A 72,089-nucleotide genomic window follows, 5' to 3' on the forward strand; every position below is an offset into this window, starting at 1 on the left:
TCCAAGTTGGGGTGATGAGTGACTGGGGAGGGGGGAACCCAGGTATTTGCTGCTCTTGCTCTTCTACGTATTAGTGGCTGTTGCCTAAAGAACCGTGGCAAGTTACTGTTATGCATCTTGCATAGCAGACACGGTTGCCACTGTTAGTGGTGGACGGTTTGAATGCTTGCAGAAGAGGTAGCAAGCAAGCGGGCCTTTTTGCCCTGGATGGTGTCAAGCTTCTAGTGTTATTGAAGCTGCACTCATCTGGGCAAGTGCAGTTATTTCATTACACTCCTAACTTGTGCCTGCTTTGTAGATGGGACAAGCTTTGGGAGTCAGGTGGTGAGTTACTTACCAAAGTATTCTTAGCCTTTGACCTGCTCTGACAGCCACAGTATTAATAGGACTAGTTCAGTTCAATGGTTACCCCCCCAGGATGTTGATTGCGGGGAATTCAATAATGGTAAGACCATTGATGTCAAGGGACAATGGTTAGATCCTCTCTTGTCGAAGATTGTCATTGCCTGGCAATTGTGTGGCATGAAATGTAATTTGCCACTTGTCGGCCCAAGCCTGGATAGGGTTGAGGTCTTGCTGCATATGACTGCTTCACTATGAGTCACAAATGGGGCTGAACACAATCTGTGAACATCCCCACTTCTGACCTTATGATGAGGGAGGTAATTGATGAAGCAGCTGAAGATGGTTGGGCCTCAGAAAGGATACTGAGGAACTCCTGCAGTTATGACCTCCAACCACCACAACCATCTTCCTTTGGAGACAAACCAGCATATACTTTGAATGATGGATTTAAATTGCCCATTAGAAAACACCAACAGAATGCAGATTTTCTTTGGTCCAACAAAAGCTATACCTACCTTCATTTCTTTAGATTTCATGTATTTTCACCAATAGGAAGCTGGGGAAAGGAGCACGGTGGTGGCTGGCTGCCACAGTGGTCTGCACATGGATGTGCCAGAAGTGCACAAACTAGGTGGGATGGTTCAGTCAGCATGTCAAGAGCCAGTGGAAGAAAAACAATCTACCCATGTCAGAGAAGTCCGGTTCAAATAATACCCAGTCCCGTCTAAATAATACCTAGGCAATCATTAACTCAGGTATTGGTTAGTTAAAATATAATGAAACTGGTGAATTTTTCATGTATTGAAAAAGGGCTGTGGAGGTTATTGATTAAATTGTTAGATAGAAAAACGATGAAATGGACAACACTGCAGCTCATGATATTCTGTTAAATGGTGCTGTAGAAAAGTCTACTTTTTTGGATCTTGTGTCTTTAAAGGATGTAACCACAACTGAAGAAAGTGCAGTACCTTGTATTCCCTTATTTGCAGCTTTAGTTAGATGGGATTAGTTAGATGGGAGTTATTTCGCAAAACAGGACACCACACTATGTACTTTTGATGCTCCAAGCGACTTTGAACAGTCCATGGAGGCAAGCTCATGAAATTCCTCTAGGATAAGTGTTAACTTTAGTGTATTCATATAACATTCAATTCAAACAAAAAGACCCTGAACAAAGAGGACAGCACTTACAAAAAAAAAGGCAACATTTGCTTCCAGTGCCAATTTGAAATAAATAATTACTTCAGATGCTGTTACGGTCAACCATTCAACACGGCGAAAAATAGGATGGAGGGGAGCACAAAGACAATACAAAGACAATCTGGAAACTCTTATTTCTGTTCTTCATACTATTCCAGATATTTAATTTTGTTTTTGGTACATTTATTCTTTACCCCAAATGACAAGACAGTACAGATTTTGCTGTCAAAATCAAACAACTGTTGGTTCATATCACAGCTGTTAACAGTTACACTTTTTTCTGTAGCTGGTTCCTTCTTCACTGCCTCTCAACTTTGTATTGTGTTCTCATTTTTGGTCTTTTGATCCCTTATGGTCCATACATTTATTCTGCCAGACATTTCTGCATGGGTTGTATTAACTTTGATAATCAATGAAGGTTAAACAAAAATTTAATATGCTAACATTTTCAAAGGATAATTGATGTATCATAACATAGTACATTGGAGTTGTCATTGTAAAATAGGTATTGTTTAACCAGGGAACTAGGAAAAAATACCACTATAAAAGCTACTGGTAAGATGCCAACCAAATGCCAAGCTTGTATCACTTTAAATTCTGAAGTATTTGCAGATGATGCATAATCTTTCGTTTTACTTTTGTGCACAGCAAAATGATTTTTCAGCAAATACTGAAACACTGCCAATGTACTATTTACAGTTAAAATGGAAGTATATCCTCCATTCATTCAATTAGGTTAACAGTTTCAGGAATAAGACATGTTTTCTGACAATCTAGATTGAAATTATGCTGAACAATTATTCTTTCATTTATGAGGCAGCAGTTTTGAGCATTCTTCTAAAGCTTTCAACCTCATACATCCAGACTACATGTGAATTCCATTCCACTTGAGACACAAGTATCAGCATATAATTTAGTAAATCAAATTGAAGTTTTAAAAAATCCATTCATAAAACATTTTATTCCACTTACATCAACTTTACACATTTTCTTGATAACAATTATGCTTGTGTTCTTATGAAAAGTCCAGAAGACATGAATGCAGCTAGCCATACAGCAATATATCTCATTACTTCCCTGTTAACTATTTCACAGCCACATGCGTGTTAGGCAATCAAGACCACAAAGCAAAAAACTAAAAACAAAAAAGGTAGTTACCAGATAAACACATGGGAAGGTTTTTAACCTCTTAAACATACATTATCAAAGTTAAGCATTTATTTTACTGCATGTTTGCTTGTACATTTGTTCTTACGTTGACAATAATTTCTTTTAAATACAAATAAAATGTTCAGATGTCATTTGTGTAGCAAAATGAAGACATGAGCAATGGTGAATCTTGCAACTCATGGAATGTTAACCCTCCTCTGCCCTATCCCAAAAATCCTGAGACATGTAATAGATGGTGCAGGTTTGATCTACAGATTAGTAACGCTCTAGAAATTGCACGATTCACACTGAATCTGTGCCATTTCCCATTACATACGCTAAATTATGGGCATCCTTCTTTGCTAGTACAGGAAACATTTGACATTAGCTTTGTGGTAAACCACAGCTACAAAGGGTACTAACCAAACATTTAAAACTTGTATAAAAATTCCACACCCTGAATTTACATTGGCCACCTGGAACATACAGTACAAACAAGAGTTCCCAATATGAATTGGCTCTTCTCCCCTATCAAACACAAACCACATGGGAAACACAGAGACCCAACAGAAGTGACAGAAGCTCTCCAAAGACCTAAAATAGAAACTAGTGGGACAGCAGAGATTACAAATAGTCTTGATGGTGAAGATTCAGGAATGAGGCAGACAGAACTAGAAGGCGGAAGTTTAGTTCTCTCCTCCCTCACCAGGATCAGCCTCTTCCCCTTGGTTGTCTGAAGTCCACAACTAGAAGTAAATTAAATCTCAATTATTACAATGGTTATCTAAATCCAACATCACTACAGATAACTATTGAGATACAAGATAAATCACAGCCCAGGTTTTTTGGGTTTAATTTCTGGGATGCATATCCTCCATAATGCAATTTTGAAAATCAATTTATTCCAAAGTGCCCACAGTACCATTGTTAGATTGCAATAAAAACAGAGAGCATAGGGACTACTCAGCTAGTCTGGCAAGATCAATGGAGAGAGAAATGTAACATGGAGTTGAAGCTGACTTTCAGAAGAGTCCATATTCTACTCAAGGCATTAACTTATAATTTCTCCCGCTATTAATGCTGCAAGACCCCATTTCCCTTTGCTGTTATTTCAAATTTCCACCATTTTGCTTTTATTTAGATTGCCATTTCTTCGTCGATAAAATAAGAAAAAGCTAGTTATGGTTACCTTAACCTAAGCACCATAAACCATTCTTTTGCAACAAGGCATGAAGACCAAATCCTAGACTTCTGCAAATTCTATTTCTCAGCTGGGTATTAAGTGTACGGACTTTCCTGTAATTGAGGTTCAAGGACTCTTCCTATGGGGAGCAGAGTTCTATCCCACAGTGCAGTTTGCCATGTATTGTTTGCATTGGCAAGCCACAAAACAGCATTTATTCCTACTGAAGTATTGATAGAGCCGAGAACCATCTAACCATAACGAGTTCAGATAAACCACAGCAACAAAATTTACAGTACTGATATCCGCTTTTCTATGAAATAATGTTTTCTCTAAGATAGTACTTACTGTCAAGTTATCTCTCAATAACTGCATTATTAATGTGCTGTCTTTGTAGGAATCTTCATTCAGTGTATCAAGCTCTGCAATTGCTTCGTCAAATGCCTTTTAGAACACAAAAATACAGTTAGATGCAAATTTTCTGGTAACAAATCTTTTGCCTAAATGAATGTTGTTCGTACTCACAGTCTTTGCTAGAGTGCAAGCTTGTTCTGGAGAGTTAAGAATTTCATAATAAAACACTGAGAAGTTAAGGGCCAGTCCCAGGCGGATAGGGTGTGTTGGTTGCATCTCTTTTTTACTGATGTCAAATGCTTCTTGGTAAGCTTGTTGCGAATGCTCCACAGTGGCTAAAAAAAGATTGACAACGACAACTGTAGCTCAGTTCAAGACATGCATAAAAGGCAGACATTAATAGAGCAACTGAACTGAACATTTTAAGCAATGTCAATGTTTATTCTGATTTACCTTTCGAATCGTAATATTTAACAAGATGCTGATTTAAATAAACCTATTTGATTTGAACAGTGTTTAAAATTTCAAAGTTATATTCTGCACCAATGCTTCACAAAATAGATACTGCGTACAACATGCTCAGCATGACAGAACAATTAAACAGCAGGTTCCAAGTTATAATGGCCCCACTGCTGCATCTTTTAAAGAAACACTTCATTGAGCTCTATTACAGAAATTATAGAGTCCTGAAGTAGAAAATGGAATGCTGCCCATTTCAGGAATGCACAGTTCCAGGTTACAGTTACTCTGCCCCAACTTCAACACCATTTCCCACACCAGCCAGCCTATGCCTCAACTGAAATAGCCTGCTATTCTCAAGTTAGAACAAGGGGTTTATACCCATGCCCACTAGGAACTTCCATGAAGACTGTTCAAACTCTGGTCAAAGCATGCCAGAGGGAAATTTCATCCAACCAAACTAGCCCGGATATGAAACCAGAGGTGAAAGGCCAGCAAAACTCACCACTTATTCACTTTAATTAATTGAATTTAAACTTGCATAAACAATTAAAAAAAAAAAACACTAGCTTCTCTTCAGGATCTGGGCCTAGTTCTTGGACAGGAAGAACATAAGACACCATTAAACCTATGAATAATTCTCAGAGGAGACTAAATGAATCAAATATCTCAGTATTGGGATGCTTCAATGGAAGACCACACCAGAACTACTTACTGGACTGAAGAGCCAAATTTGAATCACTTACTATTTTGGTGGTTGGCAATCAGGGTGCAACAGAATTGTACAAAAACTTACTGCAGCATCATACACTTTGATGGGAGAACGCATGTCAGGGAGCCTCCCCATATCACCATTGACCCATTCCAAATTCATGTGCTTCATGTCCCAAAAGGTCTATCAACACTAACTGTAAAGCTCACAAGTGACACAAAGGTCACTTGTATTCCACAGATGCCTGTTGAAATGTAGTAAAAGAAAACACTGGATTAAGCATGGTCTTCCCCTGAAGCTATCAATACAATAAATGGATCTAGCAATGACCATGATTAGACCAGTTTTGCCCAGCACATTAGGAATCTCGAGCAGCACATAGAGAGAGTGTAATTTTCCCAACAAAAGTTTTTCTACCCAACTTGCTAACTGGTTTCACTCATCACAACCAATGTACCCGCTGTACAGTTTATGAACCAAGACGTCCCCTATGGCACAGCACCTTCTCAGACAACTATGCCATGGTCAAACATACTAGGACTGCCCAGTTCTCAAAACACCCAAAAATTAAATGCTCACAGTTAACACTTTATACACTATACTTCCCAATTGAGTGAAATGTACAAATACTATTTAGTATTGACTGGTAAATCACATGGAGACAGGTGGGAAGGGGAAAGAGAGAATGAGCAGAGATCATCGTGCAGATCCAAGGGGATTTGTTCACAGGCCCACTTGGGATCCAGAAACCCTAGCTGAAAGACTGCATCATCAATACAAGGTTGCTGAAGACAGAAGGCTTCACTTGTTTAAAATGAGGGCCAAGCTATGAAGTCACAACCGACATCCACAATCAATCACAGGACCAGATTTAGCAGATCACTTCATCTATAGTCAAGCAAGTTGTCAGTTTCCTCTGCCGGTGACCCCTGGGAAGGAGAAGGGAAAGGCAATGAAAATACACTTTGATCCAACAATCCATCAAAACCTGAGATCTTGGTTAGTAAAGGTGGAAACAAGTGCCCATTTTTCAAAGCTCACAATCACAGTCTTCTGTGCATAATCAGCCTAAGATTTTGAAGAGTAGTCCCAACCACACTGCATCAAGCACAAGTTTATGATTGGTCCACAACCCTTTGGAGCATATAATACTCTAAAAAGGAGCACATGTTTATTTATGTACAGCTGCCAATCACCAACAGCGTACCCTCATGAGAAAGAAAAACAACCAGGCAAAAATTAAATGCCCAGTAAAAGACAGATTTGTGCGTGGCCTCCTGTGTGGGGGCTTTTGGGGTGCTGCACAATGTAGAGGAAGCATGGTGTCATCAGACCAGCACCAAGAGGTGGCAACCATCTGCAGATGTAACAATACATCATTTTTAAAAATGAAGCTTTAATGGATTAGTTGAATTAGTTGAAGTTATCATTCAAGATGCAGCACTCCAGTGAAGTTTTGGTTAGTCCCTGAAATTCAAATGTCTGCTCCTCAGATAAGGACAACAGGTTCAAATTGAAGGAACCCTGCACCACAGAAACTCAGGCCTAGCAAGTCAAGCACATCATCGAGAGATTAGACCCTGTATTGATTAAAGCTGCTTTTGATATACTACTTACTCAATATCTATTCAACCCCAAATTGAACATTCCTCCAGTCTCAGTACCATCATCATAAAGGCCACCATACTCCACCTCAGCCTAACTGGACTGAAACCCTAATATGCAGCTCTGACATCCCCATACTGATTATTCCTATGCTTGCCTGGCCTGCCTCCTGATTTCCATTGTGTAATCAAAACTCTGCCACTCGAAGGTGGTCCATCATCCCGATTCTCACTGACCTAGTTCCAGGTTCTAACAAGGACTCATGGAAAAAACAAACAAACATTCAAACCGTTTAACTTTGCCCTTCAGCATTAGTAACTTCCTCCAACCGTGGCCCCACCCAGGGAACTGTGCCCTGGTTAAGATCTCTTCTGCATGCCCCACCCTTCGCCACACCACTGATTTCCATGCTCAGGTCATACACACCCTGAATTTTTCTGCTTTCCTTCACTCTTCCAAGATTAGTCTCTGAAATTCCGTACCAGCCGCCCCGAACAGGCGCCAGAATGTGCCAACTAGGGGCTTTGCGACATAAGTGATTATTATTATGTTTTAAAAATACCTCAGATTAAGTACTTGGTTGTTTTGTTGGTTTAATGCCCTTTCTTACTTGTATCTGCAAAATGTTGAGATATATTTTTCCATGTTAAAGCTATATAAACATATTAATAGCTATTACGGTTTCCTCAGGAACAGCAGTTCAAAAAAATCCAGATTAGAACCCAAAGGGGTCTCAAATTCTAGCCTATGTACATGTACTCAAAGGATTGCTTTGAAATGCTGACTGACCCTTTACATCAAGAACATTAACATTTACAAGTGAAGTGCTGCAATATTAGACACTTGAATCTGGCTTGCAGCTGCATGATTTGTCAGCTACCAAATAAGCCTAATACGACACTGGTGCCTAGAGAAGTCAAGTCTAAATTGTGAGATTTCCTATTCATGGGCAAACCACTGCAGTACTTTGCCAAGCATAATCATGGGCCAATCCAATGGAAGTCCATAGTCTATAGTAATCTTTTGGGGCATAATACCTGAAGGAACAGTCTGTTCATGAAAGACCAGTGGCAAATTTCACCAAACAAGAAAATAAACCAGTCTCCCAAAGTTTCCATGTGAAATGGCAGACCATCTGGAAAAGAACATCCTGAGAATATTTCTAAATAGTCTAAAAACAGAGTTCACAGAGTTTTCCAGTATTTTGCTACACCACTATACTGGTATCGAGATAAATCTGAACAAGTGGATAAATTGTTAATGAATGAGACCATACAACTTCTGAAGTCACACACCATTTTGACAGTGACATTGAACTTGGTGAATGTAGCAGTGTGCTACATAACAGGGGTTGGAATCCTCCCCCATTCCTCCAAACAAGCAGCAATAATTTTCAATTAACTTTTTTTTTTATAAATTTGGAGTACCCAATTATTTTTTTCCAATTTAAGGGGCAATTTAGTGTGGCCAATCCACCTATTCTGCACATTTTTGGGTTGTGGGGGCGAAACCCACGCAGACACGGGGAGAATGTGCAAACTCCACACGGACAGTGACCCAGAGCCGGGATCGAACCTGGGACCTCAGCGCCGTGAGGCGGCTGTGCTATCCACTAGGCCACCGTGCTGCCCCATTTTCAATTAACTTTATCCCCTCCCCCCGGACATGGACATTGCTGGCTAGGCCAACATTTTCCTTCGCCTATTCCAAATTGCCCTCGACAAGGTAGTGGTGAACCACTTTCTTGAACCATTGGCAGCCCATATGGTGTAGGTAAACGCAATGGTGTTAGGGAGTTCCAAGATTTTGACCCAGTACAGTGAAGGAACAGCAATACAGTTCCCAACTCAGGATGGCGAGTGATTTTAAGGTGAATTTGTAGGTGATGGCGTTCCCATGTGTCTGCTGTCTTTGTCCTTCTAGGTAGTAGAGGTTGTGGGTTGGGAAGGTGCTGTTGGAGGAGCACTGATGGGTGCTGCAGTGCCTCTTGTAGAGATGGTACACACTATGTCATTGAAATTGGTGACTGAAGGTGTGAATGAAGGTGGTGACATGGGTGCCAATCAAGTGGGCTGCTATGTTTTGCATGTTGAGTTTCTGGTGTTATTGGGTCAGCACTCATCCACACAAGTGGATCACACTTTTTTTTTTAAAATATAAAAGTATTTTTATTGGATAGATTTTCAGCATTTTCACAATACTATACAAAAAAAAAAAAAAAAACCTCCAGCATGTCCCCCCGCCAAGCCGAGGCACAGGTTGGCGAAGTGGACCTCTACCCCAACAAGACCTGGGGAATTATGAGATTACAGGAGGAATTTGGCCAGTTCTCAGGTTACAAACGGAATATGGGCAAGAGTGAGGTTTTTGCGATCCAGGCAAGGGGGCAGGAGACTGAGGCAGTTGTTCTTCAAAGTGGTGGGAAGCAGTTTTAGGTACCTGCGGATTCAAGTGGCAAGGGACTGGGATCAGCTTCATAAACTAAATACGGGCAGGGTGATTGAGCAAATGAAAGTGGACTTCCGTAGGTGAACGTGCTCCCGCTTTCATTGACGGGGAGGGTACAAACTGAAGATGACATTCCTCCAGAGATTGCTGTTTGTGTTTCAAGGTCTCCCAATCTTCATCCCCAAGGCATTTTTTTTTTTTAAAAAGGAAGATGAACATGGCAATCTCTGGTTTTATATGGCTGGGAAAGCCCGGAGGGTGAAGGTCCTTTTGAGCTGGGGTGCGGTGAAGGGGGCTTGGCCCTTCCGAACTTTATTAACTATTACTGGGCGGCCAATAATTTGATGAGTGGGAAATGGGTAGTAGGGGAGGGATCTGTGTGGCAACGAGTGGAGGTGGCATCTTGCCACTGCACAAGTCTGAATGCTCTGTTAACAGCACCTCTGCCGTTCTCACCGGCTTGTTACTCCACAAGTCCAGTGGTGCTGGCAGTCCTGAGAGTGTGGGGGCAATGGAGACAACACACGAGACTGGAGGGGGCGTCGGTATGGTCACCGATCTGTGATAATCACAGTTTTCTCCGGGGGAGCTGGACGGGGCAACGGGCAGCGATTGAGAGATTTGGGGATCTCTTCATCGAGGAGTGTTTCCCAAGCTTGGAGGAGGAGCTTGAGTTGCCAGGTGGGAATGGATTCCAGTACCTACAGGTACGGGATTTTGTCCGGAGGCAAGTTCCAAGCTTCCCTCGCCTCCTTCTAAAGGGGACTACAGGATGTGATGTCTAAAACGGGTTGGGGAAAGGAGGGCCTCTGAAATATATAAGGAACTGATGGAGTGGGAAGGGGTCCCAATCAGGGAGGTGAAGAAGTGGGAGGAAGAGTTGGAAGTCAGGCTATGGAAGAAGGCCTCGAGGAGAGTCAATGCACCCTTCTCGTGTGCCAGGCTCAGCTTGATCCAGTTCAAGGTGGCCCACAGGGCTCATATGACTGTGGCCCGGATGAGTAGGTTTTTTGAGGAGGTGGAGGACAGATGTGGGCGGTGCAGAGGGAAGTCCAGCAAATCATGTACATATGTTTTGGGCTTGTCTGAATGACAGGGATTTTCAGAAGTTATGTCTGAGGTCCTGAAAGGGAGGGTGACTCAGTCCAGAGGTGTCAATATTTGGAGTATCGGAAGATCCAGGAGCCGGGGGGGGGCCTTTGCCCCCCTGGTGGTCCGGATACAGATTTTACTGGGATGGAGGAACTCGGAGCCTACAAAGTCGGGGGTGTGGGTCAGTGACATGGCAGGGTTTCTTAGGCAAGAGCAGATTAAGTTCGCCTTAAGGGGTTCACTCGGAGATGGCAGCCGTTCATCGACTACGTTAAGGAAAACTGACTGTCAGCAGGAAGGGGTGGGGGGAATGGAAGTGAAGAATAATGGCAGGGAATCTAATATATGGGGAGCTAGGAGTTAGGGGGGGTGTGAAGTTGGGTATGTTATTGTGGGTTTTTTGCGCGTGCTGGACCGCTCTGTTGTTTAGAATGTTATAAAATTATAAATGCCTCAATAATATATTTTCTTAAAAAAAAAATTACACTCTGCAGAATTCCCAGTCTCTGACCTGCTCTTGCAGCCAAAGTAAATATATGGCTGGTCCAATTAAGTTTCTGGTTAATGCTCACTTCCAGAAGGTTGACTGGCAGTAATGTCATGGATTCTGTATTTTTGGGGAATGGCCATTGCTTGGCACTTGTGCCACAAATGTTACTTGTCACATTAGCCCAAGCCTGTATGTTGCCTAGCGCTTGCTGCATATGGACACTGCCTGCTTCGGAGTTGTCACGAATGGAGTTGAACATCTGTAAATATTCCCACTTCTGACTTTATGATGGGAGGATCATTGATAAAATAGCTGAAATGTTTCGGGTACTACCTACTCTGGAGGAACCCTTGCATCAATGTCTCAAGAGAGATGATTGACCTTCAACAACCACAGCATTCTTCCTTTATGTTCCAATCAGTCTTATCCAAATTAGTTCAAACTTTCCCCTTAGCAAAAGCTTTAAATGCCAAGAAAATTGAAACTCATTGTCCCCAAAGGACGAGGTTTCAAGTGGCAGCATGATGAGTCTTCAACAAGAGATTCACATAAATTACTGTGACCAAGCAGCACTGTACTGTAAATATACTAAAACATTGAAGCATTAAGTTAAAACACCTGAGCATTCTTCCTAAAGTCATCAATACAACTACCGGTGCAGACTCGTTGGGCCGAATGGCCTCCTTCTGCACTGTAAATTCTACGATAATCTATGATTAATCAAGGACAAAGGTTCGGCAAACATTGTGGGCCGAAGGGCCTGTTCTGTGCTGTATTTTTCTATGTTCTAACACTGTTAACAAATACAATCTCACCCAACTGTCCATGAGCTTGGGCCTCTGCCACAACACTTATCCTTAAGTGAAAGAGTAAATGCCCCTCCTCTCTAAAGAAAATGGGCCCTGGCAGAGGGCCATTCATTCCTTCTAACAAGGTTCACTTTTTCAGTGATCAATATACACCCAGAGTTCTAATCGGAGTTTACTGATCTTAATCTTAAATTTGGCACAAAATGTTGGATCCAGTAGCCTGGATCTGAGAAGAGTGCAGAAAGTTGTTAAACCAGCTGAAAAAGATACATTTGTGCATCTCAAGTTCTACAATTTAGTAGCTTCCCAAAACTCACCATCTCGTTTGACATGTCAGGTGTCCTGCAGAATGAATATCTGCAAAACCATTCCTCAACAAGCAGCACATTTCATTGGGGGATGGGCTTGGGGAGGCTGCCAGAGTCAGGTCAGCACTATTTTCCAGTATACCCATTTAGTAGTCACACTGAGACAAACCAGTACAAACACCTTAACCTCATTAATAGGAGTAGACCACAAATGTAAGGGTGAAAGCCATGGATCCACAAATAAGAACACATTCCTACTGCTTCTTTTAAGTATCTCAGAATTAGAATCCCCAAGTCACATGATTGGAAATTAGAAACGTAATGCTTATATCAACATTTTATGCATTGCACATCCATACTGATTGGTCAAATTAACAATTTAGACAAACTAAAGAATACATGAAACATTTAGTTTGCTAGCACAAATTAGTTCTGAAATTGAAAGTTGTAATTAGCTTCTCCATGCAAAACGTTTAAAGAGCAAATTTCCCCAGTCGATGGTCGCACAAGTATGACGAGATCTATACTCCAACTAAATAATTTCATGTTTCAACATACCTTTCTTGTCATCCCCAGAAGCCACTTCAGCTAAGTAACGAAAGTAATCTCCCTTCATTTTCAAGTAGAAAACTTTGCTCTCTGCAGAACTGGCATTGGCAATCAAGTGTTTGTCAAGAAGATTCTGTTAATTTGAAGTACAGGACAGATTAAAATGTAGCACCATTTAAGAGCATGTTTTACACAGGTTTCTACATTTCATGAAGAATCCAAATATAAAGAAATGAGAAATTTTGTAAGATTAATCAATTTTCCATTCAAATCTTTCTTAGTAATGCAATATTAAGAGGTACTGTAGTACTGTGCAAACCATTAACTACCAGGAGAGCCTGTCATACCATGGAAGCATTAAGGGTGGTGGTGGTGGGGGGGCTAAGCAAGCACTATCCTGACCAGTTGTCTGCACTGCATGTGCACTTGCATAAATTCATTGGCCATTCAAAACAAAAAATATTGGCTGATTGAATTATCCACCTCTTTCATTCTCTTCCTCTCCTTGCGCTCAATCTGTTATCTCACCCAAACAAATCAAACCTGGTCTACGGTAGAGAAAATATGCACTCTATTTAACACCAAAGAATCCATCTACAGAAGCTACTTGATACTTTTGCAAAGTTAAAATTGCTAAACATTGGAGGTGGGCAATTATGACAGACAAGAAGAGGATGGAAGATGCAGTACATCTTTATAAAACTGGCCAATGTACCAAGCACAAATTAATGCTGGCCAATTGTCATTTATAAAATGAGTTTTCAAGAATTGCTGCAATACAGACTGGGTGCTCTGATCCCCAAAGGAAAGATTATTTGACAAAGTGGACAAATTGCTTTCGTAGTCTCAATTTAACATACCCTGGCCTAAAAGACGCAACACAAGTGTAAACTGTATTGACTTTCTCTGGATCAAAAAAGTAGAGGGGAGTGGAGTAAATAATTACAACTGCTGGCTATGGAAAGAAAAGAATGCAAGAGAGTTGGAAACAAACTCATTTGGTACAACCTCAGAGGGCTATTAATTGCCATGTGAAAGGTCATTTTATCCCCCCACATGCTTTCAGATGCAGTACACATCTGTATACTGACTGCTTAGCCAAACATTCCGCCAAAAGTTGGGGAATAATTGCCACTTGAACAGGTTGTACTAACCAAAGAACTGGAAATAAGAAGTGTAATACAGAACCACTATAAAAAGGACAATACGTTAATCAGCTGACTCCATTCACTGGTTGACAAGTTCCTTCTTAAGCCAATCCTATCAATAGACAAAATATCTCAAGTCCAAGTTTTCCTTGTTAGTACGTTACTAGGATGCTTGCTTATTTATTGGTGAGAACTGGATGGTGCAGCCATTAGCCAGTGCAGGTTAATTCAACTGCTGTCACTCCACAACTGACAATGCCATGAGATCTTTGGATAATGCAAAACAAAGAGCTAAGACTTCATATGACAGATTTACATGGCTGGATTTTTTTCCTGTTACGCATGCCCAGCAATATTCTGCTCCCTACAATGTCTTAAGCAGTTATGACATTGGCACCACAAATTTTAGAGGATACTGCATCCAGAACATTGCAGTCAACCCAGCATGAAGCAGTGTAAACCATTAAGTTAGGAAAGCATTTAAATTACAATGCTCCAAAATACATACTACATTGATATTCTGGGACTTATATTGAGGGTATCCCCAACAGGTGCAATAATTTACCAGATTTATTTCAGAACGGAGTGCAAAATAGCTTCACAAAAAAAAGTGAATGACCAACACAAGGTTAACTTTAATTTATTACTGCTGTTGACCATACTCACTGGAACTCCTCCCTCAAGTTCTTCTGCTACCTTTCTTCTTTTGCCTGCTCAGAATGACTTTTCAGGTATGCTATTGTTCACTTCTTGCAAGTTCTATTTAGCTTGGTGTGTTAAGTTCCATCTCTGAAGCACTTGGAGACATATAGTACAAGTCCCAAAGCAGAACTGAGAAATGGACAATATGATGGACACCTCTGCAAGCTCATTTCATTAGTTGCGACTGGAAAGTTTGAACTCTGTACGGAGCCATGCAAAGTTGATCTTTGCAAATCTGTCAGGACACCAAGTACAGGAAGAGAACACTCCAGTACACCAGAACAACAAAAAGTAGTGTGATGACAAGAAACTGCCATGTAAATAGAATGAATATTACATCAGTATTTTAGTTTCATAAAGCTAATACTAATTTGAAATTTAATTGACAAGTTGTGCTGCATGCTTCCTACGTGACAATAAGGTGATTGAGAATACAAATCAACCAGGCAGCACGGTGGTGCAGTGGTTAGCACTGCTGCCTCCGCCACCCAGGTACTAGGTTCAATCTCGGCCATGGGTCACTATCCATGTGGAGTTTGCACTCTGTTTGTGTGGTTTCGCCTCCACAACCCAAAGATGTGCAGAGTAAGTGAATTGGCCATGCTAAATGGCCCTTAATTGGAAAAAATGAATTGGGTATTCTAAATTCTAAAAAAAAAGAATCAACGTCACCAGAATTACTATTTTGTTACGCTTTAAAAAGGGCATTGGATTAGCCTGGTCATAGAAACTGATATACGCCCTCTCTCATCAAATATTTTGCGAGATAATGAGTGAAGTCCATAGAGTCTCTTTATACCACCCCGCTTGAAATTTTATTTTCAAAACCGTACCATTGAAACTACCCCAATACCTTGAATGCGTTTATAAACAAGATTCTGAATTCTTTGATCAACACTGACTGGTTCAAAACTCCACTGATAAAATATTTCACATGCTTTAAGTGGACTCATTACAAATTGCATCACATTCTACAATGTAAAGAGCAATTAATTATTCCACAAGCAAATCTAGATTCCAACTTTTTAATTCATTTATGGGATAGGGCAGCACAGTGGATAGCACTGCTGCATCACAGCACTGAGGTCCCAGGTTCGATCCCAGCTCTGGGTCACTGTCCGTGTGGAGTTTGCACATTCTCACCGTGTTTGCGTGTGTTTCGCCCCCACAACCCAAAAAGATGTGCAGGCTAGACGGATTGGCTATGCTAAATTGCCCCTTAACTGGAAAAAATGAATTGGGTACTCTAAATGAAGAAACAAAAAGAAGAAAAAATCATTTATGGGATGTGGGCGTTGCTGGTTAGGCCAGCATCTATTGCCAATCCCTACTTTGGGGAGGCGGTGGCATTGTGGTGCTGTCGCTGGATTCGTAATCCAGAAACCCAGAATAATGATTTGGGGACCCAGGTTTGAATCCCACAGCAGGTGATGGAATTTAAACTCAATAAAATATCTGGAATTCAAAGTCTAATGGCCATGAAACCATTGTCAATTGTTGTAAAAACCCATCTGGTTCACTAATGTCCTTTAGGGAAGGAAATCCGCCATCATTACCTGGTTTGGCCTACATGTGACTCCAGACCCACAGCAATGTTGTTGACTCAAATGTTCTCTGAAATGGCCTAGCAAGCCACTCAGTTGTATTCATCCGCTACGAAAACACAAAAAAGGAATGAAACCGGCGGATCACCTGGCATTGAACTCGAAACCGGAAATGACAAACGGCAAATCCAGACCTGCTGACCCTGCAAAATCCTCCTTACTAACATCTGGGGGCTTATGCAAATGTTGGAGCCCGACAGTCATACTCACAGAATCATACCTTACAGACAATGTCCCAGACACCACTATCAGCGTTCATGGATATGTCATGTTGCACTGGCAGGACAGACCCAGCAGAGGGTACCTGAAGATCGGAGGGTAACTCACGTCACTCCAATATTCAAAAAGGGAAGTAGAGAGAAAGCAGGGAATTATTAACCAGTAAGCCCAACATCGGTAGTGGGGAAAAAAATGCTTGAATCCATTACCAAGGACTTTATAGCGGAACATTTAGAAAGCAGCGGCAGGATCAGTCAGTATGGATTTATGAAGGAAAAACATGCTTGCCAAATCTGTTGGAATTCTTTGAAGATGTAACCAGTACAGTGGACAAGGGCGAGCCAGTCGATGTGGTATATTTGGACTTTCAGAAGGCATTTCACAAAGTCCCGCATAAGAGATTATTGTGCAAAATTAAAGGGCAGCACGGTAGCTAGCATAAATGCTTCACAGCTCCAGGGTCCCAGGTTCGATTCCCGGCTGGGTCACTGTCTGTGTGGAGTCTGCACGTCCTCCCCGTGTGTGCGTGGGTTTCCTCCAGGTGCTCCGGTTTCCTCCCACAGTCCAAAGATGCGCGGGTTAGGTGGATTGGCCATGCTAAATTGCCCGTAGTGTTCTAAAAAGTAAGGGGGGGGGGGGGGTTGTTGGGTTACAGGTATAGGATGAATACGTGGGTTTGAGTAGGGTGATCGTTGCTCGGCACAACATCGAGGGCCGAAGGGCCTGTTCTGTGCTGTACTGTTCTATCTATTCCAGGGGTGGGCAAACTACGGCCCGCCAAAGGTATTTCTGCGGCCCACCAAGTCATTAAAACAAAAAAATAAAAATAAATTATTATTTTTTTAAGGTTAATGGGGAGTGGGGGGGGGGGGGGGGGCTGTTGGGTATTTTTTTTTTTAAGGTTAATGGGGGGGGGGGGGGAGAAGAGGGGCTGTTGGGTTACTTACTGGTATAGGGTGGATACGTTGACTTGAGTAGGGTGATCATTGCTCGGCACAACGTCGAGGGCCGAAGGGCCTGTTCTGTGCTGTACTGTTCTATGTTAGGCGCCCAGAATCATAACCGGGTAAAGTAATTATTTTACTTAATATACTATGCGGCCCTTTGTGAATTGTGAATTTCTGAATGTGGCCCTTGCACGGAAAAGTTTGCCCACCCCTGATCTATTCTATCTAAAGCGCATGGGATTGGGGGAAATGTATTGAGGTGGACAGAAACTGGCTGGCAGAGAGGAAACAAAGAGTAGAGATTAATGGGTTCTTTTCAAATTGGCAGGCGTAACTAGGGGGTACCACAGGGATCAATGCTGGGACTCCAGCTATTTACAATATATATTAATGATTTGGACGAGGGAACAAAATGTAACCTCTCAAAGTTTGCAGATGATACCAAGTTAGGTGGGAACATGAATTGTGACGAGGAAGCAGGGATCCCACAGCATGATCTGGACAGGTTGGGCAAGTGGGAAAATCCATGGCAGAAGCAGTGTAATTTGGATAAGTATGAGGTTACTCACTTCAGAAGCAAAAACAGGAAGGCATATTACTACCTGAATGGTTGTTAATTGGGAGAGGGGAGTGTGCAGCGGGACCTGGGTGCTCTTGTGCAAAAGTCGTTGAAGGTAAGCATGCAGGTGCAGCAGGTGTTAAAGAAGGCTAATGGTATGTTGGCATTTATTTCGAGAGGTTTTGAGTATGGAAGCAGGGATGTGTTGCTGCAATTATACATGGCCTTGGTGAGGCCAAACCTAGAGTATGGTGTGCAGTTTTGGTCTTCTTCTCTGAGGAAGGATGTTCTTGCTCTAGAGGAGTGCAGCGAAGGTTTACCAGACTGATGACAATCCTGCCATCCCTGGAATATGAGGAGAGATTGACTAGGTTGGGATTGTTCTCGCTGGAGTTCAAAAGAATGAAGGGGGATCTCATAGAGACTTATAAAAGTCTAACAGGGTATATGCAGGGAAGATGTTGCCGATGATGGGTGTGTCCAGAACCAGCAGTCACAGTCTGAGGATTCAGGGTAAACCATTTCGGACAGAGATAAGGAGACATTTCTTCACCCAAAGAGTAGTGAGCCTGTGGAATTCATTACCACCGGAAGTAGTTGATGCTAAAACATTGAATATATTCAAGAGGCGGCTGGATGTACCACTTGGGGAGAATGGGATCAAAGACTATGGGGAGAAAGCAGGATTAGGCTAATTGAGTTGGATGATCAGCCATGAGCGCGATGAATTGTGGAGCAGGCTCGAAAGGCCTCCTTCTGTTCCTAACCTCTATGTATCTATGGAGGTGGCGGCACAATACTATACAGTCAGGAGAGAGTTGCCCTGGGAGTCCTCAACATCGACTCTGGACCCCATCATGGCTTTAGGTTAAACATGGACGAGGAAACATCCTGCTAATTACCCCGTATGGCCACCAGCAGTTGATGAATCAGCACTGAGTAGCAGCAAGGGTGCAGATTATGCTCCGTGTAGGGAACTTCCATCACCAAGAGTGGCTCAGTAGTACCACCACAGGCCGAGTTGGCTGGGTCCTAAAGGGCAGAACTGCTGGACTGGGACTACAGCAAGTGGTGAGGGAGCCAAGGGGGAAAAACATACTTGACCTCATCCTCATCAAACGGCCTGCTGCAGATGCATCTGTCTATGACAGTATCAATAGAAGTGACCACCGGACAGTCCTTGTGGAGACAGTCTTCTCATTGAGGATACCCTCCATCGTGTTGTGTGGCAATGGGATAGACTTCAAACAGATAAAGCAACTTAAGGCTGGGCATCCATGGGGTGCTGTGGGCCATCATCAGGAGCAGAATTGTATTCAACCACAATCTGTAACCTCATGGCCCGGCATATCCCAAACTCCACCAAGCCAAGTCTTCAACCCTGGTTCAATGAAGAGTTCAGGAGAGCATGCCAGGTGCAACATTAGGCATACCGAAAAATGGAGGCGTTGACCTGGTGAAGCTACAACACAGGATTACTTGTCCACCAAATAGCAAGTAATGGATAGCAAGTAAAGCAATTTTCCTTTTATTAATTTACAGGATGTGGGCATCACTGGTTAGGCCAGCATTTATTTCTCATCCCTAGTTGCCCTTCAGAAGGTGGTGGTGAGTTGCCTTCTTGAATCGTTGCTGTCCTTGAGGTGTAGGTACACCCACTGTGCCGTTAGGGAGGGAGTGCCAGGATGTTGCCTCAGCGACAGTGAAGGAACGGCAATTTATTTCCAAGTCAGGGTGGTTACTTGGAGGGGAACCTCCAGATGGTGGGGTTCCCAAGATATCTGCTGTTCTTTCCCTTCTTAGGTGGCAGTGGTCGTGGGTTTAGAAGGTTTTATCTAAGGAACCTTGGTGAGTCACTGCAGTGCATCTTGTAGGTACTAAAGATGGCTGCCACGTTCGCTGGCAGAGGAGGGTTTGAATGTTTGTGGAAGAGGGGAGTAATCAAGCGGGATTTGTCCTGTATGGTGTTGAACTTAAGTGTTGTTGGAGCTACACTCACCCAGGCAAGTGGACAGCATTCATTCAAGGGCAGTCACTCTCACCTCGCCTCTGGCAATCGGCTCTTTTGTCCAAGGCTGTAATGAGGTCAGGAGCTGAGTCACCCTGGCGGAACCCAAACCGAGTGTCCGTGAGCAGGTTATTGCTGAGTAAGTGCCGCTCGATAGTACTGTTGATGACTCCTTCCCATCACTGCTGATGATGGAGTAGACCAACGGGCGGTACTTCGCTGGGTAGGATTTGTCCTGTTTCTTGTGTACAGGAAACACCCAAGCTGGGTAGATGCCAGTATTGTAGCTGTATTGAAACAACTTGACTAGGGGTGCGGCAAGTTCTGGGGCACAAGTCTTCAATACTGTTGCTGGGGGACAGCACGGTGGCACAGTGGATAGCATTGCTGCCTGCGGCGCCGAGGACCCAGGTTCGAATCCCGGCCCTGGGTCACTGTCCATGTGGAGTTTGCATGTTCACCCCATGTCTGCGTGGGTGGCACCCCCCCCACAACCTAAAGGTGTGCAGGTAGGTGGATTGGCCATGCTAAATTGCCTCTTAATTGAAAATAGTGGTTAGCACTGTTGCTCCTTTAGTGCCAGGGTCCCAGATTCAATTCTCAGTTTGGGCCACTTTCTGTGCAGAATCTGCACGTTCTCCCAATGTCTGTGTGGGTTTCCTCCGGGTGCTCCGGTCTCTTCCCACAAGTTCTGAAAGATGTGCTTGTTAGGTGAATTGGGCATTCTGAATTTTCTCTCAAGTGTACCCAAACAGGCACTGGAGTGTGGCGACTAGGGAATTTACACAGTAACTTCATTGCAGTGTTAACGCAAGCCTACTTGCGACAATAATAAAAATTATTATTAATATCCAGTGCCATCAGCCATTTCTTGATATCGCGTTGAGTGAATCGTATTGGCTGAAGATGGACACCTGCTATGCTGGGGACCTTCGGAGGAGACCGAGATGGATCATCCACTCGGTACTTCTGACTGAAGATTGTTGCAAATGCCTTAGCCTCGTCTTTTGTACTATGTGTTGGGCTCCTCCATTATTGAGGATGGGGATATTTATGGTCTCCTCCTCCAGTGAGTTGTTCACGACTGGATGTGGCCGGACTGCAGAGCTTCGATCCTAGGCGTTTGTTGTGGAATTGCTTATCTATTTGTTACAGTAAAGGGCAGGAGGGGACAAACTGGATACTTTAGGCAGCAAAATTAATGTTTAAATAAAAACAAACGACAAAATTGGGGAAAATAAAATGGATTTGACCTAGATCTTTCAACAGAGATACTTATACATGCAACTTTGACTGTTGGAAGGCATCAGCAATGTCTGGATGTGCTAGCTCTATTTTCCTGTTCTCAAATGCCTAGTAATAGTTCTGGATCACTACTAGAATCTCTTATAAATTTGTTGTTGCGGCCCTTTGCATTGGAGCACCAGAACACACTTAAAAGGCAGTTAACAGGATTTTAGTAACTGCTTCCAATTTAGGAATAGACATTTTGATTAGATTGGGGGATGGTGCTTTCACTTCCAACATTTTCTTCTTCTCTGCCATTTTCCACAGAGACAATGTCCACAATTTTATTGTATGCTCTAAACCTAGTTTCATGGAACTAGAAACACTTGTTTGGACTTTGCTCTAACATCTAAGAGGAGTCCAAGGACTAGGGTGGTGCCTCACACGATAGACGGTGGTTGGGGGGGAAACAGTGTTTCCACCTGACCTGACAGGCAGTACACCAATATACAGCTCAATTTCCACAAGTGTATGAGACAGTTTTTATGCGATGCAATAAACAGTAGAAAATAAAATAAGAAATTTGTTCCTGATTGCCGTCCATTGGGAGAAACACTTTCCTCAACTGGAAACTGGATTTCCTCCAACAGCATTAAGCACATTGACACCTAGTTCGAAAAGTAGTCAGTTTGCGATTGCAAGGTGCACCAATTCAACACAGATGTACAAGTATATGATCAGGCTTAGCGGTGATAGAACCTGCACAGATCACGAAAAAAAGCCACTTGGAGAAATATTGCAAAGTTACCCAATGATTCCCAAGGTGAGCTAGTGCATTCATATGGGAAATCAATAAGTTAGAGGTTATGAAATTACGGGTAGATACAACCACAGATGACCATAGGATACCTGATCACTAATCCTCAAAGCACATCACACTTGCCCACGTTAAATTGCACAGCCATCCACCCACAGACCTTTAAGATTTTATACACTCCTCCAGCAAAGCACAACCACACAAGTGTTAAAATTAGAAAATTGATTTACTGTATGGACATAAATTACACTACTTTTGCAAGTGTCAGCACTAAATTATTCCAGGATCGCGTGTGTATTAATGCAAAGACTGGCTTCTTCTGCCCTAGAATAAATAACATCAAGTATATCTTATTACATTTAACTGCCAATCAGAAATCACATTTAGTTGTTTGATTTCTGGATCATTTTTAACGCCCTGGCGGTTTTCATTTACATCTAGATTCAGACCAAGCAACAGGGCTTCACTTAAGACCCTAACAGGTTAATGCTTAAGCCATAAAAGTTTTCATGGACTTTTGGCTTGTTAACATGGTGATGTATTGTGAACCGTTGACCTTCATTTCCACCCTAAAATATCATACTCCCCTTTCACCCCAACCCACAATATTCTACTCTCTTTCGTCCCTTTGCTTCAGTGATGAGCCAATGCTAATTCTCAATTATTTTATTTTTCATCTCAACTCATCTTGCCCTCTGATTTCACAGCCCCATCTTCCACTTCTCAAATAATGTCTTACACCCATATTCACTGCCATCCATTTGACCAAGGGATTTCACTTAAACTACCAGCATGGCTGGTATTACTGAAAAGGCCACTTGCCACTTCCCATTATCCTCATTACCAACATGTCCCCTCCCCTCTTCCTTCTGCACCCATCCATCACTGATTACATACAGTTGTGTCTTTGGCACCACATTTATCATTGGCAGGTACAAAAATAAAAACACAATATGCTTAACCATTCCAATGTTTTCAACCTATAGTACAGACAATAATATGTTCTGTATCTCATTTTCTAGGGTTTCCCATTGTATGGTCACCATCTTCACTCTTCAGGTCCCAGGCATGCTGGCAGTGTATCTGGTGAACAACTTTTAACAAAGCTTGCATATCTATAACATATTTCACCTCTTCATTATGTACTAGAGTGCTTTACAGTCAGTCAATGATGTTGAGCTACTGTTGTAGGAGGAGACAACACCCATTTACAGATACCAAGGTCCCACAACAGAATGCTGTAGAGATGCATTTTAGGGATGGTGGCTGAAGGATAAATAGCCAGGACAACCATTCCCTTTTCCAAAATAGTGTCATGGGATCTTTACACAACCCCAAGACTGCATATGGGGTTGCACAACAAAAAAATTGGATACTCCCAAAGTGAGGTTTTAACCATTCCTCACTAGATCTGCATCAACCTCCATTCTAAAATCAATATCCTTTATATTTAACCCACTGCTCTTTATAGCCATTCTCCCATCTGAATCCAAGCTCATGATTGTCAGACATTGCACGGCATAGTGGCTAGCACAGTTGCTTCACAGCTCCAGGGTCCCAGGTTAGATTCCTGGCTTGGGTCACTGTCTGTGCGGAGTCTGCACGTTCTCCTGTGTCTACGTGGGTTTCCTCCGGGTGCTCTGGTTTCCTCCCACAGTCCAAAGATGTGCAGGCTAGGTGAATTGGCCATGCTAAATTGCCTTAAGTGTCCAAAAAGGTTGGGTAGGGTTACTGGGTTACCAGGATAGGTTGGAAGTGTGGCCTTAAGTAGGGTGCTCTTTCCAAGGGCCGGTGCAGACCCGATGGGTCCAATGGCCTCCTCGTACACTAAATTCTTTGAAATTAGTTCCCTTGACCATTCTCAAACTGCAGTCTAACCATCATTCCCCTGTTCAGAAAAATAGTCAGCTTAGCCACTCTTTCTGCAAGCTACTGCTCTTCTACCCAACCCCCATTTCTTCTTCAAAGTTCTAAAATCAGTGCCACTTTCCCTGCAGAATTACAGCACAAACAGGAGGCCATTTGGCCTGATGTGACTATGCTAGCTCTCTGAAGGAGCAATTAATCTGGTACCACTCTCCCCATAGCCCTGCACATTATTCCTTTTGAAATAATCCAATTCCTTCTCGAATACTTCGACTGAACGGCCTCCAAACTCAGGCATTGCACTGCTCCCAACCGCCCTGAAAAAGATTTTCCTCATGTCACCGTCGCTTCCAGGGCAGCACGGCGGCACAGTGGTTAGCACTGCTGCCTATGGCACTGAGGACCCGGGTTCCCGGCCCTAGATCACTGTTCGTGTGGAGTTTGTACATTCTCGGTGTCTGCGTGGGTTTCACCCCCACAACCCAAAGATGTGCAGGTTAGGTGAATTGGCCACACTGAATTGCCCCTTAATTGGAAAAAAAATAATGGAGTACTCTAAATTTATTTTTAAAAAGTCACCATTGCTTCCTTTGGCAAGTTAACTTATTCGGCACTCTCTTGTTCTTAATCTCCCAGCAATGGGAACGGCTTTTACCCATCTACCCTTGTGCTGCTCTCCCGCGATTTTGAATACCTATATCAAATCGCCCATCAACTTTCTCTGCTTCAAGAGAAACAGTCTCAACTTCATCTATCTACATAACTGCAAGTTCCTCACCCCTAGAACCAGTGAATTTTTTCTCATGCCTGCGCGTCTTTGCTCCCAGAACTGGATGCAATACTACAGCTGAGGGCGAACCAGTATTCTATACAGGTTACTTCCTTGCTTTTGTGCTCTATGCCCCTATTAATGAAGTCCAGGATCTGAACACATTACCAATTGCACTCAAACTCAGGCACCAATTTACACACATTAACTCAGGTCCCTCTGCTCCTACACCCCTTTAGAATTGTACTCTATTTTATACTGTCTCCCCACATTCTTCCTACCAAAATGAATCATTTCACACACTCTGCACTTGTATGTCCAAATTTTGCCATTGTTCCCTGACCATCATGGTCTGGATTATTAATATACATTGGGAAGAGTTGATAATACGTTAAATGATACATTCGGGGAGGCAGTGGCATTGGATGATGTAATCCAGAATAATGCTCTGGGGGCCCAGGTTCGAATCCCACTACTGTAGACGGTGAAACCGGAATTCAATAAAAATCTGGAATTAAAAGTCTAATGATGACCTCCAGATGATTGTTGTAAAAACATTTGAATGAGCTTTAACTTTGCTAACAAGCATGTTATGCGGCACTTTATCAAATGCTGTCCATCATATTCCATATTTGTCCAAATAAGTTACATTTTGTCTCAAATCATTATTTCTAAAACCTTTCCCACCAAAGGTTAAACTGACTGTCATAATTGGCTTTTACTTGGGTAAACATAGAAAAAGTACCTCTTGTCAATTCCTTCTCTTTCCACCAATTACCCAAGATCATCAAAAATCTATCCTTCCAAAATGCTTTTCACCATCTTTGTGAAAACATGGGGTCGTGTTTCCATGTGTACGTGACAACATTCAGGTCTACCTCGCCACCACTTTTTTTCCCCACTCTGCTGCATCTATTGCCAAACGGGTGCCTAATATCCAGTTTTGGATGAGCCACTATTTGTGTCAGTTCAAACATTCGGCAAACCAAGTAACTGTCTTCAGGCTCCATCAAACTATGATCTTGCCATCTATTCCATTCTTTTCCTGGGTTGAATCAAGCTGTTTGCAACCCCAGCCAACCAAGCTGAAGTTTTGATGCCACATGCTGTCACAAAGGTCATCGTTCTGCCCCATAAAATTGCCTTCCCTTCCTCTACCCCTGCCAAAGTTCCTCCGCTGCCTGTATCCAGGAGCCTTTGTCTCCTTCATTTTAACACTTCTCTGGAAAGTTTTGTTCTCCATAAACCTTTGATAGCCATGCCTACAGCCATCTGGGCTCCCAAGCTCTGGAAGTCCATGTCCAAATCTCCCTGTGCTCATCAAGACTTTCCTGAGTGCCAACTCTAACCAGGTTTTTGCCTCCCCATCTAACATGCTTATTTTTGACAAGTGTTCATATCATGAGAATACACCATTATAAAGCACTTTCTGCGTGGGTTTCGCTCCCACAACCCAAAGATGTGCAGGTTAGGTGGATTGTCCATGCTAAATTGCCCCCTAATTGGGGAAAAAAATAAATAATTGGGTACTCTTAAATTTAAAAAAAAAAGATTGTGTTCATCTAATAATTCCATCCATTGTTATACGCAGAGAATCACCTGCAGTCACCTTCTCTGCAGCAGCCACATATTTCCTCCCGCCCAGATTTATACATGACCCAACATGCTTCCCCTCACGAATTTTCGTCAGCTGCCATGGGTATGCCACTGACACCTAGTTCTACCTCATTAATTTACGACCTATCGCTTGCCTCAATTTGGCATGCTTCAACAATCAGCAATGGATAGCGAAATTTTCTAGTGAACCACTAAAAAGAACAAAGCTATCGTTTAGGCATCTCACCAAACCTCATTCCGTAACCACAAGAATTATCCTATTTCCCTAGCCACTGGCTAAGTCACACCCCTCAACCATGGCATCCTACTTGACAGAGATGAACTTTGGACTCGATCATCTCCCCCAAGATACCATCATCTACTCCTACCTCCAACTTCATCCACCACCAACCATGCACGAGCTCATCGGCTGTTGAAACCTCATTTTAAAAAAGAATATTAAGGGACAGTTTAGTGTGGTCAATTCATTACCCTGCACCTCTTTGGGTTGTGGGGGAAGAGACCCACACTGACAGAAATCCTCATCCCCTTTGACACCTCGATTCAAATATTCAAGACTTGTGCATCCCGAATTCACCAAAGACTTGTTAGTATGGGTTTCATGGCAGCACAGTGGTGAACACAGTTGCATGACAACAAAGGGGCCAGGTGACAGTGGACATTGCACATTTCCCCAGTGTTTGCATGAGTTTCCTACCACAGTCCAAAGATGTGCAGGACTTGCCCCTTAGTTGTCTAAAGGTTAGGTGGGGTTTTGGGGATAGGGTGGGGGAAGTGTGCCTAGGTTGGGTGCTCTTTCAGAGGGTCAGTGGTGACCTGATGGACCAAATGGTCTTTTTCTGCACTGTAGGGATTCTATGCATCCCAACTTGCACCAGGTACCATTCACCCATTATCTACACTGTCTTCCAGGTCATCTGGCCTTTATTTTAAACTGCTCATCCCGGTTTTCAAATCCTGCCATGGCCTGGCCTTTCCTCATCTCAAGTTCCCTTCAGTCCTACAACCTTTCAAGATCTGTGCTTCAGCTCTCACCTTGATCAACCAGATTTACTTCCTTCCATTGCTGGAAGCCGTGTTTAATGGCCCAACCTCTGGCATTCCTTCCCTAAACCCCTCACTTCTCATCCAACTCTGACCCTCTCTCTTCTCGTCTATCTTTGACCAAGCTATTTCTCATTTACCCAACTTGTTTGACAATGGTGCTGTGAAGCTCTGGGGAATATTTTGCCACATTAAAAGCTTTGTATAAATGCACTCTGAGGCGGCCAATTTTACAACTTCAGGGCTTGTGCAGCAAGGTGGATAGATCATAAAAGGGGAGTGAGTTGGTTCTGTCAGTTTATCAAATTAAATTGGCGTTTCAGAACAAGAGTTACCATACTACAGGCACAAAAATATCCAAAACTGGTCTTACAATTTGATTTGCCCATCAGTCTGGCTTGTTTTAATGGACCTGGGCAGGCAGGGTTGGTAAAAGCTGCCGAGTCTTTATGCAAAGTCATGGTTGAAAACGTTAAATACTGTATAAGTGGAATTTTGTTTATACAAACTATTCACTCGACGAGGAGCCTTGGCCGTGTCTCATTAAGAGATGGTCCAGGGTAAAAGCACCGCCGATGTGATAGAGAAGCTGTGCCCATGCTTCAGTATTACTAACGGTCAACAATTAGGACTTGATACTCAGTTTCTGGGGAAAGGTAAAATGCTGAAAGAGAAATTAGAAGTGGGAAGTGGGGCAGGGGAGAAATCAATGCAGCTCAGCTCATGTACAACGCAAGGCTCAAGGAACTCAGCATACATAATTGAAACAGTAAAATTATCTCAATAATACAAATCCCAATTACTATCGTGTTAAGTGAACTGGAAAATGTCACCTTTTTACAAAAGGTAATGGAAACTGAAAACTTTGCTGCCAACAGGTTATGAAGTTGAGTCAATTGAAATTTCAGACTAAAAAAATAGATTTTTGTTAGGTAAGGCTATTAGGGAATTATGGAACACGGCCAAGTAGAATGAGAAATCTACAGAAATAGGAGGAAGCCCAAAACCTATACGTAAATAGTTCTGAAATAAATTATACAAAGAAGCACTAACTACCTAACGGAAATTTTTAAAAAAGGGTACCGAATACTTTCCCCAGAAGCGGAGTTAAATTAATTATATAGAACTCTAAATGCTGGCATCTAGTGATACAGCACAATACATTTCAGTAAACAATTTAAAAAAGCACCAAGTGACTCCAGCATGCAGGAAAACACAAAACAAAATTAAATTACAACTTCACCAATATGAAGGTTGAAACACTGAATTCTCAGCTTGTAGCTAGGGATCAAAATTAGAATTAAGCAAAGTCGCTTGGTTACTACAACAAACAACTTTGTTTTTTGTTAGACTATTTAGTTAATAAAACCTCCAATAAATACAATTGTGACAACTAAATGTGAAACCTTATCTGCCCAATGTTGCTTAATGTGAACCAGTGTTTTCCTGGGTACTACTGCCAGAATCATACAGGAATTTTATTTTAGTATACTGTTAACTAGAAGTCCAGCTAAATTAAAGCCTGACAAAGTTCCACAAAATCTTCCCTCCCCATTCAAGTGCTAAATCCTAAATTGATGTTTTCTAAAAACATATAGAATATCAACCTTGATTATTCCAGCTAACACTTAGTTTTGATCCAAAAATATTTTTTAAAAGTACAATGCTGAATATACAACATATAATTTTATTTTTGAAAGTACAGCATGACCCTGTGCAGAGACCAATGAGCCATAAGTCTAGTGACATCAAACAAATCTAAAGGCCCATTCGAATGGCATGGGTTTCCTCCCACAGTCCAAAGACGTGCAGGTTAGGCGGATTGGCCGTGCTAAATTGCCCTTAATGTCCAAAAAGGTTAGGAGGGGTTATTGGGTTAGCGTTGAAGTGAGGGCTTAAGTGAGTCGGTGCAGTTTCGAATGGCTGAGACCAATGAGCCATAAGTCTAGTGACCTCAAACAAATCTAAAGAAAGCCCATTCGAATGGAGTGAGTTTCCTCCGGGTGCTCCGGTTTCCTCCCAGTCCAAAGACGTGGGTTAGGTGGACTGGCCATGCTAAATTGTCCTTAGTGTACAAAAAGGTGCAGAGGGGTTATTGGGTTAAGCGTTGAAGTGAGGGCTTAAGTGAGTCGATGCAGACTCGATGGGCTGAATGGCCTCCTTCTGCACTGTATGTTCCATGTACTGTTGGACCCTTCCATGCAGATTCAGGTTTAGGTCTGATGTGGTATCACCAGTAATCGCTTGAAATTGGAGGTGCAAGAAATTAAAAGCTAGAAACTCTTAGCAGAGAAGTGCACTGGCATTGGCCTCAAACATCTTTCGAAAAAATGCAAAACACGTTTAATTAACCTGCATTGACAGCTCTGGACAGACCAAATCAATCTCTGGTACATTATGCATATTCCATGTGGGAGATGGAATTGTTCTGGTATGTGGTCGGGTGAGGGGAGAGAAAGAGATAGACAACGTGTTGGTTAGATCTTCAAGTATCTCTCACTTTCCAAATGCTGCAGTTGCAGCTACTTGGAAATGGACCCAAGTACTAACCGATGCACTTTACAATGAAAGCAGGGGTAGTGCAGGGGAAGCAGCAGGAAATGACCTAATGATGCAAGAATTCCTTTCCACTCTTCTCCACTGCAACAACAACCCTGCAAGGAAAAGTTCACCTGAATTCGAAGATAAAGAAACAGGGTGGTTGCAAAGTCACCTCTCCCTGCCCCACCCTTTACAAACCAGCCAGAGATTAAGCCAACTACTGATTTGTAATGATCCTTTAGCCGGAGTAGTCTATTATCTCTATATAGAGTCACCTAAAAGAAATCGTTATCAGCGGCCTTCAAAAGACACGCCCAAGGAAAGCCAAACCTAACACTGCCAATAAAGCAGTAAAATATATGAAAATTAAACACGGCCAAGATGCGAAGTTAAGCAGGGGAGCTAGATTTGCTGCTACACAAATCCAATCCGATTAAATAGGGAAAGTTTCAGCGTCATCAGTGGGCGAGGGAGGGGTTGTCGATTCGCCCCCCCTCTCCTTTAAAAAAGCATCTCTTTGTAAAACAGTTCATTGAATTGGGGAAACAAAGCATAAAATCGTGGCCCACAGGCGGTTTATTGCAAGGCCCAGGCCCACAGCAGCGACATTAATTGCCGGCAACGCCCAAAAGAGAAAAATCTGGCTGCGTTTCGTTCACCTAATACACAGCCTCCTCCGCCTCTCCTACTCCACCAAAAACCACCCACCCCCCCCCCCCCCCAAAAAAAAAAACCCCACCCCGGTCTGATTCAACTGATCCCAGTGGCGGATCCTCCAGAGGAAGCGTTAAATTATTAGATTGACAGGAACAAGGTCAAAGCGGAGACAAATAAATGGTGCGGTGGCTCGATAATCAGGATTGTAACATCTCGCTCCGCCCGCCCTCGGAGCTGGGAGACGAGGGATCTCACCCAGACCACCGCAGATTTCCTCCATTTAGAGAGAGAGGGAGGGGAGAGAGAGAGGGAGGGGAGAGAGGGAGGGGAAGAGAGACAAGAGACAAACGAGCATTTAAAACAACCGAGACTGCATCATTTCCAGTCCAGACCATGTATACGAAACAAGACAGACAGCCAACCCCCCTCCCTAATCCCAGCCACAAAATCTTCAAGCCTCCCCAGACATATGCAAGAAGACATGTATAAAGGGAGTGCAGGGTTGTAAATGGCGACATGTCCTGTGTCTTATATTTTAACAGGGTGAGAAATACAAATGAGCTAACTGGGTGAAAGGATTTAGTCTTCATACTGACACACCCCATCTCCATCATATTGGAGGAGATGTAATTAATATTTTTAAGATGAAGAAGCAGTTCTGCACCTTCCCTCCCCTCCCTCCTCACCAGCACATCGTTGCAGATGTCCCTCAGCTCGGTCTCGATCCTCTCCCGGTACTCCCGGGCCATCTGCTGCTTCTTCTCGTTGCTCTCGGTCTTCTGCTCGATGCTGGAGATGACCCGCCAGGAGGAGCGCCGGGCCCCCACCACGTTCTTGTAGGCGACCGACAGCAGGTTGCGCTCCTCGTTGGAGAGCTCCAGGCCCTGCTCGGTCACCGCTTTCATCGAGGCCGCCATGTCGTCGTAGCGCTCGGCCTGCTCGGCCAGCTTGGCTTTCTGCACCAGCTCGTTCTTGTCCATTGTCGGTGTGGCTGGGGAGGGAGGAGGAGGAGGAGGAGGGGGGGTGGGGGAAGAAAGAGTCGAGAGTGAGAGCCTGGGGTGTGTGTGTGTGTGTGTGAGACAGAGAGAGGGTGGGGAAGGGGGGGGTGAGACACGGCTGCTCTGCTCTGGGCGCTCGTCTGGCTCTCTGTCTGCAAAGAATAAAAAAGGGAGGAAAAAGAAAATGGAGGGAGAGACAGAGGAATAATTTGGTTAGAATTTTATTCAGCTGAAGTGAAAATAAAATGTCTCCCCCCAAACAAATGATCAGAGGGGAGATGGGGGGACGACGACTCGGTCCCTTCCCCAAAGGAGGGGTGGGGTGGGGGAGAAACTCGGTCCCTTCCCCGGGGGGGGGGGGGGGGGGGAAGAAGAGATAAATACCGCAAAGGATAGCAAGTGGGTCTCACTCTCTCTCCCCCCCCCCCCCTCCCCTCCCCTCCCGGAGCTCTTCCAGCGCGGGGCCTCCTGGCAGCCCACCCCACACCCACCAACCCCAGCCCCCCCCACACCCACCAACCCCAGCCCCCCCCACACCCACCAACCCCAGCCCCCCAGCGGCGGCTCCCCCTCCCCGAGGCCCACCGGCGGCTCCGTTCAGCCACACACACCCCCTCCCGGGCTCTTCCAGCGCGGGGCCTCCTGGCAGCCCACCCCCACCAACCCCCACCGGCTCCCCCTCCCCGAGGCCCACCCGCCGGCTCCGTTCAGCCACACACACACACACCCCCCAAATATGAATGGGACTCAAGCGCCGCTACCTTTATTAATCTCTTCTACCTTGGCGCGTCCGAGTTGAGCCTCTTGCACGGTGGCCTCTCTCTCGCCGCTCTAGTCAAGTGAGAGTGAGTGAGGAGGAGCCGCCGCGATTCGCCTCACTTGACGCCAGGGAGGGGGAGGGGGCGGGGGTGGGTGGAGCGGGGCGGGCGGGCGGATTTTGTTTTGCGTTGTGGTGGGTGGAGCGGGGCGGATTTTGTTTTGCGCTGCGGTGAGTCGGGCGGGCGGATTTTGTTTTGCGCTGCGGTGAGTCGGGCGGGCGGATTTTGTTTTGCGCTGTGGTGAGTCGGGCGGATTTTGTTTTGCGCTGGGGTGAGTCGGGCGGGCGGATTTTGTTTTGCGCTGTGGTGAGTCGGGCGGATTTTGCTTTGCGTTGTGGTGGGTCGGGCGGGCGGATTTTGTTTTGCGTTGCGGTGAGTCGGGCGGGCGGATTTTGTTTCCCTCCGTCCCTCACAGCTGATTCTTTGAGCGGCTTCTCCGGCGCGACGGGGTTTCCTCCAATGAGCTGCAGGGCAGCATGACGTCAAGCGCTGCCACGGCAACGGTGGCATGATTGACGTATTAAATGGATTATGTGTATTACAGGAAAGGAAAAGGCGCTCTTTCCCTCATCTCACTCCTCCTACACTACCCTCCTCCTCTTACACTACCCCACTTCTCCTCTACCCTCCTCATCCTCCACTACCTTCTTACTACACAGTCCCTCCTACACTACCCACCCCCTCCTCCACTACCCCTCTCCTACTCTACCCTCCTCACCCTCCTACCTTCCTACTACACAATCCCTCCTACACTACCCTCCCCCTCCTCCACTACCCCTCTCCTACTCTACCTTCCTCACCCTCCTACCTTCCTACTACACAATCCCTCCTACACTACCCTCCCCCTCCTACACTACCCTCCTCTATCCACTCCTCCTCTACCCCCTCCTACTCCTACACTACCCTCCTCGTCCTCTACCCTCCTCGTCCTCTACCCTCCCCGTCCTCCACTACCCTCCTCGTCCTCAACTACCCTCCTCATCCTCCACTACTCATCCTACACAATCCATCCTACACTACCCTCCTCTATCCACTCCTCCTCCTCCTCTACCCCCTCCTCCTTCTCTACCCCCTCCTCTTCCTCTGCCCCCTCATCCTCCTACACTACTCTCCTCCTCCTACACTGCTCTCCTCCTCCTACACTACCATCTCCCTCCTACACTACCGTCCTCCACCCCCTTCTCCTGTACCCCCTCCTCCACCTCTACCACCCCTCCTCCTCTACCCCCCTCCTCCTCCTCCTCTACCCCCTCCTCCACCTCTACCACCCCTCCTCCTCTACCCCCTCCTCCTCCTCCTCTACCCCCTCCTCCTCCTCCACCCCCCTCCTCCACCCCCCTCCTCCTCCTCTACCCCCCTCCTCCACCCCCACCCCCCTCCTCCACCTCTACCCCCTCCTCCTCCGCCCCCTCCTCTTCCTGCGCTACCCTAGTCCTCCACTTCCCTCCTCCCACGACAGCCCCTCCTCCCACACACACGTCAAGCCCCCCCCCCACCTGAACCACCCCGGGGCTGAGAGCGTTGCCAGGGATATTGCTGTTCTCTCCTCTCTCTCTCTCTCTCTCTGTCTTTTGCGCAATGCTACACGTGTGTACAGCAGGGGCAATGGGGGCACTTCAACACACCCAGCAGCAAGAGCGGCTGGGCTTCACAGCTAACCAATGCTAGATGATGGGAGGGGGGGGGGGGGGGCAGGTTGTTTAGGGCGACAATTGCCCCTCACCTCCCTCTCCCATGCATCCCGCCATCCACCTCTCCCGAGACCTTCATTCCTGTCTGGCACGCCACAGGGTCGTGCATAGTGGCGGCTATCCGGACTTCGTGTGAGGGCGCCGGCTGCCCCACATCCCTCCCTAATCCTCCCCCCTCCTCGGAAAGCCCCTGTGCCCACTCAACATTTGCCTCCAGGCGTTTATCCGACCACTTCCACCCCCCCCCCCCCCCTCTCCTCACCCGCCCCTTCAATGTCAGAACTGACTCAGCTCAAACAGCCACTAATGCATTCTGCACACTAATAAACCTTTGCATGATAAACATTTTTCAAGTTTCTGGTACTGATATGATTTTTTTTTTTGCGCGCCTTCTTATCGATTTGCTGACCCGCAGAAATGTTGATCCGCCATGATTTGTCCTTTGAACGATCTATTAGACTCTCCTTAACTTTCTCTCCTGCAGCAAAGGCAACCCTTGCTTTCTGTTTTCTTCCATGTCCTTTGTGTTAACTATAATCTCTCATCCCCTTATCCTAGTAAATTTACAACATGGTGTCTAAAACATCACACAGTATTCCCACTGTGATCCAGAGCTGAGTGCTGATAGAAAGTATCTCTATATAAAAGCCTGCGTGTCATTTGTATTTTTTCCAAATTGATTTTTCCATCTGCAATGCTGCTTTTAAAGAATTGTGTATCAGCATTTCTAGCTCACTCTCTGTTCTCTCCCCCCCCCCCCCCCCCTTCCAAGCCACTGAGGACTTTACTGTTTCAGTGTATATTTCCACTTTTGCTTGGTGTAACTTGCTCTCGATCAAAAAAAATGATGCAGTGCCTTTTGACTGTCACTTTTTTTTAAAAACAGGCTGGGAGCTAAAATTTGTAATTTGGGGAATGCTGGAGATAGTCAGCAGGTCAGAGAGCATTCGTGGAGAGAAAGCGAGTTAACATTTCAGGTCAAGGTGACCATTCAGCAGATTTTTTTTTTAACATGTCAGACACCTGAAGTTAAAACAGACGTTTCTCCACCACCTTCCACCATTTCTTTGAAGCATATTGATACCACACAGGGAGGAAATGACACCCGTGTATATAGTACCTTTCCTGTCCTTGCCATATCCCAAAGTGCTGCACAGCCAATCAAGCACTTTTGAAATGTAGCTACTGTTATAAGGTTGGCAAACCCAACGGCCAGATTTCGCAAATGGAATGAATTAAATGACCAACTTGTTTCAGCAGTGTGTTTCAGGGATAAATGTTGGCCACAAAGTCATTGGGCCCTTCCTGTTCTGGGTGGTGAAGGGGGGTACATTTACCTGCTGCTAATCTGACATTTGCCAGTTTTTCCACAGTAGGCCATCTCCAGCATTCTCGCTGAATTCTGCAACTGCAAAATAAAATGGTTCATGGCACTATTGGGTAGGACATGGGCACAAATTGCTGGTCTCCACAAATTGCCTTTGAGTTGTTGTCATTCACAAACTAAAATGAAGGCTGAGGACATTTATATTCCAAGGTTGCTTTATTTTGATCTATCGTGGTTCATCCTGTTGCTTTCCCCCAGTTTCATGATACTCTTGTTTAGCACCTCCTTCACCAACAGCCCTACCTCCCCCCCCCCCCCCCCCCCCCCACCCTCCCCCATTGTCATCCCAGACATTTCCTGTGGTGATATGCCTGTAAGCAATATTGTAAATAGCTGGTGGTGCGACCTCCAACCAGCAGGTGGCGTTACAGAGCCATCATGCGGTCTCGAGATAGTGGTCATGTGACAAGGCACTCAGATGTAAGTGCGGGCACATCCGGTGATCGGCAGATGGTTACAGGACATACCTGAGGACAGTCGTGCATAGGGGTAGTTCCAGGGGAGTATAAAGAAACTACATGATAACTTACTCTGAATCAGATCGTTATCTTACCACATGTGATTAAATAAAGTTCCTTTAGTTGGACAAGTCACAAGTCGTTCCTTGCTAAACATCGAACACCGTACACAACATGGTACTAGAGTGCTGAAGATTTGAAGATAAAGACGGCAGTGACAAATTTAAGAATTCGGCAGAAGGACTGACCTGGTGAACAGCGGCCTTTGGCGACTCAACGCAGTAAAAGACACTGAAGCCCGAGCTCGACGGACTGAAAGCCCCCACTAGCTTCAAGTATCCGGTAATGTAAACGAAAATGGCGACTCTTCAAACAGCCGTCCAAATTATATGTTTCAGTCCTAGGCCTGCAGACACAACCTGACGAAAGGTGAATAGCGTTGCTGCTAACAGTAGCAAACCCACACGCAATTGACACATATAATATTTTTGCTTTTGACAATGAGGAGGATAGCAAGAGATACAAGGAAGTCATTGGGCACTTTGATCAATATTGCTCCCCAAAAAGAATGAAACATTTGCGAGATACATATTCCGTACACGTACCCAAAAACCTGGAGAATCATTCAACAGTTTTGTCACTGACTTGAGGCTGAAGACCCAGTCATGCAACTTCATTAGCCTGAAACCTTCTCTGATCCGCAATCAAATTGTCTTTGGTGTATCAAATGGTGAGCTGCGTGAGAGGTTGCTGCGGGATGAAGATTTGGTATTGGAACAAGCAATAAAGATTTGCCAGGCGAGTGAGGTAGCTGCACAGCAAATCAGCACACTGCTCAGAATAGTTTGGTGCCAACTCGGAGGAAGACGCCAGCGCCATTAGTGCTGAGACGCACGTCATGAAGAAACGTGGTCTCAGTGTGGGCGGCCAGTTTAAGTTGCCGGCAGGAGCTGCCACCTTGTGCCAAAAGTGTGGCACTCGACATGGCCCTTGGCAATGTCCGGCCTTTGAAATAGTCTGTTCCAGGTGCGGCCGTATTGGGCATTTTGCGAAACAGTGTTTTGTGCATCCTACAATGGACCATATAAGTAAATATGGTTGATGTGATACATCCGGACGAACAGCTCTTCATCAATCTCATTGCAACGAAGAACCAGAAGAGTCCGAACAAAAAAGATGAAGACACAATTTCAAAAAAGAACAAAGCTAGTAAGAACTCGTCGGAAACCATCAAAACCAGATGGATATCGATGATGTTCCTAAATAACTCATCATTACAATGCGACTTTGACATTAGAGCGAGGGCCAACCTTCTTAGTGAGCCAGCTTTGCACAAGCTAAACGTGCAGCTGAAAGTTGCTGATCGCCCAGGACTGCCAGTGTACGGCGGACCAAAAAAGATGGAGACATTCGGTGACTGTGAACTTCAGCTCTCCATGGCGACAAGAGGTACATGTTACTGTTTTATATTGTAGACATGGACATTGAGTCCATCATAGGAGCGGATGCATGGGTGCCATGGTGGCGCAGTGGTTAGAACTGCTGCCTCCGAGAACTGAGGACCCAGGTTCGAATCCCGGCCCTGGTTCACTGTCTGTGTGGAGTTTGTACATTCTCCCAGTGTCTGTGAGGGTTTCACCCACAACCCAAAGATGTTAGGTGGATTGGCAACACTAAATTGCCCCTTAATTGGAAGAAAAAATAATTGGATACTCTAAATTTATTTTTAAAAAAGGAACGGGATGCATGTGAATCCCTGAAATTAATTGAGCGACTGTGTCTCCCAGAAGACTGGTGGCCAGCTGAAGACTTCAGATCCTCACAAGATATCAGAGTGTGCACATATGATGATTTAGAAGAGATCCAGGTGGAGGACGACAAATCAGACAAAGAGACGGAAGAGCCAGCGAGCATCCCGCAATTCTGGTTAACAGTCTTCAAGAACGTGCATGGACACTGTGGCATGATACAGGAGCATGGCGAGCCCATAGTACAGCATCTACACAATGTGAATGTTAAATGTTCAGAGCATGAGAAGCCGAGGAGCTTCACTCTGGAATTTAAGTTTGAGCCCAATGAGTATTTCACGAACGAGGTGATCACAAAAGTACATCAGATGGATTCGCGGCCGCTTGAATCATTCTTTGATGAACCAGAAATCATGGGGTGCACAGGCTGTAAGATCGACTGGGGAAGGGGGCAAATGTCAAGTTGAAAACAATTGAAACTAAACCGAAGCACAAAGGTTGAAGCACTTGCAGAACAGTTACAAAAACTGTACCAAATGAATCGTTCTTTAATTTCTTCAGTCCTCCTGAAGTTCCACAGCGTGGAATGTTAAGCAAACGTTCGGCAGCCAAACTCAGTGCTGAACTTGGCGACCTCCTGAGTGAACACATAATTCCGTGTGCAATGTTGTATTTTACAGGAGAAATCATTGCAGACTTTGGGGCAGCACAAGTGATTTGCACTGTGTCTTCACAGCGCCAGGGTCCCAGGTTCGATTCCCTGCTGGGTCACTGTCTGTGCGGCGTCTGCACGTTCTCCCCCGTGTCTGCGTGGGTTTCCTCCGGGTGCTCTGGTTTCCTCCCACAGTCCAAAGACGTGCAGGTTAGGTGGATTGGCCATGATAAATTGCCCTTAGTGACTAAAAAAGGTCAGGAGGGTTATTGGGTTAAGGGGATAGGGTGGAAGTGAGGGCTTAAGTGGGTCGGTGCAGACTCGATGGGCCGACTGCATGTTCTATGACTTCGAAGAGGATGATGAAAGCAATGGAGTGGAAGGTGAGACAGATGAAGACCAATTTGAACTGCTCGCTGATCTTTTTTGCAGGAGCTAAGACGAGCTTAATGAAAAGGCCTAATAAGCACTACTCCGGTAGTTTGGAAGGAATGACGAGGTAGTCAGGGGGGACGCTCAGACCGCGCTAGACACTGAGAAGGGCGGGAGCTCTGAGATGGCGCACTCCAAAATAAAAACTGAGATTGCAGTTGCGGATACCATGGAGGACCAGCCACTGAACAGGCGAGAAACAAACAACATCGTACCAATCTTAGAGAAGCTTGCTCCAGAGGTACTTGGTGAACCGTTTCAGGCTTTTGAAATCGTTCCAGTGGTCAACTCCCTGATCCTTGAGGATACTGAGGATGAGTGGGAATACGTTGATGATGAACACGATGATAGCAACTCTGATGTTCAAGAGTTTGATAACTCGAGAGTGCCACAGCAGAGGAACTGATGACAATCTCGCTCTGCAGCTCAACGGATCACTCATATATTCTCGAACAAGATCATGATGATCCAGTGCCTGGATTGTCACAACCAGAGAGTTGGCAGCATTGTTACTTCCTGTTATGAGGAGCCATTGAGTGATGCTCCAGCGAGCCAAGAAGGGGCAGCACATGTTGTCATTGATCGAACCTCCACCAGGTACCAGAAAGCGCGGCGCTCCAACATCCAGCTCAGGCCGCAGAAGTGGCCGTGGTCACACAGCCCGGTGATGATGCTTCGGCGCCTCAGGGTCCACCTGAGACCCGGCAGACCTCCGAGCCCAGGGCGCAGACCAGCACCAAACCAGAGGCTGCCACATAAACACAAAATAATTCCCCACCCAATTGTCAAAACAGGAAGGAGGAAGGGGAGAAGACTGGGAGAGCTAGCTCGTCCCACTGACAAAAGTAAAATAGAAGAAGGTGAGGTCATGACTGACAAACAAGAAACAAAAGAAACAGCAAACACACAGAGAAACAGGAAACAACATCGTGGCAAGAAGCGAAAAAGAAAGAAGCTGGTGATGCATGGGTGGCAACCATGGATGCATGCCTGCCAAAGGCACGGAGTGAAGAGGATACAAAGCAAGAGGCCAGCATGTAAACCAGTCTTTATAAAGGCTGGCAACAGCCCAAATGATCACAGGGTGATCCCATGAGGGAGGCACAATGACCTGTGCGAAAGGGATGGACACTGACCAGACATATCATGTTTATGGACACCCTAACCTTATTCACATTGTTTAAACATATCACAAATATATAAAGTTAAAATAGTAATAACGGTTGTAAACAAACATTAATGTTTTCTGAGGATGGGGGAATGTGGTGATAAGCCTGTAAGTGATAGTGTAGATAGCTGGTGGTGCGACCCCCAACCAGCAGGTGGCGTTACAGATCCACCATGCGGTCGTGAGACAATGGTCATGTGACAAGGCACTCAGATATAAGTTCGGGCACTTGCGGTGATCGGCAGATTGTTATATTTCGCACATGAGGACAGTTGTGCAGAGGGGTGGTTCCAGGGGAGTATAAAGAAGCTTCATGATAACTTGCTCTGTAGCAGATCGTTACTGTACCACATGTAAATGAATAAAGTTCCTGGTTTGGACAAGTCACAAGTCGTTCTGTGGATTCCTCGTTGGACACCGAACACCGAACACAACATTTCCCAGTCCTGCTTATTCTTCTGGGCTCCTCCAATTATTCTCTCAAACTCTTCAAAGGCATAACACCATTTTAAAATCAACCAGCAAACAATGATCTCAAAATGACAAATTCATATAATTACGCGCACATTCATTTTGTAAACACGCATTCACGGCAGGTTGCATGCTGTTGATTTTGGGTGTTATGAAGGAAATCATGTCAATTTTTGTTGGAAGATCCACCTTGATTTCCAGTGTGCCAGTTTCTCACTCTCTCAATTATAGCCAAGACCATAGTCGTCCTCAGTAATTATCTACACAATCAAAGAGCTTCTGGATAGCGATCCTCTTGGATGAATGTGGGATTTGCTTTACAACTTGTTTTATCTTCTTCGTGTGTTATGAACAATTGTGCAAAACACTTTAATTTGCTTTCCTGTTCTGTTTTTTTGATGGGACGTGGGCATCAACTGGGAAGGAAAGCATTTGTTGCCCATTCCTAATTGCCCCTGATAGGTTTACAAGGCCATATCAGAGGGCAGTTATTGCTGTGGCTCTGGACTGACAGATAGGTCAGACTAGAACAGCAGTAAACCAGATGGGTTTTAATGGCAATCAATGATAGTTTCAGGGCCTGAGATGGGCTTTCAATTTCACATTTATTTTATTATCTTAATTAAATTCCACCAGCTGCCAGGGTGGGATTTGAACTTGTGTCCCCAGAGCGTTAGCCTCAGCCCCTGGACTACTATTCCAGTGACGTTACAGTACTACCACCATATCCCCCTGTCCTAAAGGCAGTGCCATACCAAATTCTGATAGGCAGTGGTAACACTTAAGTGCCCATTCTTCATGTATTGGGGCAACACGGTAGCACAGTGGTTAGCACAGTTGCTTCACAGCTCCAGGGTCCCAGGTTCGATTCCTGGCTGGGTCGCTGTCTGGGCGGAGTCTGCACGTTCTCCCCGTGTCTGCGTGGGTTTCCTCCGGGTGCTCCGGTTTCCTCCCACAGTCCAAAGGTGTGCAGGTTAGGCGGATTGGCCATGCTAAATTTCCCCTTAGTGTCCAAAAGTTTAAGTGGGGGTTACTGGGTTACAGGGATAGGGTGGATATGTGGGCTTGAGTAGGGTGCGCTTTGTAAGGGCCGGTGCAGACTCGATGGGCCGAATGGCCTCCTTCTGCACTGTAAATGCTACGAATTCTAAGAATAGTATTGTGTTGGCAACAATTTTTAATATGGAGGCATCTTAGCTAAACCTAAACGATCCTGTTCTTGCCAAACATCAATAAATGTGTTTGTTGAGTAAGATTTAATGGATTGCAATCGCAGCAGGACCCCAAGTTGATTTTCTTCTTTCAGGAATGCTGAGACAAGTTACATTGAGCTGCTACTTTGGCTGAAATCGGCCAACTCATCATAGATTACAGACTGAATTTGGGCGACATCTGGTGTATAATTATAGATATACGGGTGATCATCGAATTCAAGAGTAGCAGGAAACACTCTCCACAAAAACAGAAATAAAATGTTTAACTGTCCTCTTCCATTACTTGGGACATAATATCATAAAAATGAGTAAAGTTGCCAATGCTGGGTCACTTGAAATGACCACAAATGAGACTGTTCAAATTTTGTTGGTTAAATATAACAAGCACACGGAGCAAAGATACATAAATGCAGTTGAGGTATAGATCAACCATGATCTAAATGAATGGTGGAATAGGTTTGAAGGGGTGAACAACCTTTTTCAGTTTCTAAATTCTTTTTCCTGTGCTTGTTTCAATTATATTCCCCATCTCACTTCAACAACGTGACTTCCAATGTAGCAGGCCCCCCCGCCCCCCCAAGTGCTTAAAAGAAGTGTAGAGAAAGGGGATGCCAAGACAAAGGAGAGGTAATAACCTCTGGATTACGGGAGCCACCATCTAATTGGCACAGGGTCAATAAGATTAAAGAGGTAAATGCGTGGCTCAAAGGTTGGTGTGGGAGAAATGGGTTTGAATTCATGGGACATTGGCACCAGTACTGGGGAAAGAGGGAGCTGTTCCGATGGGATGGTCTTCATCTGAATCAAGCTGGGACCCAGAGTCCTGACGAATCGCATAACTCGGACTGGAGATAGGGATTTTAACTAAATAGTTGGGGGGGGGGGGGGGGGGGGGGGGGGGGGGTCGGTAGTATGGAAAATTAGAAAATCGAAGTTAAAGGAGAAGGTGAGAGTGCAGGTTAATGTTGAGGACTTTGAACGAGTTAAAGGGGCCACGTGTTGCGGAGAGGTTAGTAAAGTTTCCAGAACGTGTAATAGAACAGAGAGTACAGACAGTGGCAGGAATCTAACATCTGGCACAGCAAAAAAGGGAATAACTATGAGAAGGGGGAATGGGCAACGCAGAACTGGGGGGTGTTGTACCTCAATGCGCGCAGTATACGGAACAAGGTAAATGAGCTTGTTGCGCACATTGTAATTGGCGGGTACGATTTGTGGACAACACAGAGACGTGGCTGCAAGGCCAGAGCTGGGATCTAAATATCCAAGGATATGTGTACTATGAAACAGGCAGATGGGCAGAGCGGGAGGGGGGGGGGGGGGGGGGGGGGGGGAGGGGGGGAGGGGGGGGGGTGTTGCATTGTGTGGTAAACCACTGTTACACCTGTATTAGGTGATGTAAGGTAGGACCTGTACTACAGGTTCGCCGGTAGCCCCTGCCTGCTGGCTCCGCCCAGTAGGAGGAGCGTGTCCTCTATTCAGCAGCCATTTCGCCAGCTGCTGTGGGAGGCCACACATCTTACTGCAATAAAGCCACAGTTATATCCAACCTTAGTCTTCGTACAATTGATTGTGCATCAATTTATTGCAGTAAGATTTTCTAAAAGGTGGACCTCCGAATCAAACCACATCGCCTGCAGCTGGATCCGCAATCAAGCGATGCCAAAAAGGATTTTAATCACTGGCTAGCTTGCTTCGAGGCCTATATCAACTCAGCGACCACCCCTCCGATGGAGGCTCAGAAGATACAGATCCTGTACTCAAGGTTGAGCTCCAACGTGTTTCGGCTGACCCAGGATGCCCCGAACTTTGCAGACACCATGGAGCTCCTCAAAGAAAACTACGCACAGAAAACGAACACACTCTTCACCAGGCACGCACTTGCCACTCGCTCTCAACTCCTTGGTGAGTCCATAGAAGACTTCTGGTGGGCCCTAATCCCACTCGTCCTGGACCGTGACTCTCAGGCCGTTACGGCCACCGAACATTCCAACCTTCTTATGCGCGATGTGTTTGTAACGGGGATTGGGTCGGACCTCATACGCCAAAGACTGTTAGAAGGGGCCACGCTCGACCTAGCTGAGACTAAAAAGCCAGCACTTTCCATGACGGTCGCTTCATGCAATGCTCAGGTCTGCCCCTCCGGCCGCGCGGCCCACCCCTCCTATCTCTCGTGGACCCCATAGACAGCCGCCCCAGCCGGGGCTTCACTCAGCCAGTACGCCTGTGCCACATGCCAACCCGCGCACCCCGGGGGTCCCCGATGTTACTTCTGCGGCCTGCAGAAGCACCCCCACCAACGCTGCCCGGCCCGCACTGCCATTTTCAAGGCTTACGGCAAAAAGGGGCACTTCGCCTCGGTGTGCCAGGCCCGCGCAGTCGCCGCTATCAACCCCTCCCCACTGACCTACACACAATGGGCGCCGCCATCTTCGTCCCGAACCACGTGCGGCCAGTGGCGCCGCCATCTTCACCTCCCGGGGCCATGAGTGGCCAGTGGGCGCTGGCATCTTCCCCTCCTCAGTCCACGTGCGGCCCATAGGTGCCGCCATCTTGTTCAGCCCCTGCAATGTGCGGCCCATGGGCGCCGCCGTTTTGTCCCCCGCAGGATCTTCAGGCACCGCCATCCTGTCTTCCCCACGGGGCATGGACGCCAACAGCATTCCACGACGTGGGCCCCTCACGCTCTCCATCTTCTGATGCCAGCGACGACCGACCGCCGCTCGCCTCAGTGACGATCGACCAGTCTCGTCCGCACATCCTGGCCACCGCTTCGACCAGTGTGAGAATTAACGGTCACGTGACCTCTTGCCGACTGGACTCCGGGGGCACCAAAAGCTTCATTCACCCAGATACGGGAAGGCGCTGCTCTCTCGCAGATCACCCCGCCAATCAAAGAATCTGGCCTCCGGATCCCATTCCGTCGCGATCCGGGGGTTCTACACGGTCACTCTCACAGTCCAGGGTGTAGAATTCAGCGGCTTCCACCTCTACGTCCTTCCTAATCTCTGCGCTGCACTACTACTAGGCCTGGACTTCCAGTGCAATCTCCAGAGCCTTACCTCAAATTCGGTAGGCCCCTACCACCCCTCACTGTCTGCGGCCTCGTGACCCTAAAAGTCGACCCACCCTCCCTCTTTGCCAATCTAACTCCGGATTGCAAACCCCTTGCCACCAGGAGCAGACGGTACAGCACCCAGGACAAGACCTTCATCAGGTCCGAGGTCCAGCGGTTGATTCGGGAAGGCATCATTGAGGCCAGCAACAGCCCCTGGGGAGCCCAAATGGTAGTATTGAGAAGGACAGGTCCCAGAGTTGTCAGCCAAGATGGAAGTGAGACACCGGAGATGGACTTCCTAGGGAAGACAAACAAGCGGTCCTGAGGGATCTCGTTCGTGGCTGTGCAGAGGAGTGATCTGATGGAATGGGGAGCATCAGGGAGGACCGCCTGCCAGCGGGGGTTCGGGAGACTTTTTGACCGGAGGGCCAGAAGGATGGCCTTCCATACCGTCGCGTTCTCCCTCTCCACCTGTCCGTTTCCCTGCGGGTTATAGCTCGTCGTCCTGCTCGAGGCATTGCCTTTGCTGAGCAGGTACTGACACAGCTCATCGCTCATGAACAATGTGCCCTGGTCGCTGTGGACATAAGCACGGAAACCGAACAGTGTGAAGATGCTGTGCAGTCCCTTTATCACAGTGGCCGAGGTCATGTTGGGGCAGGGAGTACTCGTCAATGATGGTTAGGAAGTATATATTACGGTTGGTGGAGTGGAGGGGCCCTTTGAAGTCCATGCTCAGGCTCTCAAAGGGCCGGGAGGCCTTTAACCAGGCGGGCCTTGTCTGGCCAGTAGAAGTGCGGTTTGTACTCCGCACATACCTGGCAATGCCTGGTCATGGCCTTGACCTCCTCGGTGGAGAAGGGCAGATTGCGGGCCTTAATAAAGTGGGTAAGCCGGGTGACAGAGGTCATTGTGGATAGCCCGAAGTCGGTCAACTTGCGCGCTGGCGCATGTGCCGCGGGACACGGCATTTGGGGGCTCGTTGAGCTTCCCAGGACGATACTTGAAATCGTAATTGTAGGTGGAGAGTTCGATCCTCACCTCAGGATTTTGTCATTTTGTATTTTGCCCAGTTGTGCGTTGTCAAGCATGAAGATGACCGACTGCTGGTCGGTGACGAGGGTGAACCTCCTTCCGGCTAGGTAGTGCCTCCAGTGCCGCACGGCTTCCAATATGACTTGTGCTTCCTTTTTGACCGAGGAGTGTCGGATTTCGGAAGCGTGGCGGGTTCTAGAAAAGAATGCTAATGGCCTGCCAGCCTGGTTGTGTTGTGGCCAGTGCGACATCTGACGCATCGCTCTCTACCTGAAAAGGGATGGACTCGTCCACCGCGTGCATAGTGGCCTTGGTGATGTCGGCCTTGATGCGGCTGAAGGCCGAGCGGGCCTCAGCTGTCAGAGGAAAAGTGGTGGTTTGAATAAGTGGGCGGGCTTTGTCCACATAGTTGGGGACCCACTGGACGTAGAACAGCCCCAGGCATCATTTGAGGGCCTTGAGGCTGTGGGGAGGGGGTGTTCCGTGAGGGGGTGCATGCGGTCGGGGTCGGGCCCTAGGACTCCGTTCTCCACGATGTAGCCACGTATGGCCAATCGTGTAGTGTGGAAAACGCACTTCTCTGTTGTACGTGAGGTTGAGAGATTGGGCGGCCTGGAGGAACCTCCTGAAGGTTGGCGTCATGGTCCTGCTGATCATGGCCACAGATGGTGACATTGTCCAAGTACAGGTATGCAGCCCGCAAACCGTACTGGTCCACCGTTCGGTCCATCGTTCTCTGAAAAACTGAGACCCTGTTAGTGACGCCGAAGGGGACCCTGAGGAAGTGGAAGAATTGGCCGGCTACTTCAAAAGCAGTGTAGTGGCGTTCTTCTGGGCGGATTGGGAGGTGGTGGGAGGCCGACTTCAGATCGACCGTTGAGAACACACGGTACTGTGCGATCTGTTTGACCATTTCCGCGATGCGGGGGAGGGGGTACATCTAGTTGCGTGAACCGGTTAATAGTTTGGCTGTAATCTACAACCATCCGGTTCTTTTCCCCAGTCTGGACGACCACCACTTGCGCTCTCCAGGGGCTGTTGCTGGCCTCGATAATCCCCAGCGGTGTCGAGGTCACAAAATGGCAGCCTCCATGAGTCGCACGTGTCGGGCTGGGTCAAAGATGGCCACACCTGCCGGTTGCACATGTTGGAGTCGGCGGGCAAGGTGGCGGCCCCCACAAGTTGCACGAGGCTGATGACTCGTCTGAAGGGGGTGTTCCGGGCAGGCACGCAGTCACGTTGCGGGGTCTGCGGGCCTGTGAGTCCACGGGTCGGGCCTGGTGAGTGTTCAATTTCTCAGCTTTAGGTTGGCCCAGACAGACTCTGGCGAAGTGTCCCTTTTCCCCACAGTCGCTGCACGTCACTGTGCGGGCTGGGCAACGCTGCCGGGGGTGTTGACCCTGACCGCAGAAGTAGCACTGCGGTTCCCCAGGCTGGACTGGCAGCCGCTCGGCATAGGCCACAGATGTAGTCTGGTCCGACGGGGGTCACAACGACGGTGTCCACGAGGGGTTTGCCGGGTCCTCGGGGAACGCACTAAGGTTCCGGTAGGCCACTTCTAACGAGGTAGCCAGCTTTACCGTGTGCCGCAGGTCAGTGGTCCTGTTTTCCAGCAAGCGCTGCCGGATGTAGTTCGATCGGACTCCAACCACGTAAGTGTCCCAGATCTGTAGATTCATGTGTTCCTCTGCGGTCATGTCCTGGTAGCTGCAGTTCCTCTCGAGTAAGGTCAGTTTTTCCAGATACTTATCTAGCGATTTTCCCCAGCGCGTTGATGGTGAGTTGAGGAAATGTCGGGCGTACACCTCATTTACAGGCTTTGCGAAATGCGCCTTGAGGGTTGCGACCGCCACCTCGTACGTGGCTGCTTTCTCGATTATCACAGAAATTCGATGGCTCACCTGAGCGTGGAGGAGTCGCAGCTTGATGGTTTCAGCGGGAGGCATTGTGAAGTAGTCGAGGTAGGCCTTGATGTTCAAAGATCTCCTTGGCTTCTGAAGCACGCGCGTCGAGTTTGAGCTTATCTGGCTTTAGAGAGGCTTCCATGATGCTGTCGAGGGATATTAAATTGTGATACCGTTAATTCACTGAGACCGTGAGAACGAGTGAACATTCGGCTGTAATATCCATGAACCCGCCTGCCAGAGTCGGCTGTACAAATGAGTACCACCCACAGGTGGCCGGACTATATATGGCCCCGGTGAGGGCGGAGCCCACCGGGGTTCCAGTACAGTACCTGGAAGTAGCCCGTATCATCACTTCCAGGTCATGGGTCACATTATTATACAGGCAGTACAGACAGCTCATGCATTAGGTGAAGTACATTCACCACAAGAGGGCCTTCCTGTTACTCCGGGCTTCCTGGGCCCTCGCTACGGCCGCCTGTCCTCCAGCCTCTGGCTGATGCTCCGGTTCCTCCCGGGATCGACCTCCAGCCCCTGCTGGTCCTCCTCCTCCTCAGAGGTGCTCATATGTTCCTCATCCTCCAGCACATCGCCCTGCTGCTGTGCCAGGTTATGGTGGCACAGCAGACCACCACAAAGCAGACATCCCTCTGGGGGGTGTACTGCAGGGCACCACCGGAGCATCGAGGCATTGGAACTGTATTTTGGGCAGTCCGATGCACCGTTCAATGACAGCCCTGATGGTCACACGGGCCTTTTGTATCGAGTCTCCACATCAGTCTCCGGCCTCCCTTCTGCCGGCAGTAGCCAGGTCCTCAGTGACACCCCTTATCCCCTAAAACCCAGCCGGCCATCCTGGAGTGATCCTCAAAGGCCGGATATGTCTGACTGCCCCAGGGTGTAGCTGTCCTGCGCACTCCTTGGGAGGCGATGTTCAGGGAGTGGAACCTCAATCTGTTGACGTAGGGCACTTCCAGATAGCCTGGTGAGCGCAAGACACCATGCGTACAGTCACCATGCGTACAGTCACCATGCGTACAGTCACCATGCGTACAGTCACCATGCGTACAGACACCATGCGTACAGTCACCATGCGTACAGTCACCATGCGTACAGTCACCATGCGTACAGTCACCATGCGTACAGTCACCATGCGTACAGTCACCATGCGTACAGTCACCATGCGTACAGTCAATTAGCCTCTGGACCTAGGGCATCATGTCAATAGCGAAGAATCCTGCAGTCCAGGCATCTTGTTGGGCTTGGTCCGTATCAAAGTTTATATCCATTTCTGCTTGGGCAAACAGGGCATCAGCGCTCTGTGGTTGTATCCTGAGGAATGCTACACAGGTCCCGCTCGAGCCGGCAATGATCCCGAGGTGTAAAATGTCAGGGCTGCGAAGACCTTGATGAACACCGAGTACGTGGGTGTCCTGCCCCTCCATATGCTCCACGTCTGCGAGGATATGGTACAGGTGCTGCACCATCTGCTTGCTCAGGAGGAGCCTCGCATGCGTTATCTGTCATTCGCTCGAAAGACCCAGCGCCGCTTGTACACCGTGGGCCTTCATGGGACTCCCCCTATGGGTCTTACCCTGGCCTGGTGAGCGGTCGGGCCCTTAGGGTGTGGGGTGGGACCCGGCATATGGGCCGCCACCTAGAGCCTCAGTCAATGCTGCTGCTGCCGCCATCTCCGGTGTCTGGCCGCCCGGGCGATCAGCAGCATCACTAGGGCAAGTTCTGCGGGGTCCAGAATATTGTCCCTACCGTTCAATATATCTAAGGAATTGGGAGAGGGTGCGAGATTGACCAAACAGCGATGTCATCAACTCCAGGACATTCCATTCCCCTGTTGACTACCTTCCCACACCCGGAACACCCTGCCCGTGCTCACCCTGTCGGAGCGGGGACCCCTGCTCACCGGACCCCAGACCCTCTACCACCGACACCCACACCTAAGATTGCCTGGACCGGACGCTGGTCCATCCCCATTGCACTCACCCACCCTCCGGCCGCGGACATGTGCCCGGGGCTGGGGCCCCTCGCCTGGGTGTTCGAACGTTGGCTGCTGGGCCCGTGGTGTTGCTTCCTGCAGTGTTCCGGCCCAGCGTCACAGTCTGATTGGGATGCTGGGCAACAACTCCTACAGGCTAAATGGCCGGCCCACTCACGGGAATCAATTTGGATGTGTGAAGTGCTTACTTACCTACGAGTGCCAATTTGCGATGAGCAATGGCCTTCAGCCGCACGGCCAGAGGCCTCCGCAGTCGGTGGGGGTTGTGGGTGGTTGGTGGGGGCAGACGGGGATTAGGGTTGTGCCCGGAACGGGTACACACGATCCACGGGTTGGAATGGCAGAGCCACCGCAGCAGAGCACCCCTCCCTCGCCACCCCAGCCGGGGGTGAAACTCACCCCCAGTTGCCCCCTTCACTCCCCTCTGAGCATAGGGGCTGCAAGCCCGACATATCCTGGCTCTTTGCCTGTGAGCAAAGATGGCTCCTCACCACCTCAGCTTTCCACAGAGGTTCTTCCGCCAGGTTCACATTTTTCAAAAGGAGCACTTATCGGTGCCAGCATGGGGAGGCCACTTAATAACAGGAGGTCATTGGATGAAGCATGGCGGTAATGCTATACAACACGATGGAAGGTGTCCTCAATGTGAAGATGGGTCTCCACAAGGACTGTGTGGATGTCACTCCTACTGTCCTGGACAGATGCACCTGTGGCAAGGAGCTTAGTGAGGATGCGGTCAAGCATTTTTTTCCCCTCTTGTTGGTTCCCTCACCACCTGCTACAGATCCACAGACTCAATCTAGCACCTATGTTGTTAAGGACCCGGCCAGCTCGGACTCGAGCCACTCTCGATGATGGACATTAAAATCCCCCCCCCCCCCCCACCCCGGAGTACATTTTGCACCCTCAATGTTTCGCCAGCAGTACACGGCAACCATTGGCAGTTTTTCTTGTCCATGTTTTGTGACGATTGGAAGATATTAGGAAAATCGGATTATTTAAAGTATTTATCAAATTCAGGGTTAAAAGTCTGGGGTGAGAATGTATTTTATTGCAATGGTCATGTTCTTTAAAAAGGAGAGTTCTGCTCTGCAGGGCTTGGGTAGTTTTAGCAACCAGTATGTGAAATTGACAAGGAATGTGTTTTTCAGTCTAGGTTAATGGGCCCCGGGGAGTTAATGTGCTCTTGCAGCCTGCAGAGAGAATTTGTGGGGGTTTTTTAGCTTGGGGAGATTAGGTCATTACTGGGTGGAGCCAAATAAAGCAGGGAGACATTTTGAGAAGCTGTGGAGGGAGGCAGTTTTGGAGAGGCTGTGGAGAGAGGCAGCGTTTTGGAGAAAAGGCTTTTGGAAGTGACGGCTGATCTAGCAGCCCTTGTGTTTTTTAGACCACAGATAAAGGCAGTTTTCTTTCCCACTAGGATGGGGAAAACAGTAATAAAATTTTAAAAGCAGAGCTTTCTTATCCAAAATCAAGGGATAAGTTGAAACAACCTAGTCAAAGAACTATTTAAAGATAGTCAGCCAGAGTCTGAAGGGGTTCTAACAAGAGCCATAATCTCTTCTGTACCACAAGTATTACTCTACAAATTTTAAGATGGATTAAGAGCTGTATGTTTCTTTTCTTGTTTAATGGGAAATAATATAGTTTTGTTAAATGGTAATTATAAGCTGTTCTTTCTCGGGAGTGAAGTTAAAAGTTTAGTATTGTATTTATGACAAAGGTTTTGTTTCAGAAATGCCAAAGCCCTAATTTATTTTATGCAATCACTCCTGGAATGAATCATTCTTTTCACAGTCTTAAAATAAACTAAAATATTGGGGTTTATGTCCAGTATCCTAGCCACTGTTGGGGTCTGGTCTGGGATTGTAATAATTTGACTTGAAGCCTTGACACTTCATGAGATCCAGAGGCTCCCTGGGGAAACTTCCTCCTTTGTTTTTCTTCCTTTTAAAAAAATTTAGGGTACCCAATTAATTTTTTCCAAGGGGCAATTTAGCATTGCCAATCCACCTAGCCTGTACATCTTTGGGTTGTGGAGGCGAAACCCACACAAACACGGGGAGAACGTGCAAACTCCACACGGACAGTGACCCAGAGATGGGATCGAACCTGGGACCTCGGCGCCATGAGGCAGCAGTGCTAACCACTGCACCTCCGAGCTGCCCTATCTCCCTCACTCCTGACTGTTTACCACCTCTGCTGGATCTGTCCTGTCGGTATGACGTATCAAGGGATGGTGGTGTCTGCGACATTATCTATGAGGTATGATTCTCTGAGTATGACTAGTCTACGACTAGACTGTGAGTCAGCTCTCCCAATTATGGCACAAGCCCCCAGATGTGAGCAAGGAGGACTTTGTGGGGTCCTGGGGTTGTCATTTCCGGTGCCATGGTTGTTGCCGTGGTGTTCCATCTTTACTCCTTTTTATCAACTTTGTGGTGGCTGGATACAACTGAGTGGCTTAGGGTCACACATAAGAACAGCAGATGCCCCTCCGCAAAGGACCGATGGGTTTTTACAACAATCGACAATGGTCACGTGATGTGAGCACAGGAGTGGCTGCGTCCTTGATAGATCTGGCTCTGCTCATCTTGTCAGCCTTTATCTTATCCTGGTGTGTGGTAGTATGACTAGGGGTATTACGGTACCTGGAAGTGTGAGCTGCCATTGGTGCAGAGGACTCGCTGCCCATTGGCTCAGGTATGTCATGTGCCTCTCAGCCGATTGGCTGAGAGGTAGGTAGCTCCGCCTACGAGACGGGATACAAGAACCCGTGTTTCCCGGCAGTTGGCCTTTCTTCTGTACGTCTGCTGCCGGGTACACTACTTGTGTATTAAATCCTATCATTCGTACTTTATCTACTTTTCGTGTCCATTGATTGTGCATCCTGGAGCACATACAACAGAGGTTTTTTTTCTTGGGATCCATGTCTTGCGCAATCCCGACACATAATTCCAGATTTTTTATTGAGCCCCCGTGGTGGGATTCGAACCCGGGTCCTCAGAGCATTAACACTGGGCCACTGGATTACCATTACCCAGCCTCCACTCTATTTTACACGCATTCGTTTTGGTGAGCCTCTGTCCTGATTAAATTCCTTGTGGTGCCCACCATCCCCTTCCTCTGTTATAAATACTAATACAAACTAATTATTCAACATGTCCACCATTTTCATTTCAGTGATCATCATTATTAGCTTTCAAGGGGTCCACATTACTCCTGATCTCCCCCTTTGTTCCCGTGAGGAAAAAGTGCGATAATTTCTATGTCACTTTTCACGCCTACCTTTGTAGTTCTTGCTATCTATTTTGTCACTTTTTGTTTTTCTGTGCTAACCTCCGGTTTGCTTTTTTGGCGGAGGCAAAATTACAATGAAACAGGCCGTGCCTAAGCTCAGGGCCCCAACCAGACTGGGGGGGGGGGGGGAGGCTGCTGGCCGATGTCTGCGGGCAGTTCTTGGGCACCAATCTTGGCCTAATAGTTCTGCATTTCTGCTCGGCTCAACAAATGCAAATGAGCCAACAGCAGGCAATGCAGAGCGACATCAGGCTGATTGGTCGAGTCCCCTCAGAGTGGGAAAACACTAATCAACAGTCATTGAGGTGACTAGGGAGGGAGAGACGCAGCAGTCAAGGTAAAGATATCCTGTGTTTTGGCGTAAAAAGCAGCACGATTCTCTATCTTGACCCAGAGCTGAGGAGGGCAGGCCAGACCCAGGCAACGCCATCAAATGAGATGAGGTGCAAGGTGCTGGTCATTGAGGAGGGTGGCGGGTGGCTCGACTCCCCAAGGCCAGGGCTGGGCAGGGCAGGCAAGGTCATAGCCAGCCAGCCAGCAGTGAGGTGAGGCCATCGAGGGAAACGGGACCAACTTGACCCCCCCAGGCTGGGGCTGAGGAGGGCTGGGCAAGTGAAGCCATAGCCAGGCAGCCTGAGCCTGCAGCAAGGCGAGATTTTTGAGGGGAGAAGGGGTGACCGACCCCCAGGGCTGAGGAGGGCAGAAATGTCTGTCATAATATACATCTATGTATATAATGGAGTGCAGACAGGCAGTGATTGGCACACAGGATGACCAGTAAGCACACAGAACAAAGCAGCCAATCACCAGACAGGACACGACCACTATAAAGCCAGAGGGCACCAGTTTTCCCGCTCTCTCGGGACCAAGCCTCTGAGACAGTCAGAGCTCGTGAACTAGCCAGTGCAAACAGCATGTGGTAGCTAGTAAGTCTGGTTAGGCTAGTATTAGTTCTCCAGTCAAGTCAGCATAGTGTCAACCCACAGTTGAACATGTATAATAGTTTAGACGTTAATTAAAATCGTGTTGCATCTTATCAAGTGTTGGAAGTCTGTCTCTCGCTACACTGCATCAAGTGCAGTCCACATCGACCCAGCCTGCCCAACACATCAATGTCTACCCTTTCAGAAAATTATTTTAACTAAAATAAAGAAAGATCAGTTATTGGGAAGCAGCTCTATCAATCTGGCAGTCAAAAACTTGTTTTCAAATTTAGTGTACCCAATTTGTTTTTCCAATTGAGGGGAAATTTAGCGTGGCCAATCCACCTACCCTGCATATCTTTAGGTTGTTGGGGTGAGACCAACGCAGACTTGGGGAGAATGTGCAAACTCCACACAGACAGTGAACCCGGGCCGGGATTTGAACCTGGGACCTCGGTGCTGTGAGACAGCAGTGCTAACCACCGGGCCACCCATCTGGCAGCCAATAACGCAGAAAATTGAAGGTGAGGCAAGGGGACAAAGCTAGGCAACAAGACAGTTTGTCATTTTATATTTGAAAATTCACAAACTGCACATTCATCCTCATTCGCCAAATGTTTGGGTGAATTATCTGTTAACTTAGACATGCCGATTTCTGGAGAAACCACATCGCCTGAAAAAGTTGAACAAGAAGTGGAATCTAAAATGGCAATTTCTTTTGTTTACTTTTTTGAAGTCCCAACTTTAGATTTTATTAATTTGGAATACAAGATATCACATGGTTGCCATCCTCAAGGACTGTAAATGTTAAATCGTCAACATCGCCAGTTCTTTTCTTAGCGATCACCACTTTATATTTTGCTTTGAACCTTAGCTGCTTGTTTTTTGGCAAACCGCATGTTTCTCAGGAACTTGAGATCAACTCCTTTCAGGGTTCAAATCAGTAAGACTTGGGCTTTCTGATCCCTGTCCTGTGCCACTTGCTGGACTGATTTGTGGTTGGTGTGATTCTTGGACTTGGCCATGACTCTCACCTAAACTCCCGCGGCGGCCGCCTCCACCACCAGCAGCTAACTGGAAAAGAAAGGCCGTCCGCCAAGGACGCCGTGATTTAGCGAGCAGTGGATATTTCTTCTGTTGAAGTGAGGGAAGGAACCTACCCTGAAGACGTTGCCTTATGGCCTAAATCTGTTCCATTGGGTATGATAGAATATTTTAGACGAAATAACGCAGAAAAATTAGGTAATGAGGAAAATTTGAGGAAAGAGTTGGAGGTTGGAGGCCGAAAGAGGATTTGAAGTCCTCCTGAGTCCCATTTTCTGAGGGTGAAGAGAAATGCACTGAAGAAAATTGGAAATTGGTTGATTTTTTTTCCAGAAACCTATAAGGAAGTCTGCTATTATATTTGCAAATTGTTTCCTGACCTTAGTAAAGGAAAACAATCATTTGTCGACAGGCACTTTTAAATGGAGAAATGTTGGAAGAGGTATTGCTGATCATGAACCTTCCAAAGCTCATCGGCTGGATTCTCCATTTCTGAGACTACGTGTTGACGCCGAGGCAGGATTGATGGACCTCCACAACAGCAAAACTGCCGCCGTGCCTGGACCGATTCAGCAACTGTTAAGGGGCTAGCATTGGCGTCACATGGAACACAATCGATTCCAATGAGAAACGGTGCTGGATTTGCCAGATTCATGATTGACACTCGGGTGGCTAACAAGCTACAGCCGCATACACACACTTCACTCCCCGCACACACCATCCCAGCCAACAAGATGGCAGCAAGACGCACAGCACCATGATTCACTGTCGCCGAACTCGACCCTCCTGGACGCGATGGAGGCCACGCTGTACCCCGGCCCGGGAAGGAGGCTGCCAGTGACTGCCACTCACCGTGCCTGGGCACAGGTGGCAGAGGCGATCAGCGCCACAAGCAACACTGACCTGACCACCCAGCAGTGCAAGAAGTAACTGCACGACCTCCTCGGGGTGGCCAGGGTGAGTAGACAGCACTACGCCCCAGCACCAACCCCCCCCCCCCCCCCGCCCCCCCCCCCCTCCCCCCCACCAGGAGAGCAGCCGAACCCCCACCCTGTACCACCTGCTGGCACCAATACCAGCTGCCATGGCCAGGTGTCCTGGCTACTGAGGCCGCCAGCTCCCCTCATCCTGGGCTGTATGCGTCAGACTGGCTAACAGTGTCGTTTTCTGTTTCCTGCCTCCCAACTCCATGCCCCCCACCCCCTCCCCCAGTAGGAGAAGGCTGCCCATAACCGCCAGGAGCGGGAGGAAACTGGACAGGGGCCGCCAGCCCCTCACCGCGGCTGAGCGGTGAGCCATAAGAAAGGGAGGTTGCCAGAGTAGAGGTCGGCTGCGGGCGGGGAAGTGAGACCCGACTTGAGTTGCAGTTCCCCGTGACACGTCTGTCACCCCCTCCACACCCCCCCCCCCCCCCCCACACACACCACCATTCCCTACACCATTCCCACCCCAACATCACCACCCTCACCCCAGACCACCCAAACGGATGAAAGGGGTGCACAGAACAACTAACCAGAACCCGAATGAGCAGGTTCTTCTCAGAGGTGAACGGCGTCAGGCCAACCGCACCCACATGTTCCAGGCTTGCCCCAGACTCGTCGAGTTCTGGACATGAGGCATTGTCCAAGATTGTGGGGACGAAGGTGGAGCCAAGCCCGAAAGTGGCAGTCTTCAGGGTATCAGAACAGTCAGACACTTCATCGGGAGGTGGGGGGTGGGGACCGACGTTCTTGCCTTTGCCTCCCTAATTGCCTGCTGAATAATCCTGCTCGGCTAATGATCAGCAGCACAACCCAAAGCTGCAGACTGAATTTCTCCAACTGGAGAGAATCAAATTCAGCATCCGGGGGTCAGAAGAGGGCTTCGACAAGACATGGAAACCATTCACCAACTTGTTCCAGGACCTGTTTGTAGCCAACAGCCAATAGAGCGGGGGTCGGGGAGGGAGGAGTGTGGGCATGGACGAGACTCAGATATCAAAGGAGGGTGAGGGGGGAGGTTAAAAACCCACAAGGAGACCACGAAACACAAGGGGCACAGCTGCAGGCGAGTAGACCCAAGGGCAAAAGCAGGACCAGAGGGAGTAGCAACAAGTGGAGAAGCACAAGGCAGGGCCGATAACAGGCAGGGCAGATAACAGGCAGGGCCGTTAACAGGCAGGGCAGATAACAGCCAGGACCGACAACAGGCAGGGCCGATAACAGGCAGGGCCGATAACAGCCAGGGCCGACAACAGGCAGGGCAGCAGAGGTGGGACGGCCAAATAAAACTCACAGCCACCGAAGGGAGACGAAGCAGCCAATTGTAAATATATACAGCGAGCCTCGCCTGTTCTCTTCGTACTTTGGTTGACTTTTTAGTTTCATCTCTTGTATAAACCAGAAGCGCATCTTGATTGGCTTTGTAAAGTAACAATCACGGTACCACCCCGTGTAACTCGACGTTCAAACTAAAAATATGTCTTGTAAAATGTGAAACCAAAAAAATATTTAAACTGTTGGGGTGTGAGATGATGGGGGGGTGGTGAGATGGGGGTGGGGTTGTGAGCTGGGGGGGGGGGGGTGGTGGTGAGATATGGGGAGGGTGAGATATGGGGGGTGGTGGTGAGATGGGGGGGGCTAGTTTCTATCATTTGTGGTGGAGGGGGTTATTCCTGTTGATTATATTTTTAAAAAGTTGATTTATAGGGAGCCAAGGCAAGTGTCCGTAGGAACAACTGGAATTCGGGATATTTCCAGTTGCATAGGGGAATGAGACAGGGATGCCCTATGTCCCCTCTTCTGTGTGCGTTGGCGATAGAGCCTTTGGCCACCAAGTTGAGGCAGTCAGATGAGTGGAGCGGGAAAGTGAGGGGGGATGGACGTGGAGCATCTGGTTTCTCTATATGCCAATGACCTTCTTTTATAAATCTCGGACACGGCCCCCACGGTGGGAGCTATAATGGGGCTGTTGACATGATTTGGGGCTTTCTCGGGATCTAAATTTAACTTGTGGAAGAGCAAGTGCTTTTCGTGTTCTCCACCAAGGAGGGGGCGGATTTAGGGGGTTACCGCTCCCATGTGGCGACCTCCCATATTAGGTATCTGGGGGTGCAGTTGGCTCGAGGTTGGGACCGGCTCCGTCAATTGAACTTTACAAGCCTGGGGGGTAGGGTCTAGGCGGATTTACAGAGGTGGGAACAGCCTCTCACTGTGGTTGGTCGGCCGGGTTCAAAGATGAATATTTGACCAGGTTTCTATTTTTTATTCCCGTGCTAGCTGGTGTTTTTGCAGAAAGAGTTTTTTCAGGGGATGGAGCAGTGGATTACATCATTCAGCTGGGTGGGCAAGGCAGCCAGAATTTGGAGAAGGGTGCATCAGGGGGTTGGCAGTGGGGTGGTTTGGCTCTGCCCAATTTGATCACAGGGCGGCGAATACCAAGAAGGTGCTGGGCTGGTACGGGGACCAAGAGGAAATTTCTGTTAAGGTGAGTCATGTTAATGTAAGGGGTCGGGGTTGTGGGTGCTGATGCCGGTGCTATTCCCATTATCCCGGGAGAAATACTCAGGCATTCCGGTGGTGGTAGCGACTTTGAAGATTTGGAGGCACTTGCAGCAGTATTTTAAGTTAGGGGCGGTGATAAAGATTATGGCGATCTGTGAAAATCTCTTGTTTGAACTGGCTAGATTAGATGCGAGATTCCGGGGCTGGGAGGACAATGGGGTGGTAGGAATGAGGGATTTGTTTCTGGAGGGGGAGTTTGCGAGTTTGGAGGAATTGACGAAGAAGTATGGGATCCCACGGTCTGAGACTTTCCGGTATATGCAGGTACGTGGATTTTGGGATGAAGATCTTTCCGATGTTTCTGGTGATGCTGCCCTCCTCGCTACCCTCCTCGCTGCTAGAGAAAACGCTATTTGTGGTAGGCTTGGAGGAGGGGGGGGGGGTCCCTCGGGGATTTACAGGAGGATTCTGGACGAAGATAAGGTACCACTGGAGTGGGGTAAGGCTAAGTGGGAGGAGGAGACGACGCTGGAGGAGGGGATGCAGTGTGAGATGTTGTGCAGGGTGAACGACTTTGTGTGCAAGATTAGTGTTGATTCAGTTAAAGGTGGTGCGTAGGGCGCATTTAACAAGGTCAAGGGTGAGCCAGCTGTTTGAGGAAGTGGAGGACAAATGTGAGCGGTATGGGGGGGACCCGTCCAATCATGTTCACATGTTCTGGTCTTATCCTGAGCTGGGGAGGTTTTGGGGCTCGTTCTTCAGCACCATGTTGGAAATCTTGCAAATGGATTTGACACCCAATTCCCTAGGGATCACATTTGGGCTGTTGAAACTGCCAGAGCTACAGACGGGGGTAGCGGTGGACGTGTTAGCCTTTGCCTCGCTGATTGCTCGCAGGGTCCTGCTGGGGTGGGGGTCAGCTTCTCCGCCCTGTACCGCCAGTATGGCTGGGGGGACTTAATGGATTCTTACACCTTGAAAAAGTTAAGTTCACCTTGAGAGGGGCGCTCGAGGGGTTGCATTAAAAATGGCACCCGTTCATTCTGCATTTCAAGGAGTTGGTCACTGTCATGGCTAGGGATGGTGGGGGGGAATAGTGTTCTGAAGGATAAGTTTGGGGGATGTTGTGGTGTTTCCTTTTGTACAATTTTGTTTGGGGTGGGGTGTGTTTTCTTTGTTATGTTTAAAATGTTAAAAAACTTAATAAAAATATTGCAAACAATATTGTCTTCTTTGGGACTACCTCTAAGAGGAAATGATGAGTCATCATTGTCAACTCAAAAGAGGCAATTTTTTAGCCTGCCTTTAATATCACAGTGAATTTGATGAGCTTCTCAAAGATCATTCTTTATCAATATTGTGGCTTGGGGAAGATCAACTTTTTAATGCAGAGAACCTACGATGACTTAATAATGACAGAGCTGCTCAGAAACCAATTCATAAATGAAGTGAAAGATGCCAAATACTATTCCATAATAGTTGATTCAACACCAGATGTGAGTCATGTAGAACAATTACCATTAACTTTACGATATGTGGCCAGCGATGGTGAAGTTGTAGAGTGATATCTTTGTTTTGTCCAGCTACAATCTCTCACTCCTGAGTGGCTGGGGACTGTTTTGGAAATCTTTGAAAATTTAGGTTTGGATATCAAGAATTGGCTCATGGGCTGTGCTTCGATAATGAAGGGTAACTAGGGATGAACAATAAATGATGGCCTAACCAGCGGTGCCCACATCCCGTAAATGAATATTTTAAAGAATGCCGCAAATATGGCGGGAAAATATTCAAATGAAGCAAGATTGAACATTCCAAGCCTTTGCTCATAGTTCATCCCATGTTTGAGTAACGCTTTGAATGTAATCTTCAACTCTGCAGCTGAATCCTGTGAGGGAGCTGTACATTTTCGTTGACTTTGTTCAAAAGGTGTATGCCTTTTTTTCCGTTTTCATGCATTGGTGGACTATGTTGCAATCAACCTTGGGGCAGGCAACTGGAAAATATTTGATGGTCAAAAGAACTTGGACCGCTCGTGCAGATGCTGTTTTGGCTTTGAAACATAATTTTACCGATATAAAGAAAGTCTTGTTAGATGTAGCGACAACAAATTCAGAAGGGGCGGCATGGTGGCGCAGTGGTTAGTACTGCTGCCTACGGCACTGAGGACCCAAGTTCGATCCCGGCCCTGTGTCACTGTCTGTGTGGAGTTTGCACATTCGCCCCGTGTTTGCGTGGGTTTCACCCCCACAACCCAAAGATGGGCAGGTAGGTGGATCGGCCACACTAAATTGCCCTTTAGTTGGAAAAACATAATTGAGTACTCTAATTTAAAATAACAAACAAATTCAGAAGAACCATGTGTGAAAAGCTGAAGCAAAATCCTCAGCAGAGAAGTTTGAAAAGTGCGATATAGCTGTTTTTATCATTTTGAGAAACTCTTTACTTCAAATTATTAATGTCGGGAACAAATTGCTACAAAATGTTGATTCAACTTTATTGAATGCTGCACAATTGTTCACCTCAATTAAATGTTTTGTCATGGAAGTTTGAAATGACTAGCCTGGTGGAAGCCGAGGCACTAATATTAACAAAAGATACTGGTCCCTCTGATGATGAGAAGCAGACAAGATACAGGAAGCTATTATTGATGAAACTAGAGACAATGAAATCACTTTAAAAGGGGAAAAGAAGATCATCATTGAGACTGTCAATGTTATTTATGATGCAGCAATGGTACAATTGTAGAGCAGAAGTGAATCTCTGAAGAAAACTGTTGATTTATTTTGTGTTCCTTGCAACAGAATTTTGGATGAGAATGCTTAAGGCTACTGCAGTAAGAAATTGAGTGAATCCTCCTGGGAGGACATTGGCACAAATATTTTTGAAGGTGAAGTGAAATAATTCATTAATTTAATCGATAATGATGAGCTCTGTGCCTCAAGATCCCCAGCTGATTTGTACAGACTTGTACGTAGTGATTTACAGGCAAGCTTTTCAAATGTGGAAACCATTCTGAAAATGTTTGTAACAATATCTTTCACAAATACTTCTGGTGAACCTCATTTTTCTGTATTGAAAAGGGTTAAAAATTATTTGAGAAGTGCAATGAGTCAGGGACATTTGACAAGTTCAGCAATATTGACGATTGAAAGTGCGTCTTTACAAGATTTTACCTACGATGAAGTAATTGACGATTTTGTGAAGAAAAAGAATAGAAGAAAAGCGATCTAAATTTTCATGCCAACAAAGGATGAAGCAATTAAATCTTTAAAATCTGCCTGTCTTGTGTATATTCTGGTTTTTCAAAATTGACCATTGCTGATCTGATATAATGGCTGCAGGTGCTCACCTACTGGTATTTCCAACCACCATCGTTCTCAAGACTGGCCTTCTGAATGTCTCTCCTAGAACAAAGAATGGAATCCTGCAGACCGAGACACTGATATTGGACTTGGATTCACTGGTCACTCCACTCACATGAATTTCAACAATAACTTAATTGATTGTGTGAGATGTAGGAAGGAAGTTAACTTTTGAAGCTGAATTAGACTCTGAAATACACTGAATGACAGTAAATGCATCTTGTTGATTGGAGTATTTGTTCTCTCACTGGACAGGCTCATTCTGTCCTGCAGTGACGTCATTGATTTTCCATCGCGTTGCTCACTAGCAAGTTCCATGGTTGCTCGCCTCAAGGTAGACGTCGCAATATTGGCCATCTTTGTCATTCGGACAAGAGGTGAGCTTGGATGTCAATGCAATTATTCAATGCATGTTTTAACAAGTTTCAAAGCACTAAAGCAGTTGAGCAGGGATCAATTTGTGCATTTTTGTGGTTTGCGCCTTTGTGTTCTGGGTAGCGAGGGTGGGTGGGGTTGGGAGGGGCGTGACATCATTGGGAGAGGGTTGTGACAACATTGGGGGGAGGCCCAGAAATGAAGGTGAATATGTGGCCCCACAAATTGTAAGTCCCCCTTTTGTATTACGCCATTTTTTTGCATGCTTATCCTTTAGTTTAGTGTTCTCCTTAATTTGCCTCTTTTGTTATCCATGGCTGCTTTTTTATCTGAAAGGTAGATCCCTTTCCTCTTCGGGATATAAACTGGTTCTGCAATATGTTAAATTTTTTTTGAAATATCTTCCACTGATTTCACATCAGCAAATTGGCTCTGTTTACTGTGAACTGTCTCTGTCGCATCATTGAAGTCAGTCCTACCTCAATATAAAATCTTAGCTGTTTCATATTTCCTCCTCTCAAACACCGTATTGAACTTGATTATATTGTGATCACTAAGTGATAAATGTTCATACCCATTAGGAACAGAGATGAAGAATGTTATCAAATGGATACAGATAGTCTTTGTGATCAAGAGGCGATATGGTCAGAAGCGGAGCTCAAGGACATTCGGGTTGCAAACCATTTTGCTTGGCCCAACAGTGGCCATTGTGTGGGTCAGAATCAGTGGCAAGGATAAATACCGTTTGTGGGGAGGATTTTGTCTTTGCTGTATTTAGTTGGAGGAAGTTGATGTGTTGGGTATGCTGGGTCTGCGTGGACTGCGTTTACCAGAGCAGTGAGAGAGACAGGCTACCAACACTTGTAGAAGTACAACTCTATTTTATTTAACTATGAGTTGTTAAACATACTTGCACTGTGGGTCGACACTATGTTAGGTTGACTGGAGACCTGAGGCTAACCTGACCAGACTATACTGCTAGCACATGGTAGATGTTCGTGTTACTGTCTGGTGATTGGCTGCTGTGTTCTGTGTGTTGATTGGTCTTTCAGCGTGTCAGTCAGTGTCTGTCTATGCACCATCATATACTTGTGTGTATATTATGACAGAAGTAACAATAAGACTTGGGTGCACAGGAAGTTTGATAGCTCAGAGGCCGCGGAAGGACTGAGAGAAGAGAAGAGCCTCTTCAGTTTAATTGTGGAAGCTGACTCCATAACTGTGGATATTATTATCAAAATGCAACATTAATATAAGAATGGGGAGAGCCCAATGATGGATCCTTGGGAGGCACCAAGGTGCAGAGGTGAGGAGAGAAGCCATTCTTGGAGATGCACTGCCACAGTTGTGTGGGTAAGAGTGGCACTAAGCAAGAGTTGCCTTGTTGAGTTGAGCATTAGAGGACAAGAGTTGAAGGAAAAAATCATGGTTTCAACTGTGTCCATTGGTGCAGCAGGGTCAAGGAGGATGAAGAAGAATCATGTACCATCGTGCAGAGAATGTTATTTGTAAATATGTTTTGGGCCTATTGAGTGCTGTGGAAAGGACAAACCTGATAGGAGGCATTTAAACAAGGAGCTATTGGAGAGAGGGCATAGATCTGGGAGGCAGCAGCAAGTTCAAGAATGTATTGCCTCTCGCTGGAATATGGTCAACATCGTGTCAGCTGCCCTTCACTCCTCATTTAAGCGGCCTTTGTTTTGGGGTTGGTCTAGGTTGTAGATGCTGGAAAGCTATTTGACAATGCAGGGGTACAGCTATATTGAATATGGCCTCAGTTAACATCCACAAACGTATTTACAGCAGGGTCCTCTGGAGTGTGATCGTGTACGAGGGGCGAAATTCTCCGCCCCCCACGACGGGTGGGAGAATAGCGGGAGGGCCTTCCCGACATTTTTCCCGCCCTCCCGCTATTCTCCCACCCCCCCGCCGAAGTCCCGACACGAATCGCTGCCGCCGTTTTTTTACGGCCGGCAGCGATTCTCAGCTGTTAGATGGGCCGAAGTCCCAGCCCTTTCCGCCGTTTTCACGAACGGCAAACACACCTGGTCCTGCCGTTCGTAAAAACGTTGTGACAAACTCGCAAAAAATAACCATGGCACCGATTGGCACGGCAGTACCACGGCCGTGCCAAGGGTGCCATGGGCCCGCGATCGGTGGGCACCGATCGCGGGCAGCGGGCCCGATGCCCGCGCACTATTTGTCCTTCCGCCGCCCCGCAGTATCAATACGCGGGGCGGCTGAGGGGCAACCCGGCCCGCGCATGCGCGGGTTTCGCGCAAAAATGCGATGACGTCACCCGCGCATGCGCGGGTGGAGTCTTCCCACCCGCGCATGCGCGGCTGACGTCATATGACGCGTCAGCCGGCGCTAACTCCGGCAAGCGGGCTTAACGATTTTCGTTAAGCCCGACTTGTCGGAGCCTCCGACGTCGGGCTGCTAGCCCCGACGGGGGACCAGAATCGGTCCCCCGTCGGGAAGGGGCGCGCTGCCGTAAAACCTGCCCGGGTTTTACGGCAGTTTTACGATTTCTCCCGTTTTGGGAGAATTTCGCCCGAGACTCCTGACTGCTTTTCTCCTCCCCTAACTTGGGAATTGTAATAACCTGCACAGGACTCATCCAGCTGGGGATGATTGTTCCCCGTGCTCAATTAGACTGAGTTAACCCAGCACTAGCATAAAAGGCCGGCAGCTGTAGAGCCAGCTAAAAAGGAATGAGGACCCGGTGAAAGGTAACCAGGCCCTGTGCATGTATGATGCTGTTGCTGAAAGAAAGGACTTTTAAGAAGCTCGTTGAACTCCCCTGGCTTTATCACAGGAATGTTGAGAAGTTTCTGTTTCCATGTTTCTATCCTGACTGAAAGCTACTAACTCAGCACAGACCAGGGACTGAATGTGCAGCTTGTTGATCTGTCTGGGTCAGCTACTCCATGAATACACTGGCAAAGCATTGAAGGGAGCTTTTTCTAGGTTGGAAAATAATATTGTTAAAGTTCCTAAATGCAGGTTCTGTATGCACAGAAACAACAGTTTTCAATAGCACTCCTCATAAACGCAACATTAGAAATGCTTTAATAATCTTTATTGCATCACAAGTAGGTTTACGTTACACTGCAATGAAGTTACTGTGAAAATCGCCTAATTGCCACACTCTGGCGCCTGTTCAGGTACACTGAGGGAGAATTCAGAATATCCAATGAGGTGATGGAAAGTAATCAGGGAGGAGGGAAAAATAGGGTTAAACATGGTTAAAAACGAAGACATTAAGAAGGATTTTGATGACATGAGGAAATGTGTGTGTGTGTTTGTGTGGGTGGGTGGGTGGGGTCAGGACCATTTGAGTTTAAGAGAATAGGTTCACGTTTGATGACATTTAGCTGAAGGAAGTTACAACACATTGGGAGCTCAGCATTTGAGAGGTAGTTGGAGAGAGGGGCAATAGACTTGTGGTCAATGACAGAGGCAGAGAAATGGATTTAAGTTGCTTTGTCATACATGGGGAGAGCTCCCACATCTGGAAGAGATACCAAGGGGGAATATATAAATGATGAGTACCAAATTCAATGGAACAGGTGAGATGTGGTCATAGTCACTAGGATAGGATAGAACAGGGCAGCACGGTATCATTGTGGATAGCACAATTGCTTCACAGCTCCAGGGTCCCAGGTTCAATTCCGGCTTGGGTCACTGTCTGTGCGGAGTCTGCACATCCTCCCCGTGTGTGCGTGGGTTTCCTCCGGGTGCTCCGGTTTACTCCCACAGTCCAAAGATGTGCAAGTTAGGTGGATTGGCCATGTTAAATTCCCCTTAGTGTCCAAAATTGCCCTTAGTGTTGGGTGGGGTTACTGGGTTCTGGGGATAGGGTGGAGGTGTTGACCTTGGGTAGGGTGCTCTTTCCAAGAGCCGGTGTAGACTCAATGGGCTGAATGGCCTCCTTCTGCACTGTAAATTCTATGAAATCTATGATATCACCTCTGACTTTGATAAATGTGATATGGATATTGTTACTCACAGAGAAGTGTCTTATCTGTGAGAAAGACAGCAGGATACCTATGAGACTACAATGCATGTCATAACTTTGGAGAGCAAAATTAGAGATGTAGGTCACAGCTGCATAGAATGCGGGGGACACACACGCATGTTTTTTGAGTAACAGATGAAAGTGATAACAATAGTTTTGAAGGATGTCGGAGTATTACTAAAGCCTAGAGACATGTTAATGTTGCCAGTAAGCATGAGGCTGGAGAGTGGCACTTGGAAGGGAGGGCAAAAGAAGTAGAATGTAGATTTGACGATGAGAAAAATGTAGTGATGAATTACAGGGGAAGGGCAATCAATAGTCTATATAAAGAACAGAAGCTCCGTCAGGAGGAGGGACCAGGATAAAAAAAGGTCCAGGATTAGAGGAGTCGGAGACATCAGATTAGACAATCTCACTTTTGTAAACAACGAGCTCCTAGTATTTGGTACCAAGGGTGAGAATGGAAGGTGAAATCGGTGGGGGTCAGAGGAGCTGATGAGTTCTGGAGAAACGGAGTTTGGAGTTGTTCTTACTTTTTAAAGTGATCCCAGACTAATAAAGCAAAATAATGTCAGAAACTGGGATGGACAAGTCATATTTCACACTAGGTAGCCAAATGAGTAATTTACCAAGTCTGATCACACCCCCCCCCCCCCCCCTCCCCCCCCCCCCCCCCCCCCCCCACCGCCGCAACCCACCTGCTGCCCCAGTCCCTACATGTCCTGGTCCACCCTCGTCGATGCCACGACCAAGAAAGCACAACAGCATCTATACTTTCTCAGGAAACTAAGGAAATGTGGCCATATAGACTCCACATTGACTCTTACCAATTTTTACAGATGCACTAGGAAGCATCCTATCTGGCTGCATCACAGCCTGGTATGGCAACTGCTCTGCCCAAGACAGTACGAAACTACAGAAAGCCGTGAACACAGCCCAGTTCATCACACAAACCCGCCTCTCATCCACTGACTCTGTCTACACTTCCTGCTGCCTTGAGAAAGCGGGCAGCATAATCAAAGGCCCCTCCCACCCGGGTTATTCTCTCTTCAACATCTTCCATCGGGCAGAAGATACAGGAGTCTGAGAACACGCACTAACAGATTCAAAAACAGTTCCTTCCCCATTGTTATGAGACTCCTGAATGACCCTCTCATGGACTAAACTGATCTCTCTACTGTTGTAGCACTACACTCAGTATGCTTCACCCGATGTCTATGTCTATGTATTTACGTTTGTGTATTTATCATATGTTCTATGTTTGTTTTCATGCATGGAATGATCTGCCTGGACAATACTTTTCACTGTGCCTCGGTACACATGACAATAAATCTAAATCAATGGATTGTTTGTGCCATACTTGCCAACACAGTCGAATGTGTAGACCCTAAGAATTGGGGTCCAAAAATGGTGGGAAAAACGGGCACCATGGATATATTTGATGAGGACTATTGACTTGGAATTCTTATGAAGAAATATTCAGATTGTTTGTAACAGCTAATCAGACACCGGAGGACTTAAAATCGCAACGTTTCTCAGCTCAGCTGGTAGTATGCTGCTACAGAATCTTGTTCTCCCAGCAAAACCAGAAGACAAGTCCTTCAGTGAATTAATGAAAATCTTGGACGGGCATTTCTCTCCTAAACTGTTATTGATTGAAGAAAGGTTACAATTCCACAGACATAGTCAAGTAGCAGGTAAAATCAATTTACAGTTTGATTGTAAGACATTGATATGTATTCTATTTCATATTTGTGGCAGTAATGTTATTAAATAACCTAAGTTACAGTATCCTCTTTGTGTGTCTACTAAAACTGTAATTAAGGAGTCGTAAAAGGTGAGGTTATGATTGATTCCAATAATTTACATGGTTACAGACACAGGGCTAATGGGAGATTGTTATGATTGATGGAAATTCCCTGGAGGGTAGATAATTTATGAGGGGTTGTATTTAGTCATAGCTAAGGAGGTCATGTGATATTTTAGTGGGATACAGATGAAGTAATTAATGGGAGAAGCCAGGTCTGTCTGTACTTTTGCAGTTTTCCACAGGATTTGAGCTTGACAGGACGGAAATATTTTACGTTGAACAGGAGTTTTGCCAAATGCTGTTTGGTTGAGCACAAGTGTACTGAATGTGCTCCTGAAAAGAACCCTCTCCAAAAGTCTCTTACACAAGCAAGTACCACTGTTCTGGTAACTTTATTTATGAATGACATTTGACTTGGGCTGCTTAATTGGAGTTAGTAGCAGGTATAGATAGTAAGTTTATGTTTTTTTCCTTGTGTTTAATAATTGCTTAACTGACAAGTGCAAAGTTGTTTTTTTTGATGATATTGTGGTTAATTCTGTGTTTAAATAAAAGTTTGTTTTAACATAAAGATACCTATTGGTCAGAGTCATCACTACTGGGGTGAAGTATCCCTTCTGCACAGTTTTACAAATTAAAAAAAAAAAAATGTTTTCGGGTTTTTATCTGGTATCCTTACAAATGTTGAGGTCTGGTCAGGTATCCCGAACAACAGTTTATATCTTTAAGAAGATTAAATAGATATTATGAATTTGGTACAATACTTGATGACACTCTTCAAGACAGGCTGGTTTGTGGGTTACGCAGTGAAGCAACTCAGAATAAGCTGCTTATTATAAGTGATTTAACTCTAAATGTGCTGTGGAAGTTGCCACCTCTATGGAGCAAGCAACGATTGGGGCTGGAGTGAAGATCCACAAAATGGATCGAGGAACATGGCTGCAGAGGTGCAACAATGTCACCGTTGTAGACAGGCTGGACACCAATTCATGCAAGAACTGTGGCAAGAAGGGCCAAATCTCTAAAGCGTGTTGGGCTCGCAATATCTTCTACAGCAAGAAAGTGCAAGAAGAACAATACAAGTAAACAATCTAGTTGTGTCTACAAATTAGTGGATGAAGCTCATGAACACTCAAAAGACTGCAAGAGCTTAAGCTCGGTATTTTGTCGATGCAGGGAAATCAACAACATTTTTGGGCATATCCAAAACCTGAATGTGATGAAATTTAAAATGGAAGTGTATACGGGTGCAGCGGTATCGCTAATACCTGAGACAATTTATCATCAAAAGCTGAAGCATTTGTCTTTAAAACTGTCAAATGTGATCCTAAGGATGTACACTGAAGAGGCCGCACCATTAAAAGGATGCGTTATTGTGAAAGTAGAAGAAAATGGGCAGACGGTGAAGTTGCCTCTTCAGAAACATTCCTGCTCTATTTGGCGGAGCATGGTTAGCTAAGATTAGGTTTAACTGGGAAACAATCAATCAATTAGTGGATTCAAAGGGCAACTTGCTGCAACCTCTGAAGAAGTATGAGAAGGTGTTCAATGATTCACTAGGCTCTATGACTGAGCAACACCTAAAACTCAAGGCAGACAGCACACCCAGGTATCTCAAAGCCATACGTCATCAAGCCTAAAGTTGAAGAAGAACAAGACAGATCAGCAAGGACAGGAGGCATTAAACCCGTCACTACAAGTGATCGGGCGCCATCAATCATTTCTGTATTAAAATGGGATGGCTCCATGAACATCCGTGGAGATTATAAAACTATTATTACAATTTCCATTACAAGTCAAAATGTTGTCAATATTTTGTATTTCGCACTCATTGATAATGTACCTTGACTTCATCTCCAGTTCAAAGATATCCAAGAACCGACCCAGTGATGGGGAAGTTGACGGAATTGGTCCAAAATGGAACGCTGATAGACTTTCCAAGGTAAAATCCAGACTTCTGAGGGTGGCATGTGGTGCAGTGGTTAGCACTGGGACTGCGGCGCTGAGGACCTGGGTTTGAATCCCGGCCCTATGTCACTGTCCATGTGCAGTTTTCACATTCTCCCCATGCTTGCGCTGGTTTCGCCCCCACAATCCAAAGATGTGCAGGTTAGGTGGAATGGCCACACAAAATTGCCCTTTAATCGGAAAATAAATAATTGGGTACTCTAAATTTATAAAGGGAAATCCAGACCGCAAACCTTAAATCACATGGAAACTTGAGTTGACAGTACAGAATGGAGTTCATAAGTTCATAAAATATGGAGTAGAATTAAGCCATTAGGCCCATTGAGTCTGATCCACCATTCGATCATGGCTGATATTTGTTCCTCTGTACTTGCGCGGTAGAGTCTTTGACCGACTGCATGAGTGACATACTGGTGTGGTACAGATGAAGGAACTAGTTTGCAGTTACTTTTGGTGGCCAGGAATTAGATATGCAAATTGAAGAGAAACTTGGGCAATGCTAACCTTGTGCACAACTAAGGAACACTCCACCATTACAACCATTATATCTGTGCAAATGGCCAACTCAGCCATGGCAGAGAATACATATTGATGTTGCTGGTCCACTGGAGGGACCCATTGATGATCGTGGACGCACCCTCAAAATGACCAGAAGTCGTGATAATGAAGTCAATGACAATTGAGCAGATCATTGAAAAGCTTGACAAAATATTTGCAAGATTTGGAACACTGGAGCAGATTGTCAGTGATAATGGTGTGCAGTTTACTTTGAAGCAGTTTGTGGACTACATGAAAAGGAACGGGATATACTTGAACTTGATAATCGTCCATGATCATAATGAATAGCAAAACCGGCTCAAAGGGCTGAATGGCCTCCTTTTGCTTCTATTTTCTATGTTTCTATATCAAGTCAACTCCATATGAAAATGAAATGAAATGAAAATCGCTTATTGTCACGAGTAGGCTTCAATGAAGTTACTGTGAAAAGCCCCTAGTCGCCACATTCCGGCACCTGTCCGGGGAGGCTGGTACAGGAATCGAACCGTGCTGCTGGCCTGCTTGGTCTGCTTTAAAAGCCAGTGATTTAGCCCAGTGAGCTAATGGATTGGCTGAACATTTTGCGCAATCATTAAAGTCTTCATCAAAGCATTCAAGGAGAGTAAATAATTTTCTAATATTGGAACACTGTGCATGCAACCACACAAAGCTTGCTGAAGAAATTATGAACACAGTTTGATTTTTCAACTCCGCCTCCATAGGATCCCTACACTGCAGAAGGAAGCCATTTGCACCACTGAGTTTGCACTGACTCTCTGAAAGAGCACTCTATCTAGGTGACGTCTATCCCTGTAACCCTGTGCATTTATCATGGCCAACTACCTAATCTTTGGACACTAAGGGGCAATTTAGCAAGGCCAATCCACCTACCCTGCACATCTTTGGACTGTGGGGGTGAACCCACACAGACACGGGGAGAATGTACAAATTCCACATGGACAGTGACCCAGAGCCAGGATCGAACCTGGGACCTCGGCGCCGTGAGGTAGCAGGGCTAACCTGCTTACAATTACTTACAATTCCAGGCTTGCTGTTTTTCCATTCCCGTGACCATTTCAGCAACCTTGTTCTGGCATGCAATCTCAATTTCTTCCTCTGTCTGAATTGCTGATTCTGCTGCTAATTTCAATACTTTTTTACTTCTTCAGTTAATTTCTCATTGCCAAGATTACTTTTTTAAGCTCTTATACCCCTGATACCATTCTTCACTGGACTTGTTCTTATTTTCTAGTTGCTCTTCATGGCATTCAGCTTATTTTCCATCATTCCATTAATTTCCCGTTCTTCTTAACTTCATGTTGTCAATTTTTGCAAATGTTTTTTTTCAAGTTTGCTCTCGGCCATGTCACCTTGTTGTTTCAATGTCTTCTCCCGGGCTTCAATTCCTTTTGCTGATTCCTCTTTATGTTCATTAGCTCCTAGTTTCTTTGGAAGTCTTTAAGTTCTGCGTTTCTTCCGAGGGAAATCCACCGCTTTCTTCCATTTCACAGACGGAATCTTAATTTCTGCGCGTCGTAACTTCAGCTAAACCCTTCTGGCTTCACTGTTGCTCAGGCCTGTCTCCGCTGAAGTATTGACCTGTTTCCATTCTGTAATTCTCTACTTGCTCTTCATTGCTCCTGGCAGAAAGGCCTTCTAGCAATCTCTGCAGCTTTTCTTTTCAACCTGGCCGTCTGGAGAATCCTTTTTCCCCGGCTTTAGACGTGCCCGTCCTTTTCCTGATTTCACTGCAAGGTCTAACGTTCTAGAGGTCCAGGGGCCGTTCTTTTC

General features: G+C 46.4%; 1 protein-coding gene across 2 annotated transcripts; it reads right to left on the reverse strand.

Annotated features, from left to right (window-relative positions):
- Window positions 1-1,679: 1,679 nt before the first annotated feature.
- ywhaba (tyrosine 3-monooxygenase/tryptophan 5-monooxygenase activation protein, beta polypeptide a) lies at window positions 1,680-32,327 on the reverse strand. Of its 2 annotated transcripts, none has more exons than XM_038810115.1 (6): window positions 32,207-32,327; window positions 31,115-31,578; window positions 12,713-12,836; window positions 4,403-4,566; window positions 4,226-4,321; window positions 1,680-3,440 (listed from the first exon to the last, which is right to left on the reverse strand). In XM_038810115.1, exons 2-6 carry the CDS (start codon window positions 31,406-31,408, stop codon window positions 3,381-3,383), a joined length of 738 nt encoding a protein of 245 aa, XP_038666043.1. In that variant the 5' UTR covers window positions 31,409-31,578; window positions 32,207-32,327; the 3' UTR covers window positions 1,680-3,380. The 2 variants fall into 2 exon arrangements, with proteins under 2 accessions (XP_038666043.1, XP_038666042.1); XM_038810114.1 differs by having other exon boundaries at window positions 32,188-32,327.
- Window positions 32,328-72,089: the final 39,762 nt, after the last annotated feature.

Source organism: Scyliorhinus canicula, chromosome 10, assembly GCF_902713615.1.
Source record: "Scyliorhinus canicula chromosome 10, sScyCan1.1, whole genome shotgun sequence".
Classification (NCBI taxonomy): Eukaryota; Metazoa; Chordata; class Chondrichthyes; order Carcharhiniformes; family Scyliorhinidae; genus Scyliorhinus; species Scyliorhinus canicula.

Bases quoted from the DNA above. Each gene is read 5' to 3' on its own strand.
- ywhaba (XM_038810115.1), bottom strand. From the start codon at position 31,408: ATGGACAAGAACGAGCTGGTGCAGAAAGCCAAGCTGGCCGAGCAGGCC. The intron at 12,837-31,114 runs GTGAGGAGGGAG...TCAAATTAACAG, and splicing joins ACATCTGCAACGATGTGCTG to AATCTTCTTGACAAACACTT. The intron at 4,322-4,402 runs GTGAGTACGAAC...GTGTTCTAAAAG, and splicing joins CTTGCACTCTAGCAAAGACT to GCATTTGACGAAGCAATTGC.